General features: G+C 38.9%; 1 protein-coding gene and 1 long non-coding RNA gene across 3 annotated transcripts; one reads left to right on the top strand and one right to left on the bottom strand.

Annotated features, from left to right (window-relative positions):
• Nucleotides 1-13,960: 13,960 nt before the first annotated feature.
• On the bottom strand, nt 13,961-28,261 carry LOC117394944 (src-like-adapter). Its single transcript, XM_033993710.3, has 8 exons — nt 28,103-28,261; nt 23,384-23,487; nt 21,334-21,433; nt 19,916-20,002; nt 19,306-19,409; nt 18,897-19,028; nt 16,906-17,041; nt 13,961-15,790 (listed from the first exon to the last, which is right to left on the bottom strand). Exons 2-8 carry the CDS (start codon nt 23,448-23,450, stop codon nt 15,550-15,552), a joined length of 867 nt encoding a protein of 288 aa, XP_033849601.2. The 5' UTR covers nt 23,451-23,487; nt 28,103-28,261; the 3' UTR covers nt 13,961-15,549.
• Nucleotides 28,262-42,143: 13,882 nt separating this feature from the next.
• LOC117394945 (uncharacterized) lies at nt 42,144-70,140 on the top strand. 2 transcript variants are annotated; one of them, XR_009311332.1, is made up of 6 exons: nt 42,144-42,345; nt 53,354-53,424; nt 54,688-54,784; nt 64,783-64,874; nt 69,332-69,516; nt 69,784-70,140. It is a non-coding gene; the product is annotated as an uncharacterized LOC117394945 (long non-coding RNA). The 2 variants fall into 2 exon arrangements; XR_009311331.1 differs by having other exon boundaries at nt 53,354-53,428.
• Nucleotides 70,141-72,089: the final 1,949 nt, after the last annotated feature.

The following is a 72,089-nucleotide window of genomic DNA, read 5'->3' as shown; positions in this document are numbered from 1 at the left end:
GTGACTGTCATGTTTGCACTAGGTACTTCATGACATTATTTTCGTATCTGGAATAACTAAGTCTATATAGGGTTGTTGCATAAAGCTGGAAACTTGCCAGGTGTTATCATTGTGAAACTATAACAATACAAATGCTGCTGGGTTTGCTGTACATTTACAGTACCTGTACAAGTGAAATGAGCTCCATTGGACTAAAAGGCTGTGTTTTCATTGAACCTGTTACTGCCAACACCCAATACAGTGAATGCATTACATCCATTTTCAGGTTATCGTTGTATTCTGAACGAAACAGTTTCAAGTTGCAGGTGAGTGACATAATATACAGTAGGTAGATTCACTACCTATAACATGACAGGGAAAGCAACATACCCATTCGGTCCAAAGTCATGTTTCAAAAATGATTTTTGTTGTTTTTTTCAAATATTTTTTTTAAGCTGTATCTTGGTTAATGGTATCGTGGTACAAGTGATCTAAATATGAATATACTTAAACTGTGCTGTTGAGAAAGTAAATTGGTAGTTTTACATTGAAGTTATGATTTCAGAAAGCAACACAGATACAGTAGTTGTCTGTATTTAGCTAGACTGTGGCCGGAAGACCAAACAGATTGAGTTAAGTGCTATGTGCGGATAGTAAAACTGAATTACTATACTTTACACACAGGGTTTTTTTTTCCCTAAAGTTGTATTCCTTTCCTCCATAGAAACTTCATAAAGAAATAACAGGTGTTTTCTGTTCCATTCCAGTAGAAATATCACAGAAGCCTCAATAGAGACCCCTCAATAGTCTTGACTGAAGGACAAATGGGTTGTCAGAAATGATTATTATTTGTCACTAGCTGTAGATTTTGATAATGTGAGCATGCCAGTTACACAGTGAGGCTTCCATTTTATTATTTATTTCTTAGCAGACGCCCTTATCCAGGGCGACTTACAATTGTTACAAGATATCACATTATTTTTTACATACAATTACATTATTTTGTACACATTATTTTTTACATACAATTACCCATTTATACAGCTGGGTTTTTACTGGAACAATCTAGGTAAAGTACCTTGCTCAAGGGTACACCAGCAGTGTCCCCCATGTGGGATTGAACCCACGACCCTCCAGTCAAGAGTAATTTAATGCCCAATGTTCTAAACTCATGGGTGGGAATTGCTGTGTGTGTTCTATGACTAAAATGTTCTAGGTTTCCGTGAAGCAGGTTTGAAAGGAATAAAAAGATACAAGCAGGTGGACAGATTATTCATCAGGTTAATGCATTTTATCAGTTCAATTTTCTGAGGTTTTCTTCAAGCTGTTGAGATATCGCCTTGCTGACTTTTCTAAAGCCTTGCATGCAAGTATGGCGTCAAAGATGTGGTTTGCCTTATTCACGCAGAACTGGTTACATATACACGGGTTACACTGAGCTGCATAAACCTAGTTCCTGTTTCTTCTGACACGACTTCCTGTTGGGTAATGAGTGCATTGTCCCTGGCTATTTCTGCACAACTATAACTTTTTAATATCCCACAAACACCATGCCATTTTAAAAAGAAAGTATGAATACACACATTTGTAACAATATTTTTTATATGGGTGTCACAAAGACGGCCGGAGTGGGTGGCGTCAGACCAGAAGCAGGAAATAAACAGACAGAGAGAGGTGTGGTTTGGTGGAGATGAGCGAATGCTTTCGCTCAGCATTTAATCAACAGCACAGAAAATAAAAGGTTTTAACAGACAAAACACAGGGCACGGCACTTGAGGCCAAAATAAATAGACGAACAAAACGGACTAGACAGACAAACAAACACGGTGAGCAGATAACACTATTTACTTTTACAATTCACAATTACCTACACTTTTTAAATACACGTGAAACACAGACTCGTTTATATCCTGTGTACCAATGACTATACACCAACATTAACACACGCACGCAACACACAAATGCACACAGGGACGGGGCACATTGCCACAATGGGTAAATAAAATTATTGAAAAGGAGATGGTTTACAGTAACAGACATTAACAAAAGACAGTTTTGAATACATTTTGCATAAAAGCAACAGGTTTTGTTGGGGGAGCGTTTCTATATAATTGATGCAAATGGCAGTACAGGCCAGGTGTTGCAGCTGTTTATCTTCATTGATGCTACCTAAATTCTTCTTAAAGAGCCAAGTAAATTAGTAGTCATTGAAGTGGGATTATACCTATCTTGGTAATTATACAAGGGAGCACATGGGAAAGTGATAATACCTAGCATTTGGTTTACGTTTGTACATTCTTCATCCAGACATGTCTGAAGGAGTCCTCAGAATGATATAGATAACTTTTGTTGGAAGATCTACTCTCTCACGCCCACACCCATAGACACAACACATCTCATATATTGTTTATTCTCTATCTACATATCAATGTTAAAATCATTGAATATAACCCTTCGTCACAGGACATCTGAATCCGTCTGCGAGCCAAGCCGAGACAGGGATGGGGTACAGCGGGTACGGTACACTTAACAACACACTCAAAAACACAAAATTCTACCGCATTTCTCATCCTTGACCTTTATTATATTAATATAAAGAAAAAAAAACATAAAAATAAAACAATTCTAAACTTATTTACAAAAATATAGTCAAACAAAATACTGTACAGCTATACCATACATACAAAATACTGTACAGCTATACCATACATACAACTACGGCTCTCGCGCAATTCTTTTTTTTTTAAGCACCCAAACAAAAAACGAGAAAAAACAACAACTATCCTTCAACGGGATATCTTTGGCAAATCATATTTTTAAAACCTTTTTTCCCCTTCAACAGAACTAATTGAACTTTAGTAAGTCAATATAATCAGTAAAATGTGTGGATTATAAAGACATTCCTAAATATATTTACAAAATATAGCGATACAAGATACAGCTGTACCGTCGGTCTATTAATTTTTGAACACCATTTGTTTGCGCATCTTTTGGCAAACTGAGTTAATTAATAATAACTGTCTTTCGTTGCGTGTGACGTCAGTAGCACAGCTCGGCTCTGCAGTGGAAAAACAACCCAGACTCTCCTTAACCGCACGGTGACGGCTCAGTGCGGTTTCGGAGCGACTCAGCTGTACAGTGGAAAAGAGGCATTAGCTTTTCTACACAAGCACAAGGTCAAATTTCCATCCAGGTTCTTTTTGGCAGAATTAAGTTTTTAACAGAATCCAATTTATTATGGGGAAAAAAGTGACTCAGAGCTTCAAACTTGGTCCAGTTAACCGTTCTTTCACTGATTTATATGGTTATTTATATGGATTCAAGAATTGCATTTGGGGATTGAACTGAAACATATGGTACTGATTACCAGATAGTGGTTTATGCCATTGTCACCTTACCCTTAGAGGAGAATTTAAAATCCACAATGATTATGTTACAGTGCCCCACATGCATGCACACAGTTTTTTTTTTAAATAATAAACTTCAACTCATACAGTAAAGACCTACAATAAAAACATGTCTGACTGTATCTCAATACAACATTAAGCATCCCTAAAAATATTTCAAAATAGGAAAGATGGCTCAACCACTTGTCGCACAATTTCAGAACAAAAAACACAAGGGCCAATGAAACTCGGTTTAAAAAAAAAATGGCAACCAGGGAAGGGCACAGAGCTGCACTGGTAGTAAAGTGTAGCGTAGCAAAGCAAAGTAAAAGTACAGTGAAGTCATTGTAGGTCCAACAAAGTAGGAAAACACACATTTTCATCAGCCAACCAGACATGCTTAAACAGCCCTTGGAGGTGCTGGGGTTTAAAGTGGTACTTCAGTTAACAACTGCAGATGTGTATGTGGTAGTTATAGAGCGAGACAGTTTGCTGACCTTAACAAAACCCACAGATATATGGTTGCTTTTAAGTACTTTTATCTAGAGTTATTTTTATTATTATTATTATTATTTGTTTATTTAGCAACTTACAGAGACTAGGGTGTGTGAACTATGCATCAGCTGCAGAGTCACTTACAACTACGTCTCATCCAAAAGACGGAGCACAAGGAGGTTAAGTGACTTGCTCAGGGTCACACAATGAGTCAGTGGCTGAGGTGGGATTTGAACCAGGGACCTCCTGATTTCAAGCCCTTTTCTTTAACCTACTGGACCATATAGTGTTTAAGGTTATTTATCTGTAGCATTCTGAATCCTCAACCCAATCACAATTATCAAAACAGTGCAGATGGCCGCTAAGTCTGCTTCGCCACGAAACTTCACCAGTGCACCCCCGTCATGAAATGTATTCTCATTCTCATGAACTCATTAACATTAACTGTAAGAGGAAAGGAGCTGCCCTGTTTGGACTGTAATAAGAACGTGCTGTTCTCAGGTTCTGTTTCTTTTCCTTTAACTTGCTTTCGAAATGCTGCTCCCACACTCCCACATCTAAGAATGGTGAATCATTTCAGTTCGACTTCTGCACTAAAAATAAAATAGTTACAGCTACCCTTGTGTGTGTTCCTGTGCTGCTCCGTGCGGGCTGCGGGGAAAGGATGTTCTTTACCACTGAGAATAAAAATAGCACACAGGCTTTTTACACCTGACGTCACCATTGGCGACTGTGGTGAACATGTAGCATTATCTAAAGCATTAGTACTTTTGCATGAATAATATTTTTTTCAGTTTTAATACCTACATAAATAAATTAATGAAAACCAAATAAATAAATAAATACAGTACAAGTCAAATAAGTAATTATTTCCTTCTCCAAGACCCAGCAGGTGAATCCTGTGCTCAGGAGGGTTTCATTCAGGACGAGGGTGTATGAATGGGGGTGTATGAATTATACAGGGCGAGGGTGTATGAATGAGGGTGTATGAATTATACAGGCCGAGGGTGTATGAATGAGGGTGTATGAATTATACAGGCCGAGGGTGTATGAATGATACTGGGCAAGGGTGTATGAATGAGGGTGTATGAATGAGGGTGTATGAATTATACAGGGCGAGGGTGTATGAATGAGGGTGTATGAATTATACTGGGTGAGGGTGTATGAATGAGGGTGTATGAATTATACTGGGTGAGGGTGTATGAATGAGGGTGTATGAATTATACTGGGCGAGGGTGTATGAATGAGGGTGTATGAATTATACTGGGCGAGGGTGTATGAATTATACAGGGTGAGGGTGTATGAATTATACAGCGCGAGGGTGTATGAATGAGGGTGTATGAATTATACTGGGCGAGGATGTATGAATGAGGGTGTATGAATTATACAGGGCGAGGGTGTATGAATGAGGGTGTATGAATTATACTGGGTGAGGGTGTATGAATGAGGGTGTATGAATTATACTGGGTGAGGGTGTATGAATGAGTGTATGAATGAGGGTGTATGAATTATACTGGGTGAGGGTGTATGAATAAGGGTGTATGAATTATACAGGGCGAGGGTGTATGAATGACGGTATATGAATTATACAGGGTGAGGGTGTATGAATGAGGGTGTATGAATTATACTGGGCGAGGGTGTATGAATGAGGGTGTATGAATTATACAGGGCGAGGGTGTATGAATGATACTGGGCGAGGGTGTATGAATGAGGGTGTATGAATAAGGGTGTATGAATTATACAGGGCGAGGGTGTATGAATGACGGTATATGAATTATACTGGGCGAGGGTGTATGAATGAGGGTGTATGAATTATACAGGGCGAGCGTGTATGAATGAGGGTGTATGAATTATACTGGGTGAGGGTGTATGAATGAGGTTGTATGAATTATACTGGGTGAGGGTGTATGAATGAGGGTGTATGAATTATACTGGGCGAGGGTGTATGAATGAGGGTGTATGAATTATACTGGGCAAGGGTGTATGAATTATACAGGGTGAGGGTGTATGAATTATACAGCGCGAGGGTGAATGAATGAGGGTGTATGAATTATACTGGGTGAGGGTGTATGAATGAGGGTGTATGAATTATACTGGGTGAGGGTGTATGAATGAGGGTGTATGAATTATACTGGGCGAGGGTGTATGAATGAGGGTGTATGAATGATACTGGGCGAGGGTGTATGAATGAGGGTGTATGAATTATACAGGGCGAGGGTGTATGAATGACGGTATATGAATTATACAGGGCGAGGGTGTATGAATGACGGTATATGAATTATACAGGGTGAGGGTGTATGAATGAGGGTGTATGAATTATACTGGGCGAGGGTGTATGAATGAGGGTGTATGAATTATACAGGGCGAGGGTGTATGAATGAGGGTGTATGAATTATACAGGGCGAGGGTGTATGAATGAGGGTGTATGAATGATACTGGGCGAGGGTGTATGAATGACGGTATATGAATTATACTGGGTGAGGGTGTATGAATGAGGGTGTATGAATTATACTGGGCGAGGGTGTATGAATGAGGGTGTATGAATTATACTGGGCGAGGGTCTATGAATGAGGGTGTATGAATTATACTGGGCGAGGGTGTATGAATGAGGGTGTATGAATTATACAGGGCGAGGGTGTATGAATGAGGGTGTATGAATTATACTGGGTGAGGGTGTATGAATGAGGGTGTATGAATTATACTGGGCGAGGGTGTATGAATGAGGGTGTATGAATTATACTGGGTGAGGGTGAATGAATTATACAGGGTGAGGGTGTATGAATTATACAGGGCGAGGGTGTATGAATGAGGGTGTATGAATGATACTGGGCGAGGGTGTATGAATGAGGGTGTATGAATGAGGATGTATGAATTATACAGGGCGAGGGTGTATGAATGACGGTATATGAATTATACTGGGTGAGGGTGTATGAATGAGGGTGTATGAATTATACTGGGCGAGGGTGTATGAATGAGGGTGTATGAATTATACTGGGCGAGGGTGTATGAATGAGGGTGTATGAATTATACTGGGCGAGGGTGTATGAATGATACTGGGCGAGGGTGTATGAATGAGGGTGTATGAATTATACAGGGCGAGGGTGTATGAATGAGGGTGTATGAATTATACTGGGTGAGGGTGTATGAATGAGGGTGTATGAATTATACTGGGCGAGGGTGTATGAATGAGGGTGTATGAATTATACTGGGTGAGGGTGAATGAATTATACAGGGTGAGGGTGTATGAATTATACAGGGCGAGGGTGTATGAATGAGGGTGTATGAATGATACTGGGCGAGGGTGTATGAATGAGGGTGTATGAATGAGGATGTATGAATTATACAGGGCGAGGGTGTATGAATGACGGTATATGAATTATACTGGGTGAGGGTGTATGAATGAGGGTGTATGAATTATACTGGGCGAGGGTGTATGAATGAGGGTGTATGAATTATACTGGGCGAGGGTGTATGAATGAGGGTGTATGAATTATACTGGGCGAGGGTGTATGAATGAGGGTGTATGAATTATACAGGGCGAGGGTGTATGAATGAGGGTGTATGAATTATACTGGGTGAGGGTGTATGAATGAGGGTGTATGAATTATACTGGGCGAGGGTGTATGAATGAGGGTGTATGAATTATACTGGGTGAGGGTGAATGAATTATACAGGGTGAGGGTGTATGAATTATACAGGGCGAGGGTGTATGAATGAGGGTGTATGAATTATACTGGGTGTGGGTGTATGAATGAGGGTGTATGAATTATACTGGGCGAGGGTGTATGAATGAGGGTGTATGAATTATACTGGGCGAGGGTGTATGAATGAGGGTGTATGAATTATACTGGGCGAGGGTGTATGAATGAGGGTGTATGAATTATACAGGGCGAGGGTGTATGAATGAGGGTGTATGAATTATACAGGGCGAGGGTGTATGAATGATACTGGGCGAGGGTGTATGAATGAGGTTGTATGAATTATACAGGGCGAGGGTGTATGAATCAGGGTGTATAAATTATACAGGGCGAGGGTGTATGAATGAGGGTGTATGAATTATACAGGGCGAGGGTGTATGAATGAGGGTGTATGAATTATACAGGGCGAGGGTGTATGAATTATACAGGGCGAGGGTGTATGAATGACGGTATATGAATGAGGATGTATGAATTATACAGGGCGAGGGTGTATGAATGACGGTATATGAATTATACTGGGCGAGGGTGTATGAATGAGGGTGTATGAATTATACTGGGCGAGGGTGTATGAATGACGGTATATGAATGAGGATGTATGAATTATAAATGGCGAGGGTGTATGAAGTATACAGGGCGAGTGTGTATTATTATTATTATTTGTTTATTTAGCAGACGCCTTTATCCAAGGCGACTTACAGAGACTAGGGTGTGTGAACTATGCATCAGCTGCAGAGTCACTTACACCTACATCTCACCCGAAAGACGGAGCACAATGGTGTATGAATTATGATGGCTTGTACTCACATAGATCTTGAATGCTGATTCACACATTCTTGCACATACTCTTTTTATCTATATATATATATATGCCCTGAGCACACTCTTAAACTCAGGGGAGACTCAGGACCGAGATGTTTTAAACTCCTGTAGTGGTTTTGTTCATGCACTGGGCGGGCTATATGTCCAGAAAACTTTTTAATATTCAAGAAAATCACACAGACTCATTTAATTTGAAGTTTTAATGAATCGGAGTAGTAGTAGTGCTCTTTTTGGTTTATTGAATGCTTTAAAAATTGGATTGGTTGGTTGCGCAGACCACCGTTAATCCCAAGTAAAAAGCAGTCTTGGCGATCCAGTGCTTTACAGGTTTAACAGCATTAATACTTCAATACAATAATACAAATATGGTTATCATATATTTAGCTCTTAGGCTATAAAATGCAAAAAGCTAAAAACGCCCACCGCTAAATTCTAGAACATTCCATATATATCACTCTCTTAAGGCTAAAACATAATTTCTATACCTTATAGCAAAGCATCAATATAAAAGAGATTCAATTCAAATATATGCTTACGTTCCATTATATGGAAGTGTAGTGTAGGATATATTGAAAAATAAGAACTGTCTTCAAAAGGCAGAGACTTGTGAATACGACCAAACAGCAATCAGTTTTTCAGAGATCTTCAGAGCATGGATCACATCAGCTTGGAGTTAGCAAGTCGCGCGATACTTGACTGGGTTTTTACCTTGGTTTTTATAGGATTTTCCCTCCATTGAATACATCAGGAGTCCCAATTAAATCTAATCGCCTTGACAGTTCCTATCTTTGAGTTAATTATATTTTCTAGAAGGATCCGGTCAACTCTTTTTTCAAAACTGATTGGATAAAACTTCTTGCCAAAAAATATTGGAACATGATTTCATCGCTCTCTTTTTCCAACTCCTCCTTTTTCTAAAAAGTCAGGTGGACCAAAGTTCACAGAATCCTTGCTATAATATAATACAAGTATATGTGTATATATGAGAGATATTTTTAATATGTAACACCAGCTCTATTTGATTATATTAAGGTGGGTCAAAATATATGTCCCTCTGAGCCGCATATTACGTTACCTTTACAGTGTGTTGTCAATGGGTCAGTTTAACTTCATATACAAATGTGTGTTAACAAAGTATTTGACAAAGAGTGTAGGGGTTTATCATAAGCCTTTGAATAAGACCACTAAGTATACAGTGGCAAGTCCAGTTATTTTCATTTCAAGATATAATAAAGCATGTTAAATATAATAGCCTTGTACAGACGTGCTCAAATTTGTTGGTACCCCTCCACAAAAAATGAAGAATGCACAATTTTCTCTGAAATAACTTGAAACTGACAAAAGTAATTGGCATCCACCATTGTTTATTCCACATAGAAATCAGACTTTGCTTTTGATTTTTTATTCACCATAATATTGTAAATAATAAAACAAATGAAAATGGCATGGACAAAAATGATGGGACCGCTAACCTAATAATTTGTTGCACAACCTTTAGAGATAATCACTGCAATCAAATGTTTTCTGTAGCTCTCAATGAGACTTCTGCACCTGTTAACAGGTAGTTTAGCCCACTCTTCCTGAGCAAACTGCTCCAGCTGTCTCAGGTTTGATGGGTGCCTTCTCCAGACTGCAAGTTTCAGCTCTTTCCATAGATGTTCGATAGGATTCAGATCAGGACTCATAGAAGACCACTTCAGAATAGTCCAATGTTTTGTTCTTATCCATTCTTGGGTGCTTTTAGCTGTGTGTTTTGGGTCATTATCCTGTTAGAGGATCCATGACCTGCGACTGAGACAGAGCTTTCTGACACTGGGCAGTACGTTTCGCTCCAGAATGCCTTGATAGTCTTGCGATTTCATTGTGCCCTGCACAGATTCAAAGCACCCTGTGCCAGGCACAGCAAAGCAGCCCCAAAACATAACCGAGCCTCCTCCATGTTTCATTGTAGGTATGGTGTTCTTTTCTTTGAAAGCTTCATTTTTTTGTCTGTGAACATAGAGCTGATGTGACTTGCCAAAAAGCTCCAGTTTTGACTCATCTGTCCAAAGGACATTCTCCCAGAAGGATTGTGGCTTGTCAATATGCATTTTAGCAAATTCCAGTCTGGCTTTTTTATGTTTTTCTTTCAAAAGTGGAGTCCTCCTGGGTCTTCTTCCATGGAGCCCACTTTCGCTCAAAAAGCGACGGATGGTGCGATCAGAAACTAACGTACCTTCACCTTGGAGTTCAGCTTGTATCTCTTTGGCAGTTATCCTTGGTTCTTTTTCTACCATTCGCACTATCCTTCTGTTCAATCTGGGGTCGATTTTCCTCTTGCGGCCGCGCCCAGGGAGGTTGGCTACAGTTCCATGGACCTTAAACTTCTTAATAATATTTGCAACTGTTGCCACAGGAACATCAAGCTGCTCGGAGATGGTCTTGTAGCCTTTACCTTTACCATGCTTGTCTATTATTTTCTTTCTGATCTCCTCAGACAACTCTCTCCTTTGCTTTCTCTGGTCCATGTTCAGTGTGGTGCACACAATGTTACCAAACAGCACAGTGACTACTTTTCGCCATTTAAATAGGCTGAATGACTGATTACAAGATTGGAGACATGTGTGATACTAATTAAAGAAACTAATTAGTTTGAAATATCACTATAATCCAATTATTTATTATCTTTACTAAGGGGTACCAACAAATGTGTCCAGGCCATTTTAGAATATCTTTGTAGAATAAGCAATAATTCATCTCTTTTCACAGCTTCTTTGCTTTATTCTATGACATACCAAAGGCATGCAAGTATACATGATAAAATAGCTTTTAATTTCATCACTTTTCAGGAGGAATGAAGCATTATTTCAATGAGCTGTAAGGGTACCAACAAATTTGAGCACGTCTGTATTAATTGGACCAAGCTTGACCTCTCTCTATAATAATTCGCCTGCACAAGCAGGTTTCAGGCACCATGTTTATTTGCCAAGGCTAGTGTTTTAATTGACAAAGACTGCCTTTGAATAAGCATACAGTGGTCAGTTCAGTTAGTTTCATTTAAATTTAAGCTATAATAAACATGTTAAATATAATAGCCTTATTTAACTGTTCCATTCTCGGACTATGCCTGACCTCTCGCTCTGTTTCTAAAATTCACCTGCACAAGCAGTTTTCAGACACACTGTTTACTTGCCAAGGCTAGTGTTTTAATTAATATGAAACTCCACTGTAAGCACTTTTCCAAATTCACCAGATGAAGTCATTTTTTGGCTGATTCAAGAGACCGGACCGGTATCTTTTCAGATAATACCAAAAAAATGTACATCCTAACTTTTATAACTCAGCTCTCATTATTTTCTTATAATTTAATGAGATACATACTCCTGTCTTTCTCAAAGCACCTTCCATTGGTTATCATTCAAGGTTGGCAAATCCCGCTTTTAAGAGCCAACACCGAATCCTGCTTTGAGGTGCCAAAGACTAAGCTTTATTTTTTGAAGGTCTGATGCCCTTCCAGAATTATACTGTGTGTCTGAGACACACATCTAAATATTTCACTTTACAGTTTCCCTGTAAATAAATACCTTTGTTTCTTACTGCAGTAAAATCTTTATATAAACTAAACATGTATATTATTTGGTTTAATTGATATAATAAGGTCTAAAAGACTTTATGTTTAGTTGGAGAAACTGAACTAATTCTTAAATCAATTAAATGAAATGTACATTATCGCAAATGTGTCAACAATATGGTTGCAATATTGTCAACGCCATGCTTCTGTTATAATAAACTTTTACTGTGTTATTTCAACAGTTTATCTTTAAATGGCATTATAAGATGTATTTCTAATTAAGTTACTTTAGTATGTTGCTCCTAGAAATTGTAATATAATTTTACTCCATTGATAAATCTTTCAAGATTTTAATGGAAGGTCCAGTTATTTATATATCTAAATACAGGCTAGCATTAATATATTAGAATGCTATGGTGTTATAGTGACTGAACTGTGTCTGACCTTCTTCACTGTTCATACAAAATCCAGTCAAAGCAGGTTTTAAGACAACCTTTGCTTTTTGCCAATTTTAGGGTTGATTAATATGAAACACTATCGTAAGCATTTTTCAATACTCATTATTTCAAACCAATATCTAACTTAACGTTTTTCCTACACTTTCCATTCCCATCTCTTCCGGCCAGGTTCTAATTCATTTCTATTATATATAGAAAATGATTATTGTAAGATAAACTCCTATCTTCTGTTATCCGAAAGATATTTTCGTTCGTTAATATTAACGAGATCGCTCATTATAGAGAGGATCTTGGCTGTTAAATCGCTGACCATCAAAAATCCCCGCTTCATCGGCCAAAACCAATGAGTCATCTTCAACACTGCTTTTACTACAAGCAGATGAGAACGAGGTTACAACATTAGCTGTATTCCTTCAGCAAGTTTACTGTTAGAGTTCATACTTTAAATGATTTTATAACATGTAGTTCTAATTCAGATACGTCAGTATAGCAATCTCTTATAAACTGCAATTCTATTTTACTTCATTGATATACACAGAAGGCAAGGGGCTAATTTTTTGTTATTAATATTAATAGTAATTGAATATTTAAACGTAGGACTGCTCATACATTTACTTAATGTTATTATATTAGGTTTCTTATTTATTTAAATACTTTTGTTTTTCTTACTATAATCAAACCTAGTTCGATTGCTTCTAGCATATTAACTGTGCTCCATAGATTCTACCATTCTGCTCTCGCTGGATCAGAATGTTTTGAGACTCTGAGTCTAATTAAAAAAGATGCTTTTACCTGATAAGAGAGGTTTGGAACTTTCAGCAGGTCAGCCTGACCTTCAATGCAATGAACTCCTTCCCACAGGCCTTACACAGATCTGCTAATAATATTTTCTAACGGTTGTATATTCTTTAAAACACATTACAGTCATTACAATAATTGTTGCAGTTTCACAAATGTTCAATTTGTATCCCAAAGATCAGCCTGCTTCCAGTAGCGGTGACAGTCTTGGGTCAGTTTCTGCTCTCAGCGAGTCAGTTTCTGCTCACAGGTGTGGGTGACAGTCTTTAAAAGCCTGATACCTGCAAAAAATCTTGTTAGCTGGGCTCCCATCTCTGCATTCTCATTCCCATCGTCAGTGGGCAAATACATTAAATACGTTTACTGTTGAGGATACTTTTCATTTAGTACTCTGTGCATACTTTCTTGAATGTCTCATTGCCACAAATGCATATTATGAGGCTGTGTGGTCCAGTGGTTAAAGAAAGGGCTTGTAACCAGGAGGTCCCCAGTTCAAATCCCACCTTAGCCACTGACTCATTGTGCAACCCTGAGCAAGTCACTTAACCTCCTTGTGCTCCATCTTTCGGGTGAGACATAATTGTAAGTGACTCTGCAGCTGATGCATAGTTCACACACCCTAGTCTCTGTAAGTCGCCTTGGATAAAGGCGTCTGCTAAATAAACAAATAATAATAATACTGTATAGCAAACTTTTAACACCTAAACCATAAGATTACATTTTAAATGGTTACACACTCCTCTGTTATAGAGACTTTTAATAAGTAAAATACAGCTATTTGCTGTACCAACAATTTAATAATATTAAGAACATTCATGTGGTCATCAATACATTATATACTGTATGTACATTGTAACATTTACCATTACTGCCTGTCATACAGTATTATTAAACTTGATCCATCTTTATTTACCTCAACAACTTAATAACAAACACAATAAACGATATTCTTCACGTAGGCAATGAATTTGAAGCGATACAGAGATATGCACATTTAAAAGCATTTGCTTGATAAAAACAGGAAGCCTTTGAATTAGAATAAACATTGTCAGCAGATGCTATTGATTTTCATGACGGATGAACACATACCGTGTTCATTGTTTATATGAACAGAAAGCTGACTCTACAATGGATTGTTAAAGAAAAAATAAATCGTATTCATCTTTACCTGAGCTTTACGGTTTGAATTGTGGTGTTATAGACTTATGTTATAGGTCACACCCCCATTGGATCCTATCTGTAGCAACAGCACTTATAAATCTGATCAGAGGTGGTGTCTCGTGCACAAATTCTTAACTTACACTTCCTTGCTGTGCTGCTTAAATGCCAACATGAGAAAGTAAAAAGCTGACTTTGAGTGAAATAAATAAAAGGTTATTTTAGACTTGTCAAGGAACAGCCACCTGACAAGTCCTGTACCTGAAAAGATGCTTTGCAGTTAGACAAAAGTTTCCAATCAGATTTCTTGTTTTGAAACGTTTTCCTCACATACAGCATACTTTTGAACATGCAAAGAGTGCAAGTTTTTGTTGTTGTTGGTTAGGGTTAGAAAAGAGGAAACTGTGTTTTTTACAGTGCGAGTTTCTCATCCCACACCCCGGCAGCGTCAGAGCCAATGAGACGCTCCCCTCGGGGTCCCCAGCAAAGTTCAGCCTCTTTGCACAGCCCGGACGCGAACCGGCGCCGCCCAAGCTGTGTGACATCCTGCGCACTTTAACTGGATGGGACCCCCCTTTAAATCATTATTACGCAAAATAATTTTAGTATATTATTTTATTTATTTATTCTATTACAATATGAAAACTGATAAGAGAACATTATAGACTACAGACTGTACAAGCCCCTAGTAAATTAAACATACACTACGAATGAGTTACAGTAAAATGTTTTGTCAATCCAGAAGTCACATTGATTCTTTTAGTTTGTTCTGTGTTTTGGAGGAACACTTTATTATAACAATAAGGTCTGTGCATGTTTCATTATAACAGGTCGTTCACAAGTTTTAAGGGTCACAAACTTTCATAGAAACAAACAAACAAGCATCCATACACACATGAAAACATATATGTGCATTGCAACCTGGTGCAAATGATTAATTGAGCATCATATTTGCATTAAAAAACAATAAAGAAATCACAGTCCGCTTGGATGTGGCAGTTCAGCAAGATGTTTCTTCTTCTTTTTTAATAAAGTCTCTTAATCTCCCGTAAAGAAGTAGAAACCATTAATGTTTGCCATACACAGCATTTTCCCAAAACACAGTCAGAATAACACTAATGTATGCAGAAGATATGTTGTAAATGTGAAGTCCTTCGTTTGAGGAGTCACTGAGTCAATACAACGTGTGTGTCCGTTCTCAGAGGCCTTCATGCTTGTTCAGCTTGCTCTTCAGAGAAATCCTCTTCAGTAAGAATCATGTTGTTTTCCGCACTCCTCGGGACCCCATACATGGATTTGCTCTTTTTCTTGCGGCTGCTTTTGTTTGAGTTATCTTCTTGACCTCCTGACAGGGACAAATAGGATGCAATGCTGTTCCGTACACCAAAGCTTAGGAGAGATTCGTCGTTCTCCCAGTTACCTACTGCGTTCTCCTTCATCAGCTCTGACCTGTTAATGAAAAAGCAATAGCTTATAACTTTACAGAGATATTTAGTAGACTTGGCATTTCAACAGGTGTTCAAGCTACATTTGCAATATAGAATTAAAGGGCAACCAATGTAACGGGCAGTGTTGTGTGACACACTGTCGTTACGGGTTCTGTCCCCTGTCGGTGAGATGAGAGAGGTTACGAGCTCTTAAACCACGATTGCAGATGAGCCCGGCTCTTTTGCATTGCGGTTTAGATGCTCGCTTGTGGTGGGCAGGGTTGCACTGTTATACCAGCAATCCAGTTATTTCATCTGATTATCTGAATATCTATGAAAGGATTATGGCATTCAGCATTAGTATCCCCTGCTATTCTGTAATGTGCACCTGGTGGCTCTCCTGACCCCTCCCTGTGGGTAGTCGTGGTCAATCACGGCTTGCCAACTTTAACCACAGGAAACAAGTGCATTGAGATTGGCACTAGGAGCTTACCTCTTAAGGAAACTTTTCTACATTAAAATAAACAGGATGTTATGTAGGTGAAATACGTAAGAATCATCACATTGGTAAGCAATTGCACATGCAAAAACCTACAGTTGAGAAGATCCTATGATTTCAACATTGCATTCCAAACAGATGAGGTTAGGACGTAGATTATTTGCACTCTGTTTCTGCCAGTTGCATGTATTTCCTATTAATTCAGACGTATTTACATAGCCTCATTGAACATGACCACTCTGTTCCATAGAGGATCACAGATGACTAGCACAGAGAAGCAGACATTATTTGGGGTGAAAAAATACCCAGATAAAATTTAGTACAGAGCAGGCACCACAGTACAGATACATGCTGTGAATGTGCCATAAACTGTGCAGTACAAACAGAAACGGAGGTGCTGTAACTGCAGGCTCATCAGCTCTTTCACTACATTGCAGCAAATTCTCACTAGCTGCACTATATTGTAACTCTGGGGGTTTGTAATTTAGTTGTCTTGTACAGGGGAGTACATAGATGATAATACTAAACATTCAGGTTTTCCTAGACAGTATTTAAACCCATAAACATATATGGTAACTACTGATACAGCAACACATAGCTGTTGTTAACGAGGTAGTGGAAACTGGAATGGACTGTACCTTTCCACACTGTCCCAAGTGAATCGGTTCCGACGCATCAGCACAGGTGGAGGCTGATTGGTCAGGTTCAGGTTGCGGATGCTGTTGTGGGTGAGGCAGGGGCTTGTGAGGACACAGCAGAGGCCATCAGCAGTTTCTGTAAATGAAGAGGCTTGGAATCAGATCATTTACAAACAAAGAAAAGAGGTAGTGGATTTATATACTGTAATGTATATACACTTCATTTCACTGTGAAATACAGTCAACTGTTATATTATTTACTAAGTGAGCCCATTATCGTATGGTGTCCATAAACATTTCTCTCTTCTGTATTGGGTCCAATTTCCAGTTCACTGCTGTTTCGTTGAACCCAAAAGATCAAAACCCACCACAGAGCCACAGAGTTTACTGGAATTGGCTCAGGCTGCACATCTGCAACCCCTCTTATCCCACATTGCACATCTGAGGAAACCTGGTACTTACTGTATAGGGTACATGTTTATACAAGCAAGTCTTATGTTTATATAAGCATGGGTGCTTCTTTTAGCCCAGGGAATAGTCAGACATTTGTGTGACAAATTGGTTATTCTCTTGCCTCTTTTTTTCTGATGGAATAGTTTGCATTTTTTCTCCCTGGAAAGTTTTTTTTTTTTTTTATCAGTTTGTCTGCTAATTCTGACAAGCTTATGATTTAAGACTTCACAAATTCCACAGTTGCATTCAAACTTTAAGGATTGAATGTATTACACTTTGGCCATAGTTTCTAAGCTGAGTTTAAGCAATGTATTGATATTTTAAATTAGAGATAAACAATAAGCTAAAATAAGTCCAATTGTCATAGATGAATAAAATGTTGTAGTGATTGTAGCTAACAAATTACAGTACATCCATCCATCCGTTATATTGGTCTCAAATTTGAAAGAAAGTTTTGAAAGAAACCCATATTTTAGCAAATATACTTTGATATTTGGTAGTATACAAAGTTAAAGAAATCTCCGATTGCAAGCCATGCTTTTTGATTGTCTTGGCTCTCCTGGGCATTTCACTTGGAGTGTGAAATTGTTCCCACCCCTTCAGGCCTTCATTCCTGTCAGTAACCAACCAGATGCTTCTCTTAATGACTGACATGCTTTGCAGCCTGTTAGATGACCCTTAAGACACTGCTGGGGTGAAATGACCAATGAAGTAAAGCAATAACATACTTCTTGGAAGGGAGGGCAAGCACACAGAGAATTTTGTTTGACCTAGTGTAGTACCAAATCATGTTTTAAAATGAAAATACAACACATGCTCACTCTTGTTATTTTTCTTTGATAATCCAACCCCCTATAAAAAGATGTTTCTGTGAGTTTAAGCTGGATTTAAATTGTTATAAAAATGTAACTGAAAAGCACAGTCAGCTGTCTGCACTATCTGTATTATACATATACTGTGGCTTTCACGACAATCTTTACACATCATTGTGTTCAGGCTCTGACACCCACGGTCGATCAGCACTGATGCTGTCGAAAGATCAGAAACAGTTACACCTAAGAGATTGATATTGAAAGTGGAAGAATGGTCCCCTGGGCAAAAGCAGCCTCATTCATATACAGACTCATCTGTTAGTCAACCACACAATTTACATGAAACTTTGTTGTGGTGGTTCCCAAAAATAATTCTGTGCATCCATTCATTGATACATGACTCAAATGTGCAGTCTTGAAAGAAACACATGTTCTAGCAAACATGGGTCATGCACTTCCTTGACCATTTTGACTAGGCAGTAAAATCACTCCCACCCTCTCAATGGCTTCTTTCCTGTCAATAACCAATCAGCTGCTTCCCCTATTCACTGACATGCTTTAAGTGAGTATCACTTTTTTTTTTAATGGTGTTTTTTTTTTATTTTACTTATAACATTTGAAGTACTTATTAAATGGCACATACTGTTTACTGCTTGAGAGTCCACTTTAATCTTCAATTTCTTTAACATGGAAATGTTACTGTACAATCCCGTTGCATCGGCTTACCAGAATAGTGACTGACTAGGTCTTCCAAGCACTGGAAAGTGAGACGAGGAGAGATGTAGTACCAGTTGTTGGGCAAGCGGCTGATTCGATAGTGCTTCACTGCTCTGTGCTTGACTGACAGGGAGTACTGACCTACAACGATTAAGAATGCCTGTTAGGAAGATCAGCCATGATATGCTTTACCATATCTCTCTGGGCTTTACAGTGTCAAGACTATGTTTACCTATGCTTTACCATGCTTTTTACACTTTGCTATGGTAAACTTTTATAAGGGTGTTTACTATAAGAAACCGTATTCTTAAATAAATATCAAACTAAATAAATAGATGATATCAGTGAAAGTCCTGTAATAAACTATTCACGTTGGTGCTGCAAGGCCTTCCCTTTGAATTGTTCTAACATACTGTACCTCTGTCAGTCTGGCTGTTTCTGATCATGAAAGATCCGATTCTGTTGTTGGGAAGTTGCAGCAATTCCTCTGCTTTGAGTCTTACTACTCCCTCAAAGAGCCAGCTAAAATAAAAAATAAAAAAAGATATAGATATATATATATATATGTATATGTATATCATTAACTATGTAGTAACCACATTGACAAACACATCCATAGATTTAAATAGAAATATGTGAGTGTAGTTGACATGGCATCAAAAACCTATAAGCATCTCCACTTTTAAAGGCATGTTAAACGTTGGGAAGTTGTCTCTTTTGTGGTAAAGTGGGGCTTGCTACCACTTGACGGGATCTTTAACACTGTCTTTAAGTGTAGATGAAGTCCTTGAAACCACAGATGATAGGTGTAAAACAAACAAAATGTGCACAAAACAAACAAAACAGCAGCCTAATCCATCAAGGAGTGCTTACTAAACTTTTCCCAAGGTCTGACTACAACTGTACGTCAGAGCCAGTCCCCACAACCAATACCTGTATCCTGTGCATTTTTAAATTGTATTTAAAGAAAATGCTTTTTAGTCCAGTGCAATATGCAGAAAACAAATTTAACAAACACTACCACTTACCCATGGTAGACTTTTGCCACGTGGTTACTCGGAATGTAGTTTTCATTTCCTGTAACTATTGAAATAACTTTCCACCAACTCCCTTCTCTGATGAATACATGAAAATAGAGAGATTTATTTAAAAATTACATGCTATAATTGAATGAATAAATCTAGCATTAAACTGAGTACTGGTACTGTATTTATGTATTTATTTGTTTATGTACTTTTTTATTTATTCATTCAAAATGATTGCAAAAAACAAAGCCATAAGTATAATTTTCAGCTTTTTAGAATCTCAATTAGAATATTTGTTTTCAAAAAAACTAAAGCAATATAATATTAACGCATAATTAAGGATCTCCATTGAAACTATTGTGTACATCCAAAAAAAACTTCATTTTCATCTGAAGAAGGCAGAAGTCTAAACATTGTAGCTAATTATTAAAATAGCGAGTTTTCATTTCATGAATTACTTCATTTCTTATTGTACCACCAGGCCTCATCAGTAACGTTTTTCTTTTTTGCTTTGGGTTCTCATTCTGAAAGACGCACCAGGCATTATGTGTGTTAAAGGAAGGGTGCCTGTGCTAGTTTTGTGCATTGAGTGAATACACTTGAAGATACAGAGATTGGGCCATCTCATACTGTATTATCCACAAGCCTCTGCGCTTCCTATGGCTAGATAAGGAAGTAGCTTGATAAAGTTGACTAGTTCAGCCCCATCTTGTGGAGAACACCAGCCTCCTAGACATGGTAGATGTGAGATCTGTAGTTATATATAGCATTGCCAAAGAACTGCTACTTCTGTAAAACTACAAGGCTATTATTACATTTATTCAAAACTGAATAATTGAGGCTTTCAGTTCCATTTTGTAATTAACAGAATCTACAGTTTTCAGTACAACATTTGAATTCTTTGTAAATGTACTGATATAATTTACTTCAAGTGTTTTTATTTATTTATTTATTTGTTTGTTTATTTATTCAGATGTATTGCCATTGATTTTGCTAAACTGGAAGCCCTGTCAGGATAACACAATCATATGCATTTTTTTTGGATGGATAATCAAGAAATAACTAAACAGCTGTTTTTTGTTTTCTTAATCGCACATGACTGTTAATGATATGATGTAAAGTATACTAACTCAGAGTTAGAATACGTTTTGCTTTTTCACAATGTGAACCGCATGATGATCAGCAGAGGTTGTTTTGCTACGCTGTGTTTGTCATCAGACTATACTGTAGAATCTGATGGATTTCACTAAACGCATGTAGGAATGCATTGCAACAATTATCCAATATATTTTACTGCAATCAAGTACTGACTGTTGCTAACTAGTGTGTGCGTCCTAGCACTAACTGTAACTTTAACCTCAATAACTGGGAGCTCTTCTGTTAACATGTGCAGTAGGGTTTGTAACAAGCCTCAAACTCACTCCGAAAGCACTCGCAGCTTCTCTCCAACCGTATATATAGGCTCGCTGACATCAGGAGGCGGGTAATCATGTAGCACAACCAGAGTGGTGTTGTCTGCTTCTGTGGGGAGAGAACAAAGACCTGTCTTTTATAAAGTCGATCTTTTTTATAAAGCATATCTTTTCATTTTTGTAGATTTTTGTATGTAAGTTCCCTTTCATCTTTTTTTATTGTAAGTAGGGCTATTACTTTCAATTTCTGCTGACAAGGTTTTATGCGTTGTGGGGATTAAGACCGCTCCCTGCTTTTGGGCTGTACTTGACTGTTTCTTGATATCGCTGGGTATCAGCCATCACCTATGAATTAGCCCTTAGTTATGTCTAGTGACCTTCACTAAAAGCACCTTCCATAGAAGGCCTCTGATAGCTGCAGTACAGTGACAGGCAGTATGCATCGCTTTCTCACAGGAGAGGTGTTAGTGTTTCAATTTCCAGTGGAAGCAGTCACTGGACTAAACAGAGCGACCAAAAGAGTCTTAAAGAGCATGCATACCTATATATCAATTTCAAGCCAAAGCTAACCCTAAACAACAACCCCAGCTTTTACCATTTATAGTAAAGTATAATATTATAAGTATATGGTTAAAATACATTTCACAATATATTCTTGCACAGCATGCATATTTATGGTATGTGACGAATGTCACTGTCATCACCTTATAAAGTTATATATATATATATATATATATATATATATATATATATATATATATATATATATATATATATATATATATTTATGTATGAATGTACAGCTATGACTATATATGTATTAATATATATGTATTAATTATGTCACAATCCTAAAATTCTAGGTGATGCAAAACTTTTGGCCATAGCTGTATCTATTCATCAGTAAAGGGTGTGCATTTTCTGAATTATATTTACTGTGTTACTTTGTAGGTTATAGAATACAACCTCCTTGAACTGTCACCTGAACTGAAAGGTCACCTGCTCTTATCTTCCAGTAAGTCCCAATACAAGTGAGCTAAAGCAAGCCCATGTTTGGTAACTGCAGTAGTTAATGCAGCCTTCACTATAACTACAGTAGTTAATGCAGCCTTCACTATAACTACAGTAGTTAATGCAGCCTTCACTATACTTGTTGTGCCAATCATATTCATCAGGGCACTGTAAGTTTTCTTAACTTTACTTTTTAGAATTCCAAACAAGCCTAATAACTGTCGTAGAAACTACTTTGAACTGTGTTTCTTAATCATGGAAAGAACCTTTAATCGTTTTAATCAGGAAGTCAATAGCCAAACCGTTAGCCACACTAATGTCGTTGCTAAAATTTACTGATAGCTTCTTAGCTTAAGCGCAGGAAGCCATAATGAATGGAAAATATAAATGCAGTTACATTAGATCTATTGATAAAATTGCATCATAATTATATTTGAATGCATTTTTTGTAAGAGCCAGAACCTAACTTACAAAACAGCGCTGGTGCATTTTAGGTCTTTAAAACCAGAATAACTTTTCTTTTACTGTTTAGTAACATAACCAGGGATAAAAGAGAACAAATAATGCAATAAATCACACTGCCGTTTCACAGATAAAGAAGTTGTTTCAAAATCACACTTGCAAACAGTACATAGGCAAGGATGTGACTTCTGTATTCATTCTAAACATATTATTAAATAATTAAAGCCTAAATAGACAACTGCAATACATGCTCGCTGCAAGAATATAAATGCCTTTTCTATGTGACTGCTTTACAAGAAACCGTCAGCCTGTGTACAAACAGCAATACTGTCTAATATAGACGGAATTGATTAATTAAAACTGGAATTAATTAAGAATTGTCACTGTCTAACTTAATTTGTAAAAACCAATAAACAAAGTTAATTATTATTATTTATTTTTTATTTTAAATTAGAATAAGTATATATATATATTTAAAAAGCTCATCATTTCCCATTAAACCTTACACAGTGAACGCACTTATTTACTGCTGGTCAGTGAAGATGAAAGTGTATTTCCTTTAAGAACACTGCACACAATTGCTTACCTTTCTTTTTTGACTCTAGGCATGCTTTCTCAGTCTCAGGTGTTGCTGGTTTCAGTACATTCCCCATGTCTTATTAGTGAGTCTTTGGATCAAAAACAAGCAGCCTAGTGCAAAAACAAAAGGGCAGTTATTATTTCCACCTATCGAAACAATGTGTGGCTCTGTAGATGGTCCAGAGCACCACACCACTATTCTGTTGCTCTATGTCTATGTGTTTTCACCAGTCTCATGGTGCACAGGCTACGTTCTTCCAGCGAGTTATAGTGTTCACAGGAGGGTAGCTTTCTGCAAAATGGGGAAGTTGGAGAGAGCTGTTGTTGACTATAATTTTCCATTACCCCAAATTATGAAAATAGGAAGTTAAGCAAGTAAATATGAAGGGCTGTGGAGTCTGTGCATGCACATTTAAATAGAGAGAAGTCATCTCAAAATAAAAATGTTCAAGCCCAGTTTAAGAATGTAAAGGTGCAGGTGTACCATACAGTTTTAATGTGTTTGGTTACACATACACTACAGTACAGCGTTTGTTTCTGTTGTTACACATACACTACAGTATTCTGAAATCATAAAAAGAAAAGAAAATTGAAAGAACTGGGTGGTGCAAGCCATCGGGAGACGCGTAAAAAACCACACTGGACATTTACATCAATGCATTCCATATAAGTTTACCAACTAAAGCATCACCATTTTCTGTCAAATATTTACGATTAATATTGACGGCGTTAGGCAGTGTTTTAGCGATGGACAGACAGTACTGTCGCACGAAGTCACCAATACATACCTCTCTGCACAGTGGCTGTCCAGCAAAGCACAGAGCTCTGACTAACTCATTAACACAGTTATTCTGCGCTCTGTTGTATTAACGCGCGTGTAAAAGCTTCATAAATGGATTGCTTGTCTCTGTTCACTTTCTTGTTTTAGTTTAATGTGTCGCTTATTTTTCAGTTTGTTCTTTTATTGTCAGAGTGAACATGTACCTCAATGCAACAGTACTCGCAGCGCTATGCATCCTCTGCCTCATCTGACCCACTTCTGCTATTTTTGCCTTTTTGCATACTTCAAGACATTCATTTTCTTTTGAATATTCATGAACTGACTTAAGTTTTCTCCCCATTCCTCATCCACTAAAAATATTATATTTTTGTGCAAATATTTCAATTTAGTTTTTGATCAAGCTAGTAGTTACTATGCTCAGCAGTTGCCACAATAATCAGACTTTGCTTGGCCAGCATAATCAGGTGATAATGTGTTTGTGAAGTGACAGAGAGCCACATTTGAACGTTATTTGATCCTCTGACGTCTAAACGTCTGCTGTATCCTAGGATACAGTGTAGGTCTGCTTATTACAATGTCAGTCAAAATAAAACAGCATTTTAATCAAAATATTGTGTATTTCCTAGAAAATAGTACCAGGAAAAAAATGGGGTATAAATTAGTAAAAAAACGAAGTCCAGTTAAAAGAAACCTGTAATTGTTCGGTAAAGTTCGGAATAAACTGCAAACACGGAACACAACACATACAGTGCAGCTGGGCTCTTCAACTGGCGGCCCGCAAAGGACAACCAAGTGGCCCGACGATATTCAGCAAAAAATATTAAAATTAACAAATATATATGGAAAATAAAAAAAGAAAGAAAAACAAAAACAGTAAAACCGTAAATCAATTTGTGATTAAGACGTGTATCTTATTTTTGTATCCAGCAAAGCAGCGCGCGCATCACACCACCGCTTTCCGTTCTAGCTTTTTACTCGTGTTACTATTAAAAATATGTTTTTTTTTCTGTCTTATTTTGAAAGCGATATAAAACATGTCTCGCCCTACTCTAGTTAGTAAGAAGAGAAAGCTTGATGGTGGAAATTGTAGATTCAACAATGAGTGGACCAATAAATACTTATTTATTTTACCAGCTGTACCGAACGCAAAGCGGATGTGTTTATTGTGCAATGGATGTGTGTCAGTAGTTAAGCAATACAATGTGAAAAGACATTTTGAAACCAAACACTGAGTTTTTGGAAATACATATCCAGAGAGCTCAGCAGTTAGAAGCTCAAAAGTAGAAGCGCTGACCTCTTCCTACCAATGTCATTGTGCAACTCTTGTGCGATCTTTCACTCATCGATTGTTTTTTGAGATTCATTAAAAGGTAGACCATACAAAAGAGATTAACAGTTCGGTCAGAAACATCAGATGTCATTATTTTGGAAATTAACCAAAATGTAGGAACATGATTACATCGATTTCCCACATGCTACTGTTAACACTTTCCATAACACTAGTCTGTTTGTTTTTAACTTATTCAGGTTTTCATTTTTGTGTCAGATGGAATAGAAACAAAGACGCACGCTTATATGTTTTAGGTGGCACACTCACAGATTGTGGGAAGAAAGATTTTTGTGTGCATTTTTAGTTTTTTCAGTCACATCATTACCTTAGAACCACATTGTCACACAGTTCTCTTAATATGTCACATACATTTTAAAATGTTTGTAATGATACTCTGTTAAATGTTCACACTGTTCTATTATTAAATTACTATTCATATGGTAAAATGCGTAAGTCTTGTTCAATATACTAACATTAAGTTATATAATATTTATTATATTACTTTAAAATGTGCAGTGTAAAATACTTCTGGCCCACCTACTCCTAACTTTTTTCCAATCTGGCCCCTTTCAAAAACTAGTTGAAGAGCCCTGCAGTACAGTATAGAGTTTGTTAGTGTTGATTAAACGTACAGCCACATTCAGTAACTTGTGCTAAAGGAGGATGTAAGCAAGTTTTATAACAACTGGACAAGTGATTCTGCAGATACAGTAAGCAAAACAGAAAGACAGTCTCCATATACCCCAAGACTATGACAAATTCAATCACTTCTTCTGCAGAGGGTCCTTAGCAAGATTCATTGAAAAGCAGTTTTCTAAATAAATGCAAAACTCTGAATTGCGATACATGTAAAAGAAAGGCAAGTGACTTGACCACGGGAGCAGAGGTCGCCTCCCTTTGATCTTCAGGTATAATAAGCAACATAAGGAGGAAGGATTAAATACAAGTTGCATCTCTATTTCTGCAGAATCAACTCATTGTTTTTTAAATAGCTGAAACCACAAGGAACAGGACATATTGTAGATAGGGTCAGAGGGAGTCATTTGTTTGTTGCCAGTTTGTCAAATGGTTTATCTTAGAACTGCTAAATGATCTGTCATTGTAGATCCTGTGGACGCTACAGTAATGTATTATTATAATTTATTTCTTAGCAGACCCCCTTATCCAGGATGACTTACAATTGTTACAAGATATCACATTATTTTTACATACAATTACCCATTTATACAGTTAGGTTTTTACTGGAGCAATCTAGGTAAAGTACCTTGCTCAAGGGTACAGCAGCAGTGTCCCCCACCGGGGATTGAACCCACCACCCTCCGGTCAAGAGTCCAGAGCCCTAACCACTACTCCACACTGCTGCCCTAAAAAGTTAACTTAATATTCTCTAAGATGTTTGCTGTTAAGCACAGTGTCCCACATAAAACGTAATTTGCTAGCTTATTCTGTTGCTTTAAATTTTATTATTAATTTTACAATTTTATTTATTATTATTATCACCATGGTATGTCATGAGAGAAAGCCAAAAATTAAACATGTAGCCGTATGCATGTATTATAATGACACATAACTGCAACTAATCACAAATACCATTTGTCTGTGTTTATGCAATTTATTAATAGTTCTTTTAATTTATTATTATTATTATTATTTATTTGCTTACTATACCATACTATACTAATTCTAAGTATGTTTATTATTAGTGATTGTAAAAAAATATCCTGTACTCCTTCGAAATGGATTGTTATGCAAGATACTTTATTATACTGACACTTTTGATCATGTATTTATTTTCATGATTATGTTTTATTTGCATAGATGAACATAGAAGTTGTGGGAGGAATATGAATATTGAATTATCTTCCAGTATCATCAAATGGGAGCTTTTTGTAGTAGCTATATTATTCAGTGTACAACATGTATATTCATTTACTGTAATTTACAATATTATGGCAAATGTTGTTTTCCCCATTTTCACTGCAATTATATATATATATAATTTTTAGCAGTCAATAAACGTCACAATGTAGGAAAACATTAAAACTCAATGATCAGCTATCTAACGATTAAACAGAAATTGCAAAATTGGGTAGAATTTAAGACACACAGATACAAGTTTAAAGTTATTCATAAAACTGTACATATTAACTAGCCCTTTTCCACTCTATTGCATTTGATTGGTCTTGTATAGATATTGAGCAGTGTGGCCCCAGAAATCGCTTAGGACTTTCACTTTTTGGGTCTATGTTTCCAATATTTCCAACTAAGCATATATATATATATATATATATATATATATATATATATATATATATATATATATATATATATATATATATATATGTATTAAGCTGTATTTAAATTTACCTTTGTAGCATAGAGATGTAAAGACAATCCAAAATATTGTTTGCGCTTTAAATACATTTTAAGTAAAAGTAATGAAATAAACTAAAAAAAAAGATATATATCCTACTAACTACATATTTCAGCCAAGTGCTAGTAATTTACATAGTAGATTTAAAATGATTAATAGTATTAATAATAATAATAATAATAATAATAATAATAATAATAATAATAATAATAATAATAATACATATACTTTAATAGTTTACCTTTAAAAAGTCCCCATTCTGCTGCTTGTAGAGTTCTTAATGTGAGGCCCAGTGATCCACAGGTAGTTCATTGATGTTGCATTCCCAGTGTAAAGTGACAGTGTTGTGGAAGATGGGTGTTTCATGGTTTATATGAAAGCTGCTTTTCCGGGTTGAGTGTTGTGAAGCTGATGCACTCAACTGAGTCGCTGGTACTAAACAGGCCACATGCTTCCTCTGTTGAAATGAGCAACGTTTAAATGTGTGCAAGTTTGGAGAGTAAGTTCCTGTTTTTGTACAAAAAAACAAGTACTATAAAGTATCACAATTATGTACAAACCTGACCTTTCTCTTTCTGTATTTCTGTACCTTGAACAGTCGTTTATTTTACTAATAGGCCTGCTGTTAAGTTTTATAAAGCACCCAATAATATTTTATTTAATTACATTTTTTAAAATGTTTTATAAACTCTTCAGCTGGAAGGAAATCTTGGGGTAAATTAGTTTTGCACACATGCAAAAACTAAAATGTAATAATACTGTGTGTGTAAACAGATTAAATGAACAATTCACCAGTCATAAAATAATTTTTCTAGGTCTGAATTAATACCATTGTTCATCACTCTTTTTTTATATTTATTCTGATCTTGAGCAGCAACAGCTGCTTTCACTATAAGGCCATGTATTCTGTATGATACAAGAAAAAAGAAATGGAAAAAATGCTTTTGTAATGCACCAAAGCTCTTAATATCTTTATCATGATGCACGTTTCTGATCAGCCCCTGTAGGACACAACCAGCACATGCTGTATAAGCTCTTCGATCACACAGAACAGTATGTCTTTCCAGTTACAATATATAATATATTATGGTTTGTTACATGAATTTGATCCAGAACATTGCATCGCCTGATTGGACTACAGTTTGAGAAAGAATGTTTTGATGTTACTTTTCCAATAATGAGCTTTGACAAATAAAATTAAAATGAAGTATTATTATTATTATTATTATTATTATTATTATTATTATTATTATTATTATTATTATTATTTATTTCTTAGCAGACGCCCTTATCCAGGGCGACTTACAGTCGTAAACAAAAATACATTTCAAGAATCACAGTACAAGTATTAATACAATTAAGACCAAGATAAAATACAATGACTTCAGTTCTAGTATGTACAAGTATATTACAAAATACGAATCAATATCAGAGCAGATAACAGTGTCAGTGATAGTTACATCAGGATATAAATAAATACAAAATACTACAGATTAAATAACATTTGTGACAGATTACAGTACTCTAAAGTACAGGATTAAATGCAGTAAAATTGGGAGCAGATAAGAGCAAGTAAAGCGCATTAAGGAAGAGTGATAAAGTGTCCAGAGAGAAAAGAGGAGTTCTACAGGTGCTGTCTGAAGAGATGAGTCTTGAGGAGGCGCCGGAAGGTGGTCAGGGACTGGGCAGTCCTGACATCTGTAGGAAGGTCATTCCACCACTGCGGGGCGAGGGTGGAGAAGGAGCGGGATCTGGAGGCAGGGGAGCGTAGAGGAGGTAGAGCCAGTCTTCTAGTGCAGGAGGAGCGGAGAGGTCGAGTGGGGGTGTAGGGAGAGATGAGGGTCTGGAGGTATGCTCTATTCGGACTCTGCTATAAAAGAGTGGCTTACATTAGAAGCAGGACCTTAGCTTGCAAAGCTGTAAGCGATTTGAGGCTTGTTAGACTTGGTGTGCTTTCCTATTCCTCCATACTCATTCCCGGGACAAGCACTGCCTGCCCTCAGAAAGAAGTTTATTTTTTATTTTTTATAAAGCTATTGTCTGAGAGTTGAGAGGATGTACATTGTATTTATCTTGCTCTTAATTGTATTATTACTTGTACTGTGATACTTGAAATGTATTTGCTTACAATTGTAAGTCGCCCTGGATAAGGGCGTCTGCTAAGAAATAAATAAATAATAATGTACTGGGTGCTGCAGGGGTCAGTGCTGGGACACCAACTCTTTCTCATCTGCATAAATGACATAGACCATGAGGTTAGCACATGGGGAGAGGCGGGGGTTACATTATACAGTATTCAGAACAGGGGTTTGAAATCACTTCATTGGTTATATAGAATGAGTTGTCAATTTATCATTGGTAATTTTACCTGCTCTTCATAATCATATTAAAAGTGCTTTTCTGATCATCATATATATATAAAACAGGTAGCTTTCGAGTTAAGGTGAGTGAAAGCAAGAAATTCAAAAACAAATGGGTTGTAGGGAGATATGCAAATAAAGCATTACAAGAGCCAATCAAATTGCGTGAAAGTTGCCTTTTACTCACCTTAACTTGAAAGCTACTTGTTTTTAGTTAGTCTCCTGAGCCTTTCTGAAGTCAAAATACAGTTGCGCTGTACTGATGAGCCCCAAAAAGGGCGAAACATGTATGCAGCTACTGTATTTTGACTTTTAAAACACTGTGAATGTAGAAGCCATTAGGCAACTTTCACGTGATTTGATCTTGTAATGCTTTATTTGCATATCTCCCTACAACCCATTTATATATATATATATATATATATATATATTGTAGCAGCGGGGGTGGGAGTATTCACTGTAAATAGTTGTTTAACATTGTGCCTTATTGATGAAATTGCAGTCCTTTGTTGTGGCTGTGTGTAAGCGTGTGGTATGAGTGAGCACGCTTGCCATCGTGTTTCCTATGCTAATTAACAATGTTCAATATGCTATGCTTATTGTGGTAATGAACATATCATGGCTGAATGTCACCAGTGTGTCAATGTGTGCCAGTCATTCAGATGTAGTGCAGGTATATTCCGATTTGATACAAAGACAAATTGTTATTATTATTATTATTATTATTATTATTATTATTTATTTATTTCTTAGCAGACACCCTTATCCAGGGCGACTTACAATTGTTACAAGATATCACATTATTTTTACATACAATTACATTATTTTTTTACACATTTTTTTTTTTTTAAATAGTTACCCATTTATTCAATTGGGTTTTTACTGGAGCAATCTAGATAAAGTACCTTGCTCAAGGGTACAGCAGCAATGTCCCCCACCTGGGATTGAACCCACGACCCTCAGGTCAAGAGTCCAGAGCCCTAACCACTACTCCACACTGCTACCCTTTAAGATAAGATCAAAGGATCCAATGAGATTTAGTAATAGAAGGGATAAACACTGTATATTTGGGGATATAAGGGGATTGTTTGGTTCAGGGAATTCTATGTACAATGGGATGCAAATTACTGAGGTTAAAAGGTATTTGAACACATTGAAAAATACGATGTTATACCAAGCAGAATTATTTAGAGAGGGACAGTTATTACAGATTAAACAGGTGCCTACACAAATGGCCCTTACTATGGAGGTCATCCGGTCTATAGAAGACATGTCTGATAGAGAGTCATTTGCAGTAGCAGGGTCACATATAACCACAATGGTGCAGGACGCTGTGACTGATCTGATGGGAGGAAGATTTCTGAGGCACCTCCTCCCTGAAAATAAGTTAGCAAAGGCTTGGGTTGGCTGTTCAACAGGTAATAGAGAGAAATGAGGTAGAGATCTGAGGGAGTGTAAAAATGTGATACTTAATGCTTACTACAGTTCCCAAGGGGATAGTTTGTTCAGGGGCTCAGGTGTCCATCCTACTGAGACCAGAGCTCGCAGCTCTGTTTGTATTCTATTACTACAATAAACTATACCTTTTTTACTACATGTTAGTGGTGTGTGTTTTTCTTACAATACCAAACATTTTTAACCAATATTTTGTTGAAATGTGCGTGGCTGGCTGTAAAGATAGACATACCTATTAGGAAACATGTAATTTACAGATTACTGTGGATGTTTAAAGCTGATAGCTCTGCTCCTCTGTGTACCATAGTTTGGCCACTTTGGAAGCAGGTGCCAGTTGGAGTTCTGAGCCCTTCCCTACAGTATGTGAAACAGTAAGTCATACATTACAGAGCATTTGGTTAAATCTGTGAATGCTGCTATTTTTGAGACATATGCAGTCTGTTTATTTTTTTAAAGTTCATGAATTGTAATTATGTCTTTGCACCATCCTGCCGCACTTTCCAATCCAAGCACTTTTTCATTCTTTCTTTTTTTTTTTAACCAAGAACACATCCATACTATAAACATAAGATTCTGGAATGATTATAATGTACTGCCATTCTATAATTGCTTGGTAGTGTGTGCACAGTGTATAGTCTTGTTTGGTTTCTCAGGGAACATTTAGACTTTGGGATAAGCTCAGTTATGACCAACAGAGGAAATGCTTTTGGATCCTGGTCAGAGATTTACAATAACTATTTCTATAGATAAACCAACTCAGAAAACAATAAGATTAACAATAACTATTTTTACAGATAAACCAACTCAGAACACAATATACATGACTATTTATAGCTGCCTATTTTGTGTCCAAGGTCAATAGAATAATAATGTCTGCTGTGTTTTTTTTTTTTTTTTATTGACCCCGGTCTCAAACACCAGTAAATGACTCATCATGGGCACATTGAAAGATGCAAGGTCTCCAGAAAGGTTCAAGTACATTTCCTTTATTGTGAAATAATGTAGAGCATGACTTTGACCGGGTTTGTTTTTTTCCCAAAAAACTAGAACTGAAACCCTGAATGCTTGGGATATAAAAATAAGTTATTTGAATGTCTCTGATTACTACCTGATTTGCTTATTTTATTTTTAAATGTCTGGAATTATTTAAAAGAAATCTCATGTTGTTAATTATTACCTGAAATGTCTCCAGATTTTCCAAACTGTTATTTTAAGTAACTGAAAACATCACTTAAGGAACACAAATTTGTTTTCACAGTAGTTGTGAAATTTAAGTATGAACATTGAAACTGTTATTACAGTAGTTAAACACACACAATAGCAGATGACACTACTGTATGACCCGACACATATCAAGGAGTTTATTCTTAACGTATATATATATATATATATAAATATATATATCCCTCCTGAAGTCCAACTTCCACTGCCTCAAAGTGGCAGGAGGGTGACAACAGGTTCTCAAGACGAAGTACAGCGGAGTCCTTTGACTCGGACAGGTTCAACCATGCTGTAAAAGCTTGAGTAACATACTCAGCCAAAGTGGAAGGGGCACTCAACAACCCACATGGCCAGTGTGGTGAGTTATGGCCAACTCCACCATGATGAAAGTGCAAAAAAATGGCCCTCATTCCCCGGAGGCTGGATTGCCACCGACCAAGGCAGCGGCTGGTTAGGCATGAAGGCAGAGGGTGCCAAGAATCACTGTGTTACAATTTTAGGCTGCCACAGAACACTGACCCTGGCCACGTACAACTGCAGATCTCTTTCAGACTTCATGAGTTGGAAGAACCAAGTGGGACATCGTAGGACTAAGCAAAGTACGGCAAAAAGACAAAGGACTACTAGAACTCAAGAGTAGACATCTTCTCTTCTACCGATGCACTACAAATGGACGAACAGGAGGCATTGGATTCATTTTCCACAAGAGAATCAAGAATAACATGATAGAGATTGACAGCACGTCAGAGGTCTGCAAGACTGATAGTGAAAGTTTCAAGGAAGTATGAACTTCAGGTCATCCAAGTATATGCACCAACAACAAGCTGTTTGGATGAAGAAGTCAAAGATTTTTATGAAGAAGTACAAGAACTACACGAAAATGGGAAGAGCCACTATAAGTTCATCATCGGTGACTTCAACGCCAAAATAAGAGCCCAGCAAGAAGACGAGAATTTGGTCGGCAAATTTGGACATGTTGACAGGAATGAGAGGGCCAACAGACTAGTCGAATTTGCAGAGAACAAGAACTTATTCATCATGAACACCTTCTTCCAGAAGAAACCCATCAGGAAATGGACATAGAGATGACCCAACGGAGTGAAGAATGAAATTGACTACCTACTCACCAACAAGAAGCACACAGTACAAGATGTCTCAGTACTAAACAATTTTAACACAGGAAGTGACCACAGATACACTTAACACAGCACTGGAGAGAGCGAAACTCGTGGTGACGAAATCCAACACAATCAACGTAGAAATGCTCCAGAAGCAAAGCCTGGTGTTTCAACTGGAACTGAAGAATAGATTCAGTGCACTTTAAGATCTGCAAAAAGATGAAGCAATCGAGGTAAACAAAATATATGAGGAAGTGATGCAAGTAATTGCAGAAACAACAAAAAAAACATCTCTGGAACTCAGAGTGCAAAATGTGACCAGAAGATCACGCAAGAGACAAAAGACCTCATGAAGATAAGGGAAATTAAACAAACAGCAGCTCTGAAGTCAAAGATTGAATACATTGAGCTCTACAAGACAATAAGAAAGTGCATTACTGAGGATATACGGTCGTTCAACTGTAGGTTGGTAGTGAAAACTTTTGAAAACAACCGAAGCATGAAGAAAACAAAACAAAGACTGATCGTTGGGGGAAAAAACCCATTTTAGCAATCAAACAAGAGGACGGGACTGTCATCAAGAACCACAAATTGATTTTGAAGAGAGTCGAAGACTTTTACAGAAAATGGTATAAAGATGAAAAGAGCAACGTAGCAGATGACGAAGATGAGATGCAAAAAACGCAACCTGAGGAAGAAGTTCCAGATGTTCTACCAGAAGAAGTGAAACATGCTATCAAACATATGAAGACAGGAAAGGCACCTGGAGAAGACAGCATAACGCCTGATATCATGAAAGAAGGTGGTGAAGAAGTGACAAAAATACTGTTGCATATTTTTACAGATTGTATAAAGCAAAAGAAAGTGCCAAACGACTGGAACAACGCATCGGTGATAGTTTTACATAAGAAAGGAGATAAAGAAGACCTCAAGAACTACAGACCTATTAGCTTACTTTCTATAATCTACAACATTTTTACCAAGATACTCACCAACAGACTTCAAGATAAATTTGACTTGGCACAATCAAATGAGCAAGCAGGATTCAGGAGTGGATTTAGCACAATGGATCATCTTCAAGTTGTACAGCAAGTCATTCAAAACAGCAACGAGTACGAACTACCACTTTGCTTGGGATTCATTGACTATGAAAAAGCCTTAACTCTGTTTACACAAGATCTGTATTAAGCTCTCTGAAAAAACAAGGAATTGAAAAAACGTACAGAGACTTGATCAGCACCATATACAAGAATGCAACATCTACATTAAGACGCCACAAAAACAGCAACAAAATCAAGATTAAAAAAGGAGTTTGTCAAGGAGATACAATTTCCCCAAAGCTCTTCACGGCCACCCTAGAAGACATTTTCAAAACACTGGATTGGGAAAATAAGGGGCTGAAGATCAATGGAGCCTACTTGAATCACCTACAATTTGCTGACGACATCCTCATATTTACAATGTCCCCAGAAGAATTACAAACAAGAATACAAGAACTACACAAGGCTAGCATCAAAGCGGTTTTGAAAATGAACCTGAAGAAGACTCAAGTCATGTTCAATAAATATACCACTCCACAGGCAACTGAAGTGAATGGGATCAAGCTTGAAGAAGTCAATAACTACGTATAATTAGGACAGTTAGGAAACAGAACCAAATGTGCAAAATCAACAAAAGAGCAAAAATGGGCTGGAGTGCCTTTGGAAGATTAAGCATGGTTCTGAAAGGGAAACTACCCTTATGCCTCAAAAGGAAAGTCCTCAACCAATGCGTTTTGCGAGTGCTAACTTACGAATGCGAAACCTGGACCCTCAATGCAAAAATGAATCAAAAAATTACAAATGCCTCAACGTTCTCATGCTGGGAATAACAAGAAGAGACAGAAAAAGGAAGGAATGGATAAGAGCGCAAAAAGTATGCAATGTTATTATAAGAGCGAAAAAACTGAAATGACAGTGGGCCGGACATGTAGCAAGAAGAAAAGACCATCGCTGGACCAAAGAGATATTAGACTAGATCCCAAGAGATGTAAAGCCAAGAAGAAGACCGCCAGGAAGATGGCAAGATGAAATTAGGAAACACGCAGGAGCAACGTGGATGAGGGACGCAGCAGACAGGTTTTGTGGAAGAATCTTGAGGAGGCCTTCATCCAGCAGTGGATTGAAAAAGGCTGAAGATGATAATGATGATGATGATGATATATATATACAGACGTGCTCAAATTTGTTGGTACCCTTACAGCTCATTGAAATAATGCTTCATTCCTCCTGAAAAGTGATGAAATTAAAAGCTATTTTATCATGTATACTTGCATGCCTTTGGTATGTCATAGAATAAAGCAAAGAAGCTGTGAAAAGAGATGAATTATTGCTTATTCTACAAAGATATTCTAAAATGGCCTGGACACATTTGTTGGTACCCCTTAGAAAAGATAATAAATAATTGGATTATAGTGATATTTCAAACTAATTAGTTTCTTTAATTAGTATCACACATGTCTCCAATCTTGTAATCAGTCATGCAGCCTATTTAAATGGAGAAAAGTAGTCACTGTGCTGTTTGGTATCATTGTGTGCACCACACTGAACATGGACCAGAGAAAGCAAAGGAGAGAGTTGTCTGAGGAGATCAGAAAGAAAATAATAGACAAGCATGGTAAAGGTAAAGGCTACAAGACCATCTCCAAGCAGCTTGATGTTCCTGTGACAACAGTTGCAAATATTATTAAGAAGTTTAAGGTCCATGGAACTGTAGCCAACCTCCCTGGGCGCGGCCGCAAGAGGAAAATCGACCCCAGAGTGAACAGAAGGATAGTGCAGCAGTGTCGAGTAGTGGTTAGGGCTCTTGACTCTTGACCGGAGGGTTGTGGGTTCAATCCCCAGTGGGGGACACTGTTGTTGTACCCTTGAGCAAGGTACTTTACCTAGATTGCTCCAGTAAAAACCCAACTGTATAAATGGGTAATTGTATGTAAAAATGATGTGATATCTATATAATGTGAAATAATGTATAATGTGATATCTTGTAACAATTGTAAGTCGCCCTGGATAAGGGCGTCTGCTAAGAAATAAATAAATAATAATAGTGCGAATGGTAGAAAAAGAACCAAGGATAACTGCCAAAGAGATACAAGCTGAACTCCAAGGTGAAGGTACGTCAGTTTCTGATCGCACCATCCGTCGCTTTTTGAGCGAAAGTGGGCTCCATGGAAGAAGACCCAGGAGGACTCCACTTTTGAAAGAAAAACATAAAAAAGCCAGACTGGAATTTGCTAAAATGCACATTGACAAGCCACAATCCTTCTGGGAGAATGTCCTTTGGACAGATGAGTCAAAACTGGAGCTTTTTGGCAAGTCACATCAGCTCTATGTTCACAGACAAAAAAATGAAGCTTTCAAAGAAAAGAACACCATACCTACAGTGAAACATGGAGGAGGCTCAGTTATGTTCTGGGGCTGCTTTGCTGCGCCTGGCACAGGGTGCCTTGAATCTGTGGAGGGCACAATGAAATCTCAAGACTATCAAGGCATTCTGGAGCGAAACGTACTGCCCAGTGTCAGAAAGCTCTGTCTCAGTCGCAGGTCATGGGTCCTCCAACAGGATAATGACCCAAAACACACAGCTAAAAGCACCCAAGAATGGATAAGAACAAAACATTGGACTATTCTGAAGTGGCCTTCTATGAGTCCTGATCTGAATCCTATCGAACATCTATGGAAAGAGCTGAAACTTGCAGTCTGGAGAAGGCACCCATCAAACCTGAGACAGCTGGAGCAGTTTGCTCAGGAAGAGTGGGCCAAACTACCTGTTAACAGGTGCCGAAGTCTCATTGAGAGCTACAGAAAACGTTTGATTGCAGTGATTGCCTCTAAAGGTTGTGCAACAAAATATTAGGTTAGCGGTCCCATCATTTTTGTCCATGCCATTTTCATTTGTTTTATTATTTACAATAATATGTTGAATAAAAAATCAAAAGCAAAGTCTGATTTCTATTAAATATGGAATAAACAATGGTGGATGCCAGTTACTTTTGTCAGTTTCAAAGAAAATTGTGCATTCTTCGTTTTTTGTGGAGGGGTACCAACAAATTTGAGCACGTCTGTATATATATATATATATATATATGGCACTATGCTGAAAGATTTTGTATAATTTGTAAATAAAATACATTGTGTAAGTTGTTTGTTTGAGAATGATCTAAGATTCTGCATGAACATGTACTGTGACATTGTACAATACATTATCAATAACAATTATACAAGAGAAGGCTATACAGCACTTGATTACAAAACATCTATTTGTTTCTCTTATTAGCTTCTAGTCCTCAATTGAAGGTCCTTTTTTTCCTTCTGGTTAAAAAAAGATTCAGCTGAAGTGACCGTATATGACCACAGAACAATGTCAGTTGGACAGTTACAACCTTGTGAAATGATGAACTGTTTAAAACCCTCTACAGTACTGTGAGTCTAGCTATGTGTGTCCTGATGCAGGGCTGGCATGCTGATTGTAGATCATTGCTTGTGGTTTTGTTTTCCGTGTGCAATGTAACTTGCAGGGCAGTCTACGATATCATTTACCCATGTGACACATTCGATTGATGTGGCAGGTAAACAGGGAAATTTGACTGCCTTTTTTGCTTATGTAGTGTTCTACTTTCTGATGTTTATCATGATTTTCCATCAGATTTTCTACTGTACATTTCAGTGGTTATTAATACTGTATTGCTATTACTAAAATGTCAGCCTTTTTTATGTATGCTCATTTACAGTATATCGAAACTGCTACCATTTTTTTGTTATCAACAACTTGCTATTAAAACCCTGAAGAAGATGGCATGACCTCTTACTGTTACTAATGTGTCACCTAAGTACGATGCAACGCTGCATCATGAAGTCGGTGTGCAAAACTAATTTTAATCTATTTCCAATATATCAAACATGACCCTCCCCCGCCTGGTTTATTATACTGTGCAAACTCTGCTGTAATGCAAACCCTTATAATACTGTATGGCTCCCATTGCATTGCACTGTTCATGGGTGTGCCGGTGGGATGCTGCATTTCAGTGTGTTTTAAGTGAGTTAACGATATAGAGGAAGAGCTGTAGCTGTTAGATTTCCACCTTACACAGTGTCTCCCTTCATTTTACCCTTGGAATTGATTTATTTTTTGCTTGCCCAGTGTGCTTGTATTGTAGATTACACTAACACAATGGATGTGAAAACAATAATTGTGTTAAAAAGAAAAAAACAATAACAAAGTTGACCTGAAAAGACCCAAGTCTTGATGGAAAATGGCGTGAGTCTTGTCCTAGTTGTTTTTACTTTTGCTGTAACGTCTAGACATTTTGGCAGCTTTTTTCCTCTTCATTTACGGTAATATTCCTCTCCTGTGTAAACTTTAACTCCACTCACAACAGAAGTTATTTATTTATTTATTTTCTTCATGCTGTAGTATTTTCAAGTTTGTTTTCTTGTGCCTGTTTGTTTGCTCACAATACTTATGATCATAGACTTACTCATATCAGAACTGGAAAAATCCTCATTGGAACAAGCTCTAATGCTGATGATTAATGGATGGGGGTTCATTGTCTGGAAAGGCATTTGATAGAGTAAAACTATTAATCACTGAATGTGAGAATAAATTACATGGTTATGTGTTATCTAGTCCCACTGCCTAGGGACCCATTATTTTGGGTTATGATTGCAAAGGGATCAAATGTAGTTAAACTGCAATGACAGCCCATTGAATGTATAGTAGCTCAACTGCAACTGAAACATTGTATCTGTACATCAGCTATTCAGTAATTCGGCATCCCTGTGAGGCAAGCAAGTGTGTGTTTTTAAAGTCACTGCCGGTGCTTCTTCAATTGCCCATATCTATTTATTTATTATAATAAATAAAAAAAAATCCTTAATTAAAAAAAAAAAAAAAGATTACTCTGAATTTTAAACTATAACTGACTAACAAAACATGAGACGGTGCAAACGTTCTGTTTCCACACAGTATTCTGTTTCTGAACCGAATAGTTTTTTTAATTCTTCTTTTAACTTTTTTTTTGTTTTTCAGGGTGGATCGTCGTTCTCCCCAGCAGCCGCGATGAGCAAAAAAAGAGCCAAAGAACTTGGAGCCTCCCTAGCAAGTGAAGTCAGCTGTTCTTCTGCTGTCCCTGAAGAGCTCCTCGCCTGTCTGGGAGATGCACCAGCTCTGCAACGCAGCGCAGACTTCCTGTGTTCATAGAACAGGACTGCATCACCTGAACTGGGATATATTTACCTAAATGAAAGTGGAAGTGGAAAATGCAGGCCATTGTAACTTAAAATTAGAGTTGGGGGGGGGGGGCTCGCTGTGGTCTAGAGTAGCTGTATGATGGAATTTGAACACAACTGAAGATAAAAATACTGACTGACCGCATCCTGGCTGTGCTAGGATTGCACATTCATGCAGACAGTTCCTTCTGCCATGCCAGCAGTGCAAGTGCAGGTTACAGTATGAGGAGATGTCTGTTACTGCACTGTGCTTATAGTTCTCTGTCTCCAATTTAAAAAAAAAAAGAGGAATGAAAACCTAGCAAAAAAAAAGAAGCGAAATTGAACTCCATGGTATTTAGACTCTGTGGTGTTTAGATTCTGTGGTATTTAGACCTAGAATTGCAGGATGGTTCTATTGAACTTGACCTTTGCTCCTAAACCTGACACTACAATAATAGTGTGACAAGCCACTCTTAACATGACCGGAGGCACAGAGCCAATGAGCATCTATAAACAAATATTATAAAAGGCCCTTTAAAAAGGGCATGGGCCTTTCACAGTCAATTCATTGCTTAATTGACTTACTCATTTAACTCTTAGCTGCTGAGGCCCTGGTGTTCTGTAAGTTCAGTTTTGTTTGTTATTGTTTTGTATGTCTTTCCACTCCTGTAGTTAAGGGTAACGAATCTACTGCTAATTGGGTATTTCTCGAAGAGAGATGCTAGACCTTTGAGTTCTTCATTCAAGACTGCATGTTAACTAAAATGCTATGTGTCTGTTTGCAGCTGCTGGCAGTCAGGGGCCCGTTCCAGACTTGGGGCCCGGTGGCAGATGTAGTTTCTGTTCAGGAACATCCCACTTCCGTTTTCCAGAACTCTGCTTTCCTGAACTCCTGCTTCCACAAGGTGGACCTAATGGTTGGCACCTCAGCAGACGATGGGCTGATCAGCAGGTCAAAACATATTAAGGTACATCTTCTGTTTTCAATTTCTATATTATTAGAATTACTAATAACTTTTTACGTGCTGAGGAATTTAGTATATTAACATTTTCAGAGCTTTATCTTATTTCCTACATGTGTAACTCAAGCATCATTTCGATATGATGTCCTACTATCTGAAGTGAGAACAAGCAGCCTAAGTATCTAAATTCTAAGGGTACATAACCAAGGCCAAGGATTTCATCATTATGGTTTTTGAGCTATACGACTAGTATCTCTTCCTGGAACTTTGGTCCCCTTTTGGCAAAGGAAATAGACCCAGTTTTGGCAAATGGGGAGCTTCAGTCTAGGTGAATATTTGTCTGATTAACTTGGAAGAAACTGTGAGGATGCTGTAGTTTCTGTTTGTTTATTTGTTGTTGTTTTTTTGTTTTTTGTTTTTCAGTCTGAAGGTTCAGGGATGCACACACCAACACAGATAACTTAATTTACTTTAGCTCAAGTAAGGTTATGCTGACACCAGAAAAAACTACAGAAAAAACATTTTGACCTTTTCACTTTTTGACCTGTTCCAATCCCTCTTTAAAACATCTTTCACTTTTTGACCTGTTCCAATCCCTCTTTAAAACATCTTTCACTTTTTGACCTGTTCCAATCCCTCTTTAAAAGCCCAGATTTCTTATTTTGTTTTTCTTTCGATTCTTCATATTTTAAGTTACTTACCAACTGTATGAATACATGCAAGTATATGTTTAACACTAGCCACCGGAAGCTCCAAATAAAAGATAATGACATATAGTGTATAAAAACACTTCACAATTAGCTTTACAACAGTGAGTGAAATGGTTGCCAGACAGTTTTTAACTTGAGGTCAGTTTCTAGATGCCCTCAATGTCTGTCCAATGTATTTTAATCTCATTTTAAATAATAACAGATGAGTAAAGTAGAGGCCAATAAGCTCCAGTGAACAGACGCCCAAACAAACATGCAGTGGCTGTAGAGTAGGATCTTCTCAACACAGAAGCCAAATACCTTGAGTAGCGGCCAGCGTGGATTACCAGCACTTGAATAACAAAACACAGATGTCACCGATAGGATGGATAAACAGGCTATTAAATCCTTCATGGTGAATGAAATTGCAGGTATTTGGAAAAAATAAGAAATGATGAAATGCATTCTAAATGCACAGCTATTTTTTCAATGTGTGTGTGTGTGTGTGTGTGTGTGTGTGTGTGTGTGTGTGTGTGTGTGTGTGTGTTTTAAGAATTGCAATAGAACTCATTCATTTTCAACTACATTGGTTATTAAAATGCTCACAACTCAGTTTAAGCAATACACAAGTAGCAGTGAAAATAAATGATAACTTGCCCAACCATCACCGGCCTTATGTTTTCGGTTTGCTGGCCGCATTGCTTGATAATGCTTAGGTTGTACTGTGTGTTTGCCAGATGGCACATAGATACCTTTCAGTGTGCTGAGTTAATACAGTCGTCACCCACAAAAAAGGGGTCTCCTTTCGGTAAGGAGATTCATATATTTTGTAGACTTGGAATAATTTTTGATGGGATTTTATGCATGAAGCTGCTCAAATTGTATGATTCAGAAAGTGGGAAGATTTTCCAACAGTGGAAGGCATTGATCCAGAGGTCATGTCACTTGTGTTTTGTGGTATCATTTATTAGGAAATGTTCAGAAACAGTAATTTCTCCCTGTTGAATTGTATTGAGTTTCAGCAAGTGGAATGATCGTGTACACGTTAGAGTTATGGTATTAAACAAGCACAGAGGCAGATCCAGGGCATACCATTTTGACTTCAGCCCTGGGAAGTATGGGAGACTTAATGTCAGCAAAAAAGAATTAAACCTGCAGCTATTCATATTTGTTTATTAGTTACCACCCTTTTGTTTTTTAATGAATAGGCCATTTTGTACTGCTAAACTAGACAGTTACATTTGCAATTACTATTTACAAGCTGGATTTGTTGCTGAGAACCAACATCAAAACAGCTTTCTAAGAGGCTTTAACAAACTCTCTGGGGGAAGAGAACGGTGACTGGTTTGTCCAGGACGCGGCGGCTTGGTTCTACTCGATGCACATTTGTCATCGCCTTCGGGGTACGTGTTCTCTCGGGCCCTGGAGAATGCCACACGGTAAGGGGCCCAAAGCCAAGTCATTCCAATAGAGTGAAAGGGATGGTGGTATTTCGACCCTCTGCTGTTCAGATCATTAGAATAGACCCAGTTAGATCCTTTGCTGAATGTAATGGAGTGCGAGGTGTTTCACAGTTAGGTCATGCCCGCCTATCCTGGTTCTGTATATTAGCACGCAGGGGATCACAGGACATTTCTTTTTTGACACAAGTCTTGGGATCTGTACACCTGCACATGGCATGTTGCCACCAGAGACTCATGTTGCATCCCCCAGGGGAACTTGTTGAAGAAGAGTGGGCGCGTCAAACCCCACTGATCTTACAGTTTCCTCTTGCTTTACTTCCAGGCAGTCATGTCGTATTTAATGATTCAGCTTATCATTTGTTCCTCTACATTGTGTCAGAACTGCTTATAGAACAAACCAAAAAAAGCGATATGATATTTGTGGCATTTCTGGGACATCAGAAAAAAAATGATGAATAGGCATGGTAAAATGAGGCACAGTAATATGAAATATAACGCTGCACTGAAGAAAATAATCAAATCACCCTCGAGCCAATGATATTATAATAGGTTTTATTTACATGCTGCTTATGTGGTTGTTCTACTCTCTCTCTCTCTCTCCCTCGTGTCTGTTTCTCTGTTTTCTTTACTTCTCCCCTCGTAAAGTACATAAAACTCGGAGGCAGTTTGTTCAAAGGCACAATTATATTCTCAATTTTTTAGAACATTACAGCTTAAATAGAGCGAATACTGTAGGCTAAACAAAGGATGCCTTAGCCCTCACAACATTAACATTTTCCGTAATGGCGTCTTTTCCTCTTTTTTTTTTCTCAAACCAGGGAAGTGACATACCCAACAATAATTACTGACAAAACCCACTAGTGGGCAGTATTTAACCAACAACAATTATAACCAATTACTGAGTTTACAATATGAACTGGTTTAAATATTGTTGATAAAGCCTGTCATGCTGTGACTGCTTCAAACATGCTTACGGTTGTAGTGGTGGTTTACCGAATAGAACCAGGTTTGAAAGAATAAATTGAGCTTACTGTTAATACCACTCTCTAAAGCGCTTGTATGTGCACCTTGTCTTGTTGGTTTCATGGTTGTCATAAATATGTGTTTAATGGGATCACCTGTGGAGGACTGGCAGACAGTGTGCAGAGTGTTCTTTTGCCAGCCTTTGTAACACAAAGCTTTTGTCTTTTTCTGTAATTTTGAGTGGTTAAGTTTTTGTTGATAGCCCAGCTACTGACTTTCAAGTGGCTTGGGAATACAAAGCAGGATGCAAGCCAGGGTTAATTTAGAAAACCTGTTCCAAATATCCAGTAGCAAACCGTCTGGCAAGGAGCTCTGTCTGTGAGCCTGGAGAAGCTGTGCATTGAGAAGCACAGAGCAGACACAGTGATGGAATTGTTGGCGGTCACTTTGTTCTTTCTCATCCTGTCTTTCATCAAATATTCAAGGTGACTTGAGCTAGGGATTTAGTTTTAATCTAGGCGATGATTACCTTTTCTTGTAATGTTAACACAAAAGGTAAAACTGATGGCGAATAACGGCCCCACAGAAACTTTCTGTTAATAGGCCTAGAGAGAGAGACTGAGATCAAGGTTCTATCTAAAAAGACGTTTGCAAAGAGGCCATAAACAGGGTTCATGGTATACGTTGTTTATTCACGTTAAGAGGATGTCCTTACATAAACCGCTGACAGGGCTCGTGGTTTACTGGGACATCGTCATGTGGCAAATAAAAGTGTATACCACGACCGATCATTCAATAACCGATCTCTCTCTCTCTCTCTCTCTCTCTCTCTACACATATACATGCTTTCATTTGTATGTGTGATCACAACATATGCTTTAACATCTGGGTAGAGACCCAAAATGTAATGTTTTAGTTCCTGCACAGAGGTACTTCTCTTATTCTTTGTATATTAACAGATGATATTTCTCTTTGAAAGAGACAGGCATTTGTGCATTAACATGCTTAAGCCTGGCTCAACGTACTGTGAGGAAGTGTTAGAAGTAGCAGATGCTGTGGATAACCCACATTGTGTGTGGAGAATGCTGTGGACTGAGAACTTCAGTATGGCTCAGTCTTTGGAGGTATTTGGTAGTTTTCCAGAGGTATGGTAGATTGATTTTCGTCTCCAATACAAATGGAATTTTGCTCTGCTTATATCTCCCAACGATAATAAACCCAGCAAGTGATTCATCTGGAGGAGAAGAATCTGTGCAGGTGGCCTGGCAGCAATGAGTCATTCATTTAAAAAATATGTTACTTTTTTTTTCTCAACTCAATTCTTAAGCTGTGTTGCATCATAACGTGTGGCCCCATACAAGGGAGCCAGTATCTGAGAGTCCAGTTTTTTCTCTGTTTCATGCTGATTTTCTTTTTATTCAATATTGTTTCTGTGTAATTTGTGCATTATTTTCAGGATGTGATATCTGAGATATCCCTTTTCCTTGATTTCTGATACTCCCAATGTAAAACGAACAGTATGCAATGATCTCTTATTTAGCATCATGTAATCAAATAAACTACAAAATGAAATTGCAAAATTCTACCGGAAGCCACAATAGTAGTACAGTATTTCGTGTTAGATTTTAAAATGTTATATTTTTCAATTTTTGTCAGTTTTTCATTAAGTATATGGAAAACTACAAAGTGGTATGTAATTCAATATGTTAAAGTAGCATTATTCAGCAGGTTTCATTTGAATTTATGCAGCAAAATTAGTTAATTCTATAGGGTGATGCAAAACTTTTGGCCTTAGCTGTATGTACTGTACTTGAGAAAGAGGAGGTGTGGCCTACCCCTCTTCTGCTTGCCTTGTCGAGGGAGGGTATTGAGCGTACCTGCATGGAATGCTGTCCTTGTCCTATTCTGATAGATCGTACCTGCATGGAATGCCGTCCTTGTCCAATCCTGATAGAGCATACCTGCACAGAATGTTGTCCTTGTCCAATCCTGATAGCACATACCTGCACGGAACGCCATCCTTGTCCAATCCTGATAGAGCGTACCTGCACGGAACGCCGTCCTTATCCAATTCTGATAGAGCGTACCTGCACGGAACGCCGTCCTTATCCAATCCTGATAGAGCATACCTGCACGGAACGCCGTCCTTGTCCAATCCTGAGGATGTGGTCAAGCCGACTGAGGTAGCTTACCAACAATAACAACAACAAAAATATTATAATTTAAAGTGCCCAGTCAATACATCCCACTTGATACCTGAAGCAGGGCTCATGGGAAAGACGTGACGATCTGACGCAGGAAATATATGAACAACTCTCAGAGTTTCATTATGTGCTTGCATGTTAGGATTACTCCTCATGGTAAAAGAGTATAGCACACACTCAATACATTAAGTCACTGAAAATAATAAGTTTAGAAGCTCCTGACATTTCAGTCTTATGAAAGGCCTTCGTTCCCAATGTGTTAGTAACTTTGGAGTGCTGTTGTAAATCATAGCAGTTTAGTACAGTACCGTGGTTTATAAGAATTTCTTTGAGGTTAGGCGAGTTTGGGTTGGCCGCCTATTCCGTATAAAACACTTTCATGTTTCTTTGGAAGTTAAATCCTATTTCCCAGTGATCTGTTTCAAAGGGTAGTGCGAGCTCTGTGAAATGCAGGGCTACATAATTTGGATGATAAAAAGCAGCTGAAATTGTACCCTTCACCCTCAAAAGTGTTTGCCTATTATACTAATAAAAATTAAAATAAATGTGCAAGTGGAATATACTGCAGCAAATACAATAAATAACATAAATAGGATTTCTTAAATGAAGGTGAACAGTTTACAGTTGAACTAATTCAAACCCACCATTAGAATTAGCATTAGAGACAATGTGGATTCTGATGGGGGCATCCACGTGTCACTACATCACTGTAATTCATGTGCCAAGATGTAAAAAAAGCAAACCAGCAAACCCTAAAAGGGTTGTATGGCTTTTTTTATTTTTAATCTGTGGTATAAAACACACTGCAGACCGAAATTCATAATGAAAACCAGGGGCACTTCTTTATCTACTGGGTTTAAAGTTTAGGGACCAAGCTGTACATTTTTTTTATGAGTTTCTTTTTCTCTGTTCATATGCAAAACATACCCTGACATAAAGAGTAATCATTACCAGAAGCCAATATTGCAACTCTGAGCTGTAAGACAGAAGGGGGAATTGCAACAGGAATGATGTTGCCATATAACTAGGCTTGCTACTATTCAATTGGTTTTTTTTTTGGTTTTTTTTTTTTTGTCTAATCAACAATTAATATTGACATTTATTTTTTTAAAGAATTTACCGTTATTTTTTCAATCTTTATTTTTCAATTCAAGCAGAGCATGGGTGAAATCGACCTTTATGCTTAAAAAAAAAAACATGGTTACCAACATTCTGATAGAAATAACGTTTGGTCACAGCGATGCTATACCTCATAGATATAGATCCTACACAAATTAAACAAATGTCTCAAATAAACCATAGAAATATTCATTAAGTGTTTTCCTTTTGCGCCCCATTTTCAAATCAAACTAGTAACTGTCACCATATATACCTATAATAGCAAACGCTTACCTACACCTTAACCCACTAATTTCAAAGTAGGCTCTTTGAATGACAGGCTATAGCTGGCAAATGACAGTGCACAGTCTGTTTGATGATTGACAGTCATTTAAACGAATGAGAGCATTCTAGCACTGCTTCAGCCAATGAGATCTGTCAGAACGGGATGAAATTGACTGACAGTGAAACTACACAAGCCAAGTATTAAGGAACCACTGATTTGACTGACAGCGACCCCTATAGCCATTCAGAGCGGAAGGGAGACGGGACAGACAGCAAGTATAAAAACTACACAGACGAGATGATTTCTTAAATTATTATTTTTGGTAAGAAAAAAAAAATAGCGAGTGGTTTTACCGACGTTTATCCTATATAAATTTATTTCAGTCAAACTCATATTTTTGGGGAATTCGACATTTACAAGCTTTACCGATTACAATCGAAAAGTAGCAAGCCTATATATAACACAATTCATCTTGTGTTCATGAGTTTTTATGAAGCATCCCTGTGAGGCTACCGCTGTCATATCAACTGATAATTTCTTATTATAAACCATTACAGATACAGCTTCTTCATGCTTTCAGTGTTACGGTAACAATGTCTGGCAAAATCTAATGGTACCCTTGACTCTGACATGTGACCTATAATGGCAGCCCTATTGGTGACATGTGACCTTAACCCTTTGACACATTGGCTTCATTCTCTTTGTCATGTGACTTTCTAGGTTAACTTTGATTGTGGGTCCTGTATCAAAAGTTATTATGCCTTATGAAAGCGTCTCAATAAGCACCTTGTTGTTGTGACGACAGCCTTGTTTAGTTGGGGCTGGAGAAAGTGCTTAAATACCCTGACAAAGCCTTTAAAGCTTTATACTGTAGAACAGTCAGTGCTGGGACACATACAGTATTATAAAGCATTAGCGTGTCATTAAATACATAGGCTCTGTAAGGCATCTGCTGTACTGGCATGCTGATGCTTTATGAATACAGCATTTATTATACACAATGGGAAAGACATCCTGAATTTCACTTCCTTTAGTACAACACTCTGAACAAACTCTTATCATGCAGTCCTTTACAAAGTAGACCTATCAATATATCTGAATCTTGTTCTGAAAACATTGGCCTACATTTTCCAGTGTGGGGTAATTGCAGGGAAGTGATTGCCCACCACATTTGTAAATGTATGACATATGACGTGGAAAAGCATGGCCCACTGTATTTAATTATAAGGTTTGACTGAGATTCGGAGGAGGGGTCATGGGGTATCTCTTCTCCTATCTCACCTCCCTGATGTATTTAAACCTCATGGAAGCTCACCTGGTTGTTGTGCTGACGCAATCCCAGTTGCAGTTCATCTTCTCCCTCCCCAGCCTCCACTTCCCTTGATGAAGTGTGTGGCTCTGTCACGATGGGAAATCAGTTAACCTGCATCCAGATTAGCACCTCTGTACTGTATTTTAGTGCTGTTTTGAGACTACTGACTCAATAAAAAAAAAAATGAAATACAGAACACTTATGGCTTTGAATGCCAGGATGCTATGTTTTACTTTTCAGTATAAAACACACACCTGGAATTAGTTTCCAGTGTTATGCTTGATGATACTCAGCTTTACTTGTCCCTCAAACAGGACTATGTATCTGCTGCTAACTTTAATGTTAAATTTAGACATAACAGAAGTGATTATACTGGGACCTCAGAAACACCATAAAAATACACATTTATTTGATGCTTTATTTGATGGATAGATTTTTAGGCAGTAGTATAAAAAAAAAAACTTAGGTGTTATATTTAATATAGACCTCTCTTTCGAAGCAAAAATGTTACAAAAATTGACTGAGAGGTATTCTCTCCAGGCAGGATGCAGAGAGATTAATGCATGCTTTTATATCCTCTAGGATTGACTATTGCAATGGTCTTTTCATTGGGACTAACCACAACATTATTTCTCGCCTTCAACTTGTACAAAATGCTGCAGCTAGAACTTTAACTTGGATCAGGTGGCGAGAGCATATCACCCCGGTGCTGGCATCTTTGCATTGGCTACCGGTTAGTTTCAGAATAGATTTTAAGGTGTTGCTGCTAATTTATAAGGCTTTAAATGGTCTCACACCTCCATACCATAAATATCTTTTGGGGACCCTATGTCCCCAATCACCCGCTCCGATCACTGGATGCTGGCTGACTGTCTGTACTTATTATTCCAAAAAAAAACTCAGGTGGTAGATCTTTTAGTTATATGGCACCTAAATTATGGAACAGCTTGCCCATCACAATTAGAGAAGCCCCTTCAGTAATGTCTTCAAGTCTAGACTAAAAACCCATTTTTATAGCCTGATATTCTCATCTGGATGAGCTGATATTCTCTTGTCTGCATATTGTTCACACTGTTGCTCTTTTTAAAACTAGATATATCTTAATTTTTTACCCTTTTTTATATTTTACTGTTTTGTTTTTATTCTGTTCTTTCTTTACTGCGTATTGTTGTTTTTGTAGTATGTTTTGTTTTTATCCTTGTAAAGCTCTTTGTGGCGACCTGTCATGAAAGGCGCTATATAAAAATAAAATTGATTGATTGATTGATTAGGTCAGTTTAATGGCTTGTGGCTGACCCCTTTCTCTGCAGAGATTCTGCCCCCAGATCAGTGTCGCTCTTCCCCCAGATGGAACTCTTCAAACCCCACCCAAGCTCCTGTTTATAGTAATGCCAAACATGCTGCACTGATTGGGAACAGTAAGCATGCACTTTTGAACAGCGCTATGAGGTCATATGACATAAAGCTGTGAAATGTATGTCATCTGTTCAGAAAAAATATATATATATATATATGACAGCCCTTGTAAAATGTGTAATTTACAGAGGACAGTCCTTTTCATGGTGTAAGCATTAATCACATTTATTTCTGTTTTCAGTGTTTCAGGTTTTTAAGTGATGTGGGTTTTGGTTCTCACACAATGTTCAGCTTAATTTGTATGCCTTATATACTCTTGTTTTCTCAGTATCATAGCTGTTATATTTCAAGTGTTTTGTTATATTTCAAGTGTCTTGTTTTCTCAGTATCGTAGCTGTTATATTTCAAGTGTTTTGTTATATTTCAAGTGTCTTGTTTTCTCAGTATCGTAGCTGTTATATTTCAAGTGTTTTGTGCTTTCTTATGTCCATGTTTGTAATACAAATAATAGCAAAATTATAGGAAATACTGTGCTTTCCTCAAAACATTCAACTTGATCAAATACATTTCAGGATGTGTGCTTGCATCTAAAGGCACAGCAGTGTTAGCCCCAGTTCTGTTGCTGTATAACTTTTTTATAAAGCAGACCCCAGACTTTATTTTTGCGTGTGTGTGTGTGTGTGTGTGTGTGTGTGTGTGTTTGTTTTGCATGTGAAGTGTTTTTTTGGTCGGACAGTATATACCTCAAAACACCTGGACATTTCAAATTCCATGTATTAGTTTACATGTTCCACATGGGAGTACAGTTACCATGGTAATTTGCATCACCGAGAATCATACTAGCAGCACAGCCTGCTTATCAGGCTTCTAGTTTAGAAGTGTTTTGAGAAACAGGCTCCAGATCTCTTCTACGAAAAAGCCTTTAGTAACAAATCATTGCCATCATCAATAGGAACCATCACTTAAAGGGTAACTTTTTAAAACTTTTACATTGCATTCCCTGCCTCAAGATAGCGGGGAAATGGAAAGCAATCTTGAGGCAGGGAATGCAATGTAAAAGTTTAAAAAAGTGGTCAAAATGTAAAAAACTAATTTTAAAACAATACACACACCTTACGTAAACAGTTGTAGCAACGCATGGGAACATGTAACACAATAAAATAAAAAGGCCCTTATGTACCCTTTAAATACTACATTTAAAAAAATGATTTCACTAATTTTGTCTTGTCACAATCACTTGTTAATCAGTCTTTACAATTGTAAAAAAAAGAGGTTTTGGAAATAGTTTGTATTCTGAAATGTAGGATGGGCTTATATGTATCTAGCCAGTAAAATATTCCATAGGTGGTGTTGCCATTGATTAACAGATGAAATCAATGTGCTGCAATTGCCAATCTGAAATCAATGTGCATCAATATTCAATCTGAAATCAATGTGCATCAATCGTCAATCTGGCTTCTCGTATGTCCTGCATAAAGTGCCTATTTAAATTACCTACACTAGGCTATCCTGTCCCAATAATAACCGCTGCCAATGCTGTGTTTTCTGTGCATTCATCTTTCTACTGCACCATGCAAGCAGTCATGTGTCAGACCACTCTCTCTGGATTGGTATAGCTTTACATTTAACTCTTGAAAGTGATACCAGATCTAACCCTAACCTTAACCCAGATCTAACCCTAACCTTTAACCCCGTTTTGAATGTGCATATAAAGCATAGTATTTTGGACACTAAATCAATGCATAAATGACACGTTAAGTTTTCCTCGTAGGCAAAGTGTGTGATCCAAACTACCTACAGAAGAAAAGTCTAACTTTTCAAACAATTTAGAAAATTGAATGTCCAGTACTCAAGGCAGTGGAATTTAAATTGTTTTATGCCAGGAGATTTTGCATGCATATAAAAACACACAGTTTCCTATGAACAAAACAGGCCTCTGATAATTATTCAGTATGAAACTGAACACCCAAGTGCCTTCTGGACAGCCTGTACTGTATGGAGACTGATTTCAAGTGCATTTGAAGATATGTATAGTGTATAAAATAGTCTTGAGTGTTTTTTTTTCTTTGCAGTCTGCTGTATTTTGAGAACATCTGCTCATACAAACCCCTGTGCTTCATTTAAAGATGCTATAGTGGCTGTCCTCTCCCATTCCCACATAATGGGTGATGCCATATTGAGCAGAGAGCCACATAGCGCTGTGGGTTATATCCACCCACAGCTTTGTAGTTTTCATAGCTGACCAACCTACCAGTTGAGGATAAACACAGGTTACTTTTGTTCAGGGTGTATTTATGTGAATGTTTTGAAAGGAGCAGACACCATTTCTGGAGCTGCATACTGTATGTGTACATACATTCTACATGACAAAATAAATAGTACACATAAGAAAGCATTGTCTCTTCTGCCCCCTGTAAAAGTTGAATAAATTGCAGCCACTATGTGTTTTGTCCGGTTCTTTGCTTTGTATATAATTCCTGCATTGCAGTAGTTTTTTAAACGGTTTGCACAGCAAATCAAAATATATTTCTTTAGGGTTATGCATCACTGTGATTTAATGTGTTTTAAAATGTGATGTTAAAGAAATACTTAATACACGCTGAGTGTATTTTTTTAATAACATTTAGGTTGATATTTTGAATAATTAGAAATGCTGCAGTCGTTTATTTAACATGGCATATTATTGATTGAAACCAACAAACCACTTAAAACGATAAACAGTAAAAATCACCCCACCACCATCTCTTCCTCCTTCAGGGCTTTCAGACTGAATTTGTTGTGACAGGGAACTGGACCCAGTCCGTGTTGAATTCTGGGTCTTATGCTGTGTACGTAAGTATGTCATGTACCTGAGTGGTATTATATAAAGCTTTATTTTTAAGATTCTGCAGGGAGCTAGATTGTGTCAGCGTGTGAAGAATATGCTTTTGCCTCTGAGCTGTGCCCGCTGAGGGTCTCAACTTAGACAGGTCTGAGTGTTTTAGCTCATTTCTGAAGTATTGGAGCTTGTATGAATAAACAGGTCAGAATACAATGTGGTGCAGATGTACAGAGCAACCAGTTCAATGTGCAGATGTGGCATAAAACTCAGTCACAGAGTTTGTCCTGCCAGGTCATAACTCTTTGAATTATGTGAAGCAAATCTGCCTCTGTGAAACACTTAACAATACTGCACATAGTTAGCATGGTATCTTATGGGCTTTAATGTGGAGAAGCATTGAAGTACGCCATTGCTTCTGGCGCAGCACGGAAAGCAAACATTGATTCCTAGAAATTTCAAAGTGACTGACTGTGTTGTTTTGCCCAGAGCCAAATCATGTCAGTGCAAAGCAATTCCCCATTGGGCATGTTTTGTAAATTAAAGAAAAGTATGTTTTAGCATGTTTTAGTATGTTTTAGTTTACCACCTGAAAATAAAAGTTGGTGGGTGGGAGATCGCTGTATAATATGTAGACCTACATATTGGGGATTACCAATATGTCTGATATGGGTGAGATTGAGGCTACTTATTATGGATCACGTTATATAATTTAAACCAATTTTTCAAAACGTTTTGATGCCTGTTCAGACTTTTAAACCATTTTTCTAGATATTCAGATTTGCTTTTTTATTTTATTTTATTTTGGCACTGGAGAAAAAGAGATTTATAAGCAGGGGTGAAATTCTGCCGGTACTTACCAGGATTTATTTTAATGCCGGTGTCGTAGGGAATTAGTAGAGCGGGGAAAAAGTGGATTGCGCAAACGCAGCAAGGCAAAAGGAAGGTGCAGCAGCAGTTTGATTTAAAATACTTTTAAAATGTGTACATTTTTAAAGTATTTATTCATTGGCACTCAAATTGTCTCCATTTTTAAAATGTTTACACCCGGCTGTGCATATGAATACCTGCATTTTTTTGCTGAGAATTTCACACCTATTTATAAATGAAGGTGATAATATGGAATAAATCAAGGATTTAGTTAATATGCTATTTTATGTTATATTGCCTTTTTTTTACTTTTACTTTCTGAAACCTATTTTGTTGTTTCTCAATCATTTTCATTTTAAACATGGTTAGTTAAAGTTTTTTTTTCTCTTCCTTTTTTTGGCAGTGATCTGTCCTTCTATAAAAATGGTCAGCTTCTGAGCAGGCAGCACCAGATCTAGCGTTTTCATGTACCATGTGCTGGAGCAAATATCTCAAACCAGGTAAAACTCTCAGCAATCCTATTGCTATTGCTTACCACAGAGCAGGTAGAAGATGGGTATCTCCAGTGTGTAGACTCTCCACTCCACCCTGATTCCCTCCAGTTTAGCCCCTAAGGGAATGGGGGAGGTGGGCATGTCTGTACACATGTGTTTAGTATAAAAGGTGAATTCAGTTTAAATGCTCAGCCCTCAGGGGACCTTCTGTCCCTTGAAGGAGGCTCAGCAAAGTGATGACCGACAGTAACCGAGCCCTCAAGAAGGGGAAACGCTGTTACAGGGAATGAGCAAAAAACAACAAAAAGACAAATAGGGAACCAGCCACTGCTGTGCCTTTCGAGCCATGCAAATGACCATTTCCTTAAGGCTGTGTTGTGTGCCACTTTCACACAATAAACTGAGCACCAGAGCTCATTTATGAGTCACTCAATTAAAACCAGTCCTTGAGTTCCTCGGTTGACATTTGTGGTCCTGAGGATGTGAAAAAGTTCATATGCCTTTTATCCATAACTTCTAACTTTAGTACAGCAACACTAAAAGACAGGGTTCCCTGAGGATACACAGAGCCATCCAGCCTCCTCTGTAAACAGAAGTGGTCACTGTTATGGACTCTTTGGACCATTTCCAACCTAGACATTTCCATACTGAACCTGCTCAGTATCTGACATAGAAACCCATACATTCATAAACTTAGTGTAATGATATTTTGTTATATAAATCAGGAATTGTCCATGGGGCTGATGTCAGAAGTTGGCAGGTTGGCATATTAGTGTCACCTTACATAATAAATTAAAGGGAAAAATTACAGTGATCAATGTAGTAATAGTAATACAATCCCCAATGTACTACACAGTCCATAGGCTTTGTTGTTACACACGTATTAGCAGTTATAAGAGACCACAAGTTGAAATACAGTAAGGAAGCCTGACTCTGTTCCCTGAGACCCGCTGGTCTTTCTTTTCAGATGATTGATGTCGACCAACCTGCTAACTTGAAGCCCTTCAGTGAACTGTGATAGACTGCAGTGAGTGTACTGGGCTGTGCTGTGTGAAATCACGAATGCAGACCAGTCCGGCTGTTTTGCACAGTGGTTAAGACATTCACTTGTGGTGTGTCCAACCTCCCTGTTACATGAGCCAGTTTAGTTTTGCAGTGAGGTGGTCCAGGCTTTCAAAGGTCTTTTTAAAGAGATGCACTGTCTTGCTGCACACAAACAATTATATTTTGGTTTTAAGGCAAAACCGATGTCCATCCAGCAATGACTTAAGCCTACAGACAAGCCTCTAATTCAGTGTTTCTGTTCTGAAAAAAATTGCTTCTGACAATTGTGAGTAAAGAGATTCTATGTCAGTGAGCCTAGTTGTAACAGCACTGATCATCCTAGACTCCACTCTCTAGCATGCAACTGTTCTGCTGACTTCATATCCTTCAATAAGGATATTTTTGTTCTACCTGATATAAAGAATATATAAAAAAAATACCTAAAAAACATATGGCATCAGCTGTCATCTGCTTCAACAGCTTTATCCTATCACCTGATTAAACCCCACAGCTGTGCCATGCTTGCTGGAGTCTGCCAATACTGCAGTAAACTTTAACAAGATATTTTTATTGTAATATCCATATTTTTCATTACCCTACATCATAGGGCCTGGTTTCACAGCATGGTATGTATTAAATAATTATGTAATGTATATCGTGTGACTTAACGGAGAAAGACCAAACAGACTGTACACATCAAGCTGAAAGAAGAATTGAATTTGGTTTTAAAAAATACTAAAAGTGGCTCCTCTAGTAAAAGCTGGCCGTGCTTTCTTCTGTGGGTTAGAGAGGCAACATAAGGTATTATTATTATTATTATTATTATTATTATTATTATTATTATTATTATTATTATTATTATTGTTGTTGTTGTTGTTGTTGTTGTTGTTGTTTTGATGTATTCATGATGTATTAATAGCACAACAAACGGCAGAGTTGCTTTCTAAAGAAGTAAAAGACGCTCTTTTTCAGGAATCATATATGTAAAATAAAGCACCACTTGGCAAACTTATGGGACTACCTCACTACAATGATTATACATTTAATTTGCTCTTAATTGTACTGTAATTCTTGATATGTATTTTTTGTATACAACTGTAAGTCGCCCTGGGTAAGGTCATCTGCTAATAAATAAATAATAATAATAATAATAATAATAATAATAATAATAATAATAATAATAATAATAATAATAATAATAATAATAATACTACAAAGCTGGCACTAAGAACATTATTTTATTCTTAATAAGAAAACCTCCAAGTTTTGGGGCATGAGCAAAACAAATCTAGGGTTTTGTGTTATAATTTAAAATGCTCCTGTGACAGAAAGCGAATGAATCCTAGTCAACAATCTCCCTCCCGACCTGTGAGGGCGCTGTATAACAGGAACAGTGTGCCCCGGACTGGATGGTCTGGCAGTTCATTCCAGGGTCAGTCGGATGCAAGCCATCCAGAAAGGGAGCGGAGTCACAATACCAGAAGTCATCGCCTTAATACGGTAGGTGATGTGTCAGTCACGGATTGGAGGATAAGTGATTGCACTCGCAACCGAAGGGGGGCGTGACTGAGGGTGTATCAGGGGATGTGATGAAGTGATCTATTCCTTTGTTATGGTTGTGAAAAGACCTGTAAAGGACGGTACCAGCAAAAAGTAACCATGAGTGTTTTTCGTGTTGTATCTGTCTGTCTATTAATTGTCACCCTTATCAATCAGCCAGCATCAAACCTGGACTGCACTGAACTACTGTTTTACTGTGCTGTATAAATCACCACTTACACAAGGAGCACTCACTGTTGGAATTCGTGACCGTGTCTGTGTATAGTGCGTGTTATTATTATTTCGGGACGGAACCCCGTGGTTTACCTGCACTATACACATCATTGTGTAGTGCCAGGTATTATTATTTAAGGTTGCCAAATAAGCAATCCAGCACAAATAAAGAGCTGTTTTTCACCGTGAACTGTGTTGTGCTTGTTATTACTGAGCACTGCATCACCTCTGCACCTGTGCACTGCAAACCACTTTGCCACAGCTCCATAGATTCACTATGTTTAATATGGTATCACATATGCCCCAAGCCGAAGATGGGAGGCTCATTGAAATCACTAGTTATCTCTTTTATCAGAAACGTTTGGAACCAAACTGAAGTAAATGATATACTTCATTAGAGGGAAACAAATAACTACACAGCATTATATAAAATATAAAAAAGCACTGCACCTATGATGCTTGTCAGACTGGTGACTTGTGACTTCTAGAATGCAGCTGCCCAGGGGGTTTACGTATTAACCTTTCACCTCCGAAGGCCTGGGTTTAAACACAACTTGGATGCACATTCAGTGACTAAGTAACTCAATCAGACAGCAAAAACAAGAGCCTCCCTTAACGGTCAACGAAACAAAACCACGGGTGAGATCAACTGTTCCATGTTTGTGCACAGTTATTAGTGTTGAGTGGCCAGGATCTGATTCAGTGATGTGCAGTTCTAAATGTAATATTACAAATCTACTGGGGTTTTTTATTGTAATTATTATTATTATTATTATTATTAAAGCAGTGCATTTATTCTTATTGGAAAAGAGGTTCTGGAGAGAGAATGTTAAAATTATGAAATTGGAAATGTTGATAGGCAAAACTATATTTCACAAAAGGTACTGTAGTGGACGGCTAGAGAATAAAACTACAAAGGAACATGTGAAATGGATTCATACGAGAACAGATGTGCTGCTAGAGATGGAAATAGAACAATATTGAGGGGAAGAAGAATGAATCCACTGAGAAATTACAGGCTGTGCTCTTTAGTGTTCAGTAACCTTGGCCTGATCTAGTCATGCCTCACAATTCTAAATTTAGTTTTAAAATAACCTGTGCATTTTTCTTTCTTTCCAATGATATGCTTATTGTATAAATGTAGCCTGATGCAAGAGTAAAAGTAGATATTATATATGAGAGGCATCTCTCAAAAAAGGCAGGAAACCATTAATTGAATCTTATGAAAAACAAAAATGACACTTTTAACAACAGTGTAGAAAATATTATTCTGCAGTGGCACATTCCTAAGTGATGATAACTACTTCAGTGTGAAAATGTGCCACTATCTGTATTGTTGTTGTGTGAAAAAGGTATCCAGGTTAATAAATGGCCATCTGCTTTCAAACACATACCGTATCAGGGCTAACAGGGTTAAAGACCAAAGTCTTGACAGATTCAGAAAGGAGACATCTACTTAATTGTGAGAAAATGGCAATTTATTGATTTGGCAAGAGATATGTCTGGTGGTACATGAACTGTTGGCAAACAGTTATGCCCAAAATGAACATGACGGTTGACGAGAGAGAAATAAGTTGCTCGATGCTTGATATAAACAACCATATAGCAAACAGTTACATAATACATTCACGTTTATAATTTGGCCCATGGCCTTATCCATTGGAGCTCGATAGCCGCCCCTTTGGTGGCTGAACTAAGATGAATGCAATACCGTGATTAAGAATGACTCGGCCAGCGGACAGGACAAGTGGCACTTGCTTAAACTGGTAATGTATATGATTGATGGGTGGAGTCTCCTTTTGGAAAGACAACTAGTTTCCAAGTGTTTTTTAAAGCCCAGAGTATTTTTTTCAATGTGCCTTTTTGTGAATTGTACTGCCTTGAGCATGTCTATCCCGTATGGTATTACCCAAAAGATGTATTTTTCAAAGCTGAAAAACTGATTAACAAACATTATTATTTAATTGTTAAATTACTTTCTGGTTTTCATAAACTGACTTTTTGTTTCTTTTTGTTTCACAACTGTCTGGAACAGTTTCATGAATATCAACAAAAAACAAAATGTTTTACCATACTTTTAAAGCTGAGTGAAAAGGGTTGCTAGTAATCAATGGCTTAGCAGCCAGTGGATGTTAAACTGCATTATTTTAAAAAACAAGATGGGTACTTTTAACTATGGCCAAGTAACGATGTACAAGCCTTTGGAATGTTTGCTCACTTGCCCAGAAGATTTCCTTTACCACTCAACCATTTATAACCTAAAAGAATTCCCAATATGGATTTTTCCTATTTGCAACAGGGGCACACACTGTGAATGTTTTTTTGTTTGTTTTTTTATATGAAATGTTGATATTTGAAATTCTGAATGCAGGGCTTTAAACATTTGGATTTGCAGCAGTTCTTAATACAGGGTTTTGCTACCCAGACTGGCTGCGTCTACTTGACAAGGTTCCAAAACTCACAACTCACTCCTCCTCCAGGAGCACCGTAGAACCTTGGGCCAAATGTATTCTAATGACTCACATATATAAATGTCTAAAACAGGTCCACTAATGTCAGTATGGATACTGTCAGTATGGATAAGTTGGATAAAGAGGAAAAGCACAAGAAGTACCAAGGAACTACTAAGAAAATGTTGTTGAGATGTGTTTACATAAGTGTACAGCTCTGGCCAAAGGTTTTGCATCAGCAAGACTTTTAGGATGTTTAAAAAAAATAACTATGTGAACATAATTTAGATCTTTTATTTAACATCATGTAATCAAATAAAGTACAAAATGATATCACCAAAGTCTACCGGAAGCTGTAACAGTAGTACAGTATTTCATGTTAGATTTCGAAATGTCACATTTTACATATCACACGTATATGGGAAATTACAAAGCGGTGTGTAATACAATATGTTAACGTAACATTATTTAGCAAGTTTCATTTGACTTTATGAAACAAAATTGGTTAATTTTATAGGGTGATGCAAAACCTTTGGTCATAGCTGTACTGTGCAGTCTGTGTGTCTGCCTGTTCAGTGGTAGTCAGTGATAAACCCAGATCCCCACTAGCAAACCTGACCTTTAGGACCCATGAAAACCCTGTAATACCCCAGGGGATTAAACTCGCAACTGTCTACAGCTGAAATGTCTTCCTGCATTATATCTGTCTATGTGCCCCCTCTCTCCCTGTGTTCTAGGTGGCTTGTGGGATTATTATTGGTGACCTTTGCAAGCACTCTGCAATTAAAATGTCTGGTTAGATCTACTGCAAACAAGGCATGTTAACAATTATTGAGGATGGGGGGGAAAGCCTGTTTTTGTTTTCTTACGGCACTGTGTATCTCTCTCCTCTTTGCTTTCACTGCCCCATCCCCTTAGTATGGCTTTTGCTCAATAAATTCTTCTTAAGAAGCATCTCCCCACAGCAGCTCCAGCTTCAGAGGTGCTTTATAGATGAGCACATTTCAGTCCAGTGTGTAACATAGCTGAGAGGCTTGTGTGGTGAGACTGGTGTCATCCTATACTGTAGATCAATATTGTTGTTCAACAACACATCACAAATCCACCCCATTCATGACTTATTCTACTGTACCTCAGAGGGTAGGCTACTTCTTCTAAATTCCCTTCAAACTCCTCCCTCTTTTAAATGAAACTGGCAACCAACTAAAAATAAGTTTGTTACGTTTAGAAACACTTTTAGCTGGATTTTGTAATTTAAATATATTAACAGTAAAGCAGTATGTACGGTACTAGTTATATTATAATGGAGGCCCATTATCTGTATGCATGTTTTAATTATGATTATGTGAACACGTGTCAGCTGTTCACTTTTACTTGTGCTGAAATGCGTACATACAATAAAGAGATGTTTGCTGTCCTATAATCCTGTCCTAGCTCAGTGGGAAACTTATTTACTAAAAGCATAGCTGTGCACAAGATCATCAAAATAGCAGCGTGAGTGTTAAGTGACGCTTATAAAAATAATAAATTAGATTTGCATGTTCAGTGAGCATTGGTTCTAAATATCTTAGATAATACAAACAAACACATTTTAATATATTTTGAGAGAAAAAAACAGTAACATTAAACCTTATGTTTAATAGAACCCTCCTGTGGGGAGTTTCACAATATGTATTAGCCACTAGTGGTGTTCTAGAAAGAACTAGAACTAAAGAAAATGACTCTGGCTTTCTCCCACATTCTTCAGATATTTGTGCATGCATCTTAGTTTTTCTCTCATTCCACCAGTGTTTGGCAAGCGCAGTCCATTTTTCTGAAGTTACTCTGGCTGGGGAAAAAAAACACATTTGGAGACATGCTTAGGAAAATTTTCTCGTGACAAATATTTAGCAGATGCTTTTTAATTTTTTTTTTAATTGGATGACTCAAACGAAATCTTTCAACATCGGCTGCTGCATTATACACTTTGTGATCTTTTTAATGTAATATCTATACCACTGGTGTTTACAAAACCACCAAGTTACACTCATTTTGCTGTTAAATAGGAGGTAGTGTGTGAATAACATCCGCAGGATTGCATAAGCCACAGGGCAGACAATCACATCAAACGAGTTTGAAAGAAGACAAATTTAAAATGCAAAAATAGTCTCAAGAAACGTACCTCAGCTACTGTCTTCTTGTATATCTACTGCCTGGTCACTTTATTAGGACTTGTAAGTAATGTCCTGCTGGTCACTTTATTAGGACTTGTACCTAATGTCCTGCTGGTCACTTTATTAGGACTTGTACCTAATGTCCTGCTGGTCACTTTATTAGGACTTGTACCTAATGTCCTGCTAGTCACAGCCTTGACACAAGGTGCTACAAGGTGTCTGAAGGGATGTTATTCCATTCAGTCATTAATATTTCAGGAACAGTATGCAGGGGTTTGTGATGATAAATGCACCATTCAAGTTCATCCCAAGCATGCTCAGTTGGGATGTGGTGGCCCTGGAAGCTTGCTCCTCAATCCATTTGCACTCATTTCTTGCATGCTGGATGGCTGCGTTATCATTTTGACAGTAGTCATTGCCATTAGGGTACAAGTGCCGCAAATGAAGTCCATGGGGAAAAATCATTGCTAAGGTGGCCAGATTGAGAACCATTCAATCTTAACTCTTTAAGCTAAAGATGTCTAAGCTAGCAAGAAACCTCTGCCATTGGTTTTTCACAGTTAACATTGTTAACTGTGTTCAAAGTCTAACAGTTCCATCAAACAGGTCCTATTTGTGTTGAATTGTATCATTTCTCCAAATACACCTGCAGTTAACTTGTTATCCGTTCATTTATACAAAGGTCATTCTCAGAAAAATGATGCATTCCTCTTATCAGTGACATATAAAGACTTGTAGTGGATCCCTGCTGGCATAAATCCAGCATTTACAGATGTTTCCATAGAGTGGATTTGATTTGTCAAGGTTATAGAGTATATCAAATACAGTAAGTAGTACTTTAGCCAGACTAAACATGATGTAGGATCACAAACTATTGAGAGGTCAGAGAATGAACAAAACATCACCAGGCGACATATCCCTCAGCATTACAGAAAGAAAGATTATGCTTCAGCCTGTTACAGGTAATTCAATACACATACATATACATCTTTGTCACAGTTTCCACTGCCAGTGAGCTCAAAACCTGCAGGAGTCTGCAATGTCAACACCAGCTAAAGTTAAGCTTTATTTAAATTGTGCAGCAGTAATACATCCCTAAGATGAGAATTGGCTTGACTTCAATGGCAAAGTAGTAAAATGCTGTAGGGCAGACCATGTATTTATATTGGGTGTGTTATAAGTAAGCAATTGGCAATACATAAAAACAGTTGTATTGGCTGGCTCACTGGGACTGTTGTCCCTCTGTAACTGTGCTAGCCTTTCATACAAGACCTGTATAGCCACTTCATAACTCGTGGGCATTAACATGATATAAAAAATGTTAACTTGACAGAAGCTGGATGGGGGTTCATGTTGGATCTCTACTTGTCAAAATTCTAGAAAAAGAATGTTCCATTCTGGATGTCAACAGTCCTTGTAAACATAGCCTATACTGGAGTTTTTGCGGTCTTTGCTAGTATTAACCATCAGACCTCGTTGCCTTTGATAGCTACCAGAACCCAGAGATTAAAATTCAGTTAGGAATTATGTTATCGTAATCTACATTTTGTGATTTTCACTGTCTTGTCAAAATGATCCAATTGTTCTCCGGTAACCAGTATTGTGTAAATAAAAAAAGAAATATTCAATAGACAATTGTGGTATCCTATCCATTTGCAATTCTTTCAAAAGGAAATTCTATCTGGGTGTTATTGTGAACTCATACTGCAGTACAGTACAAAAGGAAGATTATGTCTTTATGAAAATGTAATGATATCACCATAAATACACCAAGTCCCACCGCCATCACCCAAACTAAATTCAATAAACCCCATTGAGAGCCACTGATAACTGCTGCTACAGCATTTGAAAACATGTAAAACTGATACAGTGGGAGTGAATTGCTGCATGAAAGAAAAGTATGCTACATTGTTACAGACAGCAACTCAAATGTAATAAGAGCTCAGTATAAGAGAACCACGACTGCAGGTCAATGTCATTGATATACAGTAGCCAGATATCATTTATTAGTGATCTTTAATTACTGTTCCAACTTAGAGCTGATGTAGTTACACTAGTTACAATACATTTACTGCCATTTCATTTCTATTTAATGAAGTGGTTTTTTCCTGTTCATTTCTTTTTGTGTGATACTGTCAGTGCAGAGATGCCAAAAAATTACCTTTTCCCTCTAACTAGTAAGAAACCACTTAGGTGTTGGTGGAGGTAAAAACATTTGAAGCTGTTCATTTCTAATAATGAAAATATATTTATATATAGATAGAACTCTTCTAGGCTTAAATAAACTACACATGAGAATAGATAGAACTCTTTTAGGCTTAACTGGTGGGTGATTATACAGGACATCAGACAGGTGTCTCTTTCACTTTGTTTACAAATGACAGTCAACCAGTTGTGGTGTTTTTTATATGTGGTTCATGTATTGTCTTACTTCCAAAAGTGTTGTTTTGCATGTGGGCTGTAAGTAGCTGCCACACTGAGGCCACTTTTGGATCCCAGAGAGACCACAGGCACACGGCTGTATTCTATAATGCTCTCTGTCAAGTTTAACTAATGGTATGTCATGTGACTTTTTCATTTGCAGGTATGAAAACATTAGGTTACTTACCGTAACCCTGGTTCCCTGAAAGAGACGACGACCATAGAAGACTACGCATGCGATATGCCTGCATATTGGTAGGTATTCACTGAGCTCTCTATATCAGAGCTGCCGATAGACCCCTTCCTGGATGACAGCCTCAGTCCTGCCTACCGAGGGGTTCAAATCGTCATTCCACATCGAACCCATGAGGGCGACCGATGTGACCTTGCGGCTGGTGGTCAGGGAACCAGGGTTACGGTAAGTAACCTAACATTCCCTTTCAATTAGAAGACGACCACCAAAACATTACGCATGGGAAATGTACACCAGAGTCGTTGCGAGGGAGAAGGAACAGCAGCATACGAGGGACGCGTCAGAACCGCCTAACCCAAGGTTAGCGGTGCGAGCATGCAACCTGAAGGACCCTTGTGCCTAATGAAGGCAAGGAAAGATCTATCACGTTAAGGCGATAGAACCTGGAGAACGTATGTGGCATAACCCAACTAGCCGCATTACATATATCAAACAACGAGGCCCCTCTATAGAGGGCCCAAGATGTAGCCAACCATCTAGTGGAATGTGCAGCTACCCTCCCAGGTGGGGGTAAGCCAGCACCATCATACGCAGTCGAGTCTGTGTCCGCAATCCAATGTGACAGTCGCTGCTTCGAGAGGGGCTGTCCTAGGGTCCATATCCCATGACAGACAAAGAGCTGGTCAGAATGATGCAGAGCTCTTGTCCTATCCAAGCAGCATCTGAATGCCCGCACTAGGCAGAGGAAATTCAATTTCCTATCCTCCTCTGAAGAAAACGGTTGTGGATGGAATGACTGATTCATGTGGAAAGCTGTAATCACCTTGGCAAGGAAAGCAGGGTTTGTACGCAGTGACACCCTGCTGCCATTGTCCCAAATACGCATACAGGAGCTGTGCACCGACAGTTCCTGCTGCTCACTGACCTGCTTTGCGGAGGTGATAGCCAAGAGGAAGGCTGTCTTCATAGACAGATACTTCAACTCTGTAGAGTATATGGGCTCAAATGGGGCCTTCGTGAGAGCCTCCAGTACAACATCAAGGCTCCATTCAGGGGGGGCTCCCGAGTGGCACATCCAGCTCCTCGCAGGATGTGCCCTATAGTCTGGAGATCGCAGGTTCGAGTCCAGGCTATGTCACAGCTGACCGTGACCGAGAGTTCCTAGGGGGCGGCGCACAATTGGCTGAGCGCTGCCCGGGTAGGGAGGGCTTAGGTCGGCAGGGGAATCCACGGCTCACCGCGCATCAGCGACCCCTGTGGCCGATAGGGCGCCTGTGGCTCTGCAGCGGAGCCGCCAGATCTGTGTTGTCCTCCGGCACTATAGGTCTGGTGGCATTGCTGTGGATCTGCAGTGCGAAAAATGACGGCTTGGAAGGAGCACGTTTCGGAGGACGCGTGTTCCAGCCTCCGTTTCCCGAGTCGGCGGGGGGGTTGCGAGCGGTGAGCCGGGGATACAGATAATAATTGGGCATGCTAAATTTGGGTGAAAACCGGGGTAAAAATAATTGGCGATGACTAAATTTATAAAAACAGAAATAGCACACAGAAATAGCCGCTAAATACACCTTCAATGTGGAAGGTGACCCACCAGCATCAAGCAGTTCTTGCAGAAACTGTAAGATAACTGGCATGGGGCAAGAGACTGGGTCATGACTTCTAGTCAGACACCAATTCTGAAAATACTTCCACTTGTAGGCATGCAATGACCTAGTGGAATCCGCCCTAGCGTTCTTCAACATACCCACAACTGCATCTGATAGCCCTAGGGCTGACCAGCGGTCCCATTCAGGGGCCAGACCCATAGCTGGAACCTGCCCGGTTCCGGGTGCCAGAGAGTGCCTTTCATCTGACTGAGGAGATCCAGGCAAAGCCAGAAGGCAATGCGATGAAACCCCCGGGGACTGTAGGCCACCCTGGTGGTTGGCATACGCCACCACTGCTGTGTTGTCTGTCCGGACCAACACATGTGTTCCTTGTAGCACGGAGAGGAAGTGCAGGAGGGCAAGGAAAAAGGCAGGGACATCCAGCGGACGGCCAGGATCCACGGACTCCTCTGCCTTCCCAGACCGCCCCCCAACCCAAGTTAGAGGCGTCCTTCATCACCACTTGCCGGTTTAACACCACTCCCATCCGCACACCTTCACACAGGTGAGAGGTCGTCCTCCACCAGCGCAGGGCTGCCGAGCACGTGTGAGACACTGTCAGCCGACAGTGTCTGTCGCACTTGGGATGTAATCGAAATGCATTGAGCCACTCTTGTAGCGGGCGCATGCGGAGTAAACCCAGCTCGATGGCTGATACGGCTGCGGCCATCAGACCCAACAGTTTCTGGCACAACACCAGAGTAACCTCCAATCCCTGTCGAAACAGGAAGAGGCAACTTCGAATAGCTGCTACTCGGTCGTCCAACAGGTATGCGCGCATCGTACTGGAGTCCAGCCGGAGCTCCAAGTATGTCGTGCACTGCACCGGTGTAAGCCGACTCTTTGCATCGTTGATGGTGAGGCCCAGCCTCACCAGATGCTCTTTCGCGACCGTTGTGTGGGCCACTGCTCCCTCCCGCGACTGGGAACAGATCAACCAGTCGTTGAGATTATTACTCTGATCCACTGCAGCCGCAACATACAAGGAGCTGACAAGAGGCTGAACGGCAGCACGGAGAACTCATAAACGCTTCCCTGAAAGGGAGGTACTTCCTGTGCTCTGGACAAATGGGAACGTGAAAATACATGTCCCATAAGTCCATAGTGTTGAACCAGGCACCCAGCCGGACTGACTGGAGAATGTGACGGTGAGTCAGCACACAGCGTTCACCAGGGAGACACAAGGGCCGAATCAGTGGCGGGCGAGATGAAAAGCAAAACACCAAAAACAAAGCAAAAACAATTGGGGGAGAACACACTGTTGTTGTTTGTTGTTATGGAGGCCTGACACACTGAGGTGGGCGGGCCTACGCAGCTGGCAAGGTCTACTCTACAGCGAGGTGTATGTAAACACACGGCCCGGTGGAGGCATACATGGCTGGTTGGCTGTTGTTGTATATAACAACTGCACTGCAGCTAATCCACAGCACAACCCAAACCAGCAGGGTTGTGCAGTCTGGTATACAGACAGGAGGACATGTAGCGACAACCAAAACAAACAAGGCCCCGTCCAGCTGCCCAGACAACGGCTGGTGGAATCACTCGACATTGGGGGTGCGGCGAGGTCTAGTCTCGATAGAGGGACTGTGTTCTGCCAAGAGTGTAGACTACAAAAGACGTACACACACACTCCTTTAAATCATCGCTTACACACGACAGACAGTAAGGAAAGGCAGCCTGCAGTGCAAGCAAGCAGGCTGCTGAAAGAAGGAGGAAAGAAAAAGAGGCTTCAATTTTGGAGCCACTGATTCCAGGAAAGCAGCAAGCCAGCTTTCAGCACAAATGCAGGGGAACTGCAGTCGACTCAGAAAAGCTTTTTTTTTTCACAAAACGCTCATTTCAACACAGAGGTCTTACCTTACCGTCTTGAGAGGCAAAAAGAGAAATGTCTTCCGTGGAATGACGGTTTTAACCCCTCGGTAGGCGGGACCGAGGATTTCATCAGGAAGGGGCCTATCGGCAGCTCTGGTATAGAAAGCTCAGTGAATACCTACCAATAGGCAGGCATATTATTATTTTATTATTATTTATTTCTTAGCAGACGCCCTTATCCAGGGCGACTTACAGGGTCGTCTTCGAATTGAAAGGGAACACCCTCTGACATACTCTGACGTTTTTTTTTTTATTTTGACAAAAATATATAAAAATATAACAACGTGTCTAGTTTGATGTATAGATTAGGTCTGTATGAGCACAATATTCTAACCCTGTATCATTCATAAATATTTAACGTTCCTGTGAGGATGTGAGTGGTGTGGGTACGAATCCAATGTCCACATCAGCAGGTATCTTTACAATCAGTCAGTTTATTCAAGAATTATCCCCTCTACCAGCAGTGGTATTGGGGATCAAATGGTGGGTTTGCAGTCCAAAGCAAAAGGTTCCCCAAAATAATAAAAAATACACAATAAATACAAGTCCAGGGTGCAAGTGCCCGTGCTCCATGGTGCTGTCTCTGAGGTGCTGTGGCAATGCAGGTTCTCCAGGTTAGTGCTGGCTCCAAAGCCTCAGCACCTGCTAACACACACAAAACAAAACCACAACAACGCTCCGACCTCTTACTGGATCAGCGTAAGGGGTCGTACTCACATAGCTGCATCCTCGTTGTACTGCTAAACTCCTCCCTGTGATCAGTACAGCGCCAAGCTCTATCCAATCGCCGTGTGCAACACAGCTGATCACAGTAGAGCTGTTCAGCAGTCTTACAGCTACGCCCTTTCATCAAGATGGCCGACTTCCTGTTCCGTCCTGCCATCGAGTCAGCCCATCCCTGTGAAGTAGCACCAGCTTTACTTGGTCGGGAGGTAGATTTACAGTTCAGATCAATACAATCATGTTTACAAATATACAGTATTGATTTGTTATTTTCTTTCCAGTAATCCTAACCACCCCAGTGAGACCCTACCCCCCTGGCTCCTGGCCTCGATTCCTGCCTCACCCAACGGGACATAACTGCAAAGAGTTTGATGTGTCGCTGCAGAATGACAAGGGACTGAAGAAAGCCGAGTGTTCCTTCTGAAGAAAGCCGAGTGTACATACCGACTGAAGTTCAAATGTCTTGGTATTTCACTTGATGATCTGGCAGCCTTTTTGATTACCATATTGATACAACCTTCACAAAATAAAACATTCATAAATCTTGCTTTAACTATCAGACACGAACAGTGGCTTGACTCCCTCCCCCCACCCCACCCTTGAATTTGTGACCACAGTTAGAAGCAGATTTTCTATCAGACAAACTAGCCTTACTGTATATACTCTGAAATTGGATAACCATAAGGACCACTAAACCTGTGTTAATCTCATTATGTGTATCACACTTTTACAGGTAATAATGCTAGTGCTGGACTTCAGTTGAGTGAAGATGGAGATGAAGTATTGACAGAACAACAGAACAATCCAAATTGTTCGATCTTTTCCATACTTCTGTCACGCAGAGTAAACCAAAGTCAGAAAAAGATGTCTACAACCAGATTGTTGATTACCATCATTAGTGTGTTAAATCTCATCCCGTTCTATAGTCTGACCCATGAAACTAATATGCTCTGGATACGTGAACTTGAGATTCCATCGCACAAAAAAAAAAATAATTCCAATTGCTTTAAGAATAAGTGACTGAATTCTAATGAAGGTTAAATAATCTAAGCTGAACCGTTTGAGCTGTCTGTATTATGTGAAATATACAATAAAGAGCATCTAAAAGAGAAATTGTGTGTGTGTGACTTCAAAGATAATGTGCATCATGATTCATTTATCCTTTAAATTTAAGTTAGAAGTAAATGGGTGTGACAGAGATCGAATGAGTCTTAGTGTTAGATCTCCCTTTCGACCTGTGAGAGCACGGTGTACGAGGAACAGAGTACCCTTAATGAAATGGCACGACAATTTATTCCGTAGGGTAGATGGAAGTCGGTCAGTTCGGAAGGGGGCGGAGCTATGGCACCCGAGCTCAGTGACCCAGACGGTAAGCGGCGTGGCATCCGAGGACTGGAGGAGCGGATGCGCTCGTTAACCTCGGGGTCATGGGCAAGGGTATAAATAGGGGGCATGGCTTGAGTGATCTGTTCCTTTGCATATGGTTAAATTATATGACCAAGAAGGAGCCCGTTTGTGAGATCGACCGTGAGTGTTTTGTGTCTGTGTTCTAACACTGTGTGTCTTGTGTGTTGTTGTCTCACTAAAGATTACTGAGCACGATCCGGAGCTGCAGCCGCAGGCCAGCGACAAACCCGGACTTCACCACTCACCTTTTCACTACTGGAACTGTCTTTTGTTTTGCACCTTTTAGCACTTGAATCACGCACTGTCTTTGTGTTTGTGTTTAGTGTGGGTGTCGGAACGGGACTTTGGGGTTGCGGGTCAAACCCGTAGGATTATAACGAGAAGTGATATACGCCGCTGTATCACTTCCAGCATTATTATTAGTTACAGGTTTTGCCTTGAGGCTCTGGACATTTATTAATTTAAATAAACACCCTTGCACCTGTACCAACGTTTGTCTGTGTGATTCTTCTGCACTGCACTCACCTGCACGTCATTACCACTTTGCCACACGTGGTTGTCAGAAGTAAGGATGGACTACGCAACACTGTCGGCGCTGCTGGAGCAGCTGGACAGCAGACGGGAGGTGGAGGAAAGACGGAGAGAGGAGAGGTACACTGCGCTGATCGAGAGGGTCGGGCTGGCAATACCTCCCACAGCATCAGCAGAATGCAGCTTCAGAGCGCCCAAAGCACGGACGCAGAAAATGACGGCGGATGATGATCCAGAGGCATACCTGGTGGCATTTGAGCGGCTGGCTACCACCGCGTCATGGCCCCGACAGTTCTGGGCAAGCCAGCTGGGACCCTGCCTGATTGGGGAAGCGCAGGCAGCCTACCAGGCGATGGGGGATGACGACGCCGCTCAATATGACCTGGTAAAGCTGGCTATTCTCCGCCGTCTTAACATTACGGAGGAAACGCACCGAGTGAGGTTCAGGGAGTACAGGAGGTCCCCGAACGTACGCCCCAGGGTGGTCGCGCAGAAGCTCTGTGACCACATGATACACTGGCTCACCCCGGCGCTAAAAACAACTGCCCAGATGGGGGAGGCCATCGTCATTGAGCAGTTTTGTCATGTGGTCGGCGCCGAGACCCAAGGATGGATACGGCGCCACAACCCCGACACCCTGGAACAGGCAGTCAAGCTCGCTGAGGACTTCGAGGACTCCCTGGTATCCGCCCAGACCGGGCTACTCACCCCGCTATCTCAACGGAGCGGCCGAGCCCCACCTCCTCTCTCTGCTCCACCAACCCCACCACCAGGACCGGTTCAACGACCTCCGAGAGCACCAACCCCAATGGGCGACCTTGCCTCCTCTTCATGGAGACCAAGGTTGGCCCCCAGCTGGGGTAGAGGTGCTGCCCCTGCCCCGTTGCCATACCAGCAGCGGGACAGACCATTTAACACTGTGCCCTCCTTTCCCCCTACCTGTTTTAGGTGCCGCCAGCCGGGACATCAGGCTAGGTCATGCCCATCTGCGATGGAGTGTGACGTGGCCGTCTGTAATCTGGCATCTGAAGCGGGTAAGCGAGGGAAAAATGGTCGGGAGGGGCCTTGTATTGTTAAGGTGACTTTTGGAAATGTGAAAAC

Source organism: Acipenser ruthenus, chromosome 3 (assembly GCF_902713425.1).
Source record: "Acipenser ruthenus chromosome 3, fAciRut3.2 maternal haplotype, whole genome shotgun sequence".
In the NCBI taxonomy this organism is placed as follows: Eukaryota; Metazoa; Chordata; class Actinopteri; order Acipenseriformes; family Acipenseridae; genus Acipenser; species Acipenser ruthenus.
Note: the sequence above shows the minus strand (reverse complement) of the source record. Positions and strands in the feature narration are given on the sequence as shown.

What these genes read in the sequence shown, in the direction of transcription:
- LOC117394944 (XM_033993710.3), bottom strand. Translation starts at nt 23,450, where the DNA reads ATGGGGAATGTACTGAAACCAGCAACACCTGAGACTGAGAAAGCATGC. An exon ending in AAGCTGCGAGTGCTTTCGGA is followed by an intron (nt 20,003 to 21,333) that starts GTGAGTTTGAGG and finishes TGTATTCATCAG; the next exon opens with AGAAGGGAGTTGGTGGAAAG. An exon ending in ACTTGGGACAGTGTGGAAAG is followed by an intron (nt 15,791 to 16,905) that starts GTACAGTCCATT and finishes TTTCATTAACAG; the next exon opens with GTCAGAGCTGATGAAGGAGA.